The 69,562-nt window shown below is 40.8% G+C and overlaps 5 protein-coding genes across 5 annotated transcripts in view; 2 read left to right on the top strand and 3 right to left on the bottom strand.

The window, feature by feature from the left end:
* Nucleotides 1-30,651: 30,651 nt before the first annotated feature.
* Nucleotides 30,652-33,811, bottom strand: ubfd1 (ubiquitin family domain containing 1; the record flags this gene model as incomplete). The annotated part of the gene is made up of 7 exons (XM_080856792.1): nt 30,652-31,256; nt 31,403-31,485; nt 31,600-31,705; nt 32,090-32,155; nt 32,265-32,473; nt 32,612-32,905; nt 33,778-33,811. 7 exons carry the CDS (start codon nt 33,809-33,811, stop codon nt 31,146-31,148), a joined length of 903 nt encoding a protein of 300 aa, XP_080712918.1. The 3' UTR covers nt 30,652-31,145.
* A 207-nt stretch (nt 33,812-34,018) lies between these two features.
* LOC308379586 (UNC93-like protein MFSD11) lies at nt 34,019-45,556 on the top strand. The gene is made up of 13 exons (XM_080856791.1): nt 34,019-34,834; nt 37,621-37,676; nt 38,473-38,580; nt 38,971-39,050; nt 40,099-40,195; nt 40,781-40,839; nt 41,187-41,331; nt 42,275-42,324; nt 42,518-42,583; nt 43,136-43,261; nt 43,530-43,704; nt 44,018-44,153; nt 44,728-45,556. The coding sequence occupies exons 1-13, from the start codon at nt 34,745-34,747 to the stop codon at nt 44,875-44,877; spliced, it is 1,338 nt and encodes a 445-aa protein (XP_080712917.1). The 5' UTR covers nt 34,019-34,744; the 3' UTR covers nt 44,878-45,556.
* Nucleotides 45,557-47,119: 1,563 nt separating this feature from the next.
* Nucleotides 47,120-48,909, bottom strand: LOC308379588 (uncharacterized protein). The gene is made up of 4 exons (XM_080856793.1): nt 48,831-48,909; nt 48,586-48,661; nt 48,350-48,429; nt 47,120-48,237 (listed from the first exon to the last, which is right to left on the bottom strand). Exons 3-4 carry the CDS (start codon nt 48,394-48,396, stop codon nt 47,418-47,420), a joined length of 867 nt encoding a protein of 288 aa, XP_080712919.1. The 5' UTR covers nt 48,397-48,429; nt 48,586-48,661; nt 48,831-48,909; the 3' UTR covers nt 47,120-47,417.
* A 4,051-nt stretch (nt 48,910-52,960) lies between these two features.
* Nucleotides 52,961-58,641, top strand: nsmce1 (NSE1 homolog, SMC5-SMC6 complex component). The gene is made up of 8 exons (XM_080856794.1): nt 52,961-53,010; nt 54,261-54,413; nt 54,816-54,937; nt 55,495-55,572; nt 55,700-55,846; nt 55,955-56,071; nt 57,028-57,154; nt 57,695-58,641. Exons 2-8 carry the CDS (start codon nt 54,296-54,298, stop codon nt 57,817-57,819), a joined length of 834 nt encoding a protein of 277 aa, XP_080712920.1. The 5' UTR covers nt 52,961-53,010; nt 54,261-54,295; the 3' UTR covers nt 57,820-58,641.
* Nucleotides 58,642-62,955: 4,314 nt separating this feature from the next.
* Nucleotides 62,956-69,562, bottom strand: part of dhx58 (DEXH (Asp-Glu-X-His) box polypeptide 58) — a 14,545-nt gene continuing 7,938 nt past the window's right edge. Inside the window, exons 9-12 of the mRNA XM_080856790.1 lie at nt 66,162-66,482; nt 65,183-65,373; nt 64,906-64,999; nt 62,956-63,782 (exon numbers count right to left, since the gene is read on the bottom strand). Coding sequence (XP_080712916.1) covers nt 63,588-63,782; nt 64,906-64,999; nt 65,183-65,373; nt 66,162-66,482 — 801 coding nt within the window. The 3' untranslated portion in view covers nt 62,956-63,587. The remainder of the gene's footprint in view (nt 63,783-64,905; nt 65,000-65,182; nt 65,374-66,161; nt 66,483-69,562) is intronic.

Raw genomic sequence — 69,562 nt, forward strand, 5'->3', positions numbered from 1 at the left:
GGAAGGCCTGTCTGGCCGTTTCAAAGAGCACTTTCTTCTTCTCCGTGGTACAGTTTGAAATTTCCAAAGCGTCTGCTCCTCTATTGTTTTGTGACAAAATCAAAATGATTAAAACGTGAATGTACGATCATGAATGTAGTAGACTAATTATGTTCAATTGATCCTTTCTGGGACCTGATAGTGACTGATCGCCCTCCACAGGAGACTAGGCAAATCAATGATGCTCCAAACATCCAGAAAATCTTGGAAATTCTGCTTTCTGCACAGAAATATCTATCAAGCTATTTGGCTTCAAATAGGAAACCAACCTCCTTGCTACCACATTAAAAAAGATCGTTCCCTCCATATTAAGAAGACTGATGAGCCGAAATAGGCCTATGGTCCTGGCATTCTGCTCCTTCTGCATGAAATGACGACCTGCCTGATGCCACATCTTCGGAAATGTTCATTTTTATCATACAATCACCATAAGCTTCCAAAGATACTTCTGTAGAGACGATAAGATACCCCAAAATTATGGCCAGAAGCCGATGCAGCCCTTGCACAACACACAACTAAATAGGCCTATGGTCCTGGCATTCTGATCCTTCTGTATGAAATTACCACCTGCCTGATGCCACATCTTCGGAAATGTTCACAATCACAATAAGCTTCCATAGATACTTCTATAGAGACGATAAGATACCCCAAAATTAGGGCCAGAAGCCGATGAAGCCCTTGCACAACACACAACTTTGTGCGCCTCTTGGACAGGCCATCGTGTGCCTCTTTCTAATTGGACAGGCCATTGTCCATTTGTGAACCTCTCCAACTGGAGGAATTTCTGCCGGTAACATGACCACCACATGCTTCTAATTGTCAGTATGTACATTGACCTCCAGGTCCTTTCTTTCAACTCTCAAATGTCCTATTTTGTCTTGAGTAAAAATAGAGACTTCTTCCTTCTTCACCTGAGGAGCTCTGCCCTCCTTAGCGTAGCCTGTCTTCTCTTCACCTCAGACTGCAGTACACCGAGACCTTCCTCTCTGTTCATCATCTCCTCGTCTCCATTGCTTCTTCAACTGCCACTTCTCTCAAATCAGCCTTTCTATTTCAACCTGTCATCTTGACTTGGCTCGACCTGGCTGTTTCCCCTCCTATCTTTCTGATAAACATCATATCTTTCCATGCCATAATTATAGATGACCTCAGCAATTTGCTCTCCTCTGTGCCCTTCAATCCTTTTCAAAATGTCCTTTTTAATCATCATTGATGTACTGTTACTCCATTCCTTGACTTCAGCTTCACCTTCACTAGCAATGCTAGCAGATCCACAAGGCGAGAAATAACACTGTGTGTGTGTAGGTGTTTGTGTGTGTGAATGTAAGTGAGTGTGTGTGTGTGTCTGCGTTGGCGTGTGTGTGTGCATGTGAGAGTGTGTGTGTATGTGAGAGTGTGTGTGTATGTGAGAGTGTGTGTGTGTGTGTGTATGTGTATGTGAGTGAGTGTGTGTATGTGAGAGTGTGTGTGTATGTGAGAGTGTGTGTGTGTGTGTTTGTGTATATTGGATTGAGAGATCTTGATTGCTGTTTATGCTCACTGAATGCTGGTGTTGCTGATTGATTGCAGAGCGCTGGTGTCCAGGGCACACAGGTTGGGTCCTCCCAGGGCATTCAGCTCCGACGAGCCAAGGCTGTTGTTGGACCCACTCAAGAACTTTGTCACGATCAATTTGCTCTGAAAGAAAAAACAAACCAACAAATGAATTTACATTTAAAGAAAACATTCATCATTGTTTGGTTATAGAGGGAAGAGTAGAAAAGTTCTTGAGTTCTTTTTCTACTCTAAATTAACAATCTTTTACTCGCACCCAAAATCGCCTTTATTTTGGAAGTAGAGCGCGCCTATCCCTACAAATGGTAACAGAGGGAAAACATCGCTTGTGAGTTTTAAAGGTTTTTTCTCACCAATTCCGGTTCCCATTCGCCATCGTCTGAGTTCATCAGCGCTGCCAGGGTGTCCGGTGAGGAGATGGTCCATTTGCTGAAGTCAGTTGCGGTGGCCACGCGAGAGACCGACCCAAGCAGCTGAACCTGCTCATCCGGTAGGCCTGATGGATATGCCTACGGAAAAAGTGGGGTGTTGAAACAAATGCATAACCTCAAACTCCAGCGTCTGTAATGTTATCAGGCCATGCCACCCTCGAACCCTTTGTGATAGCTACCTCAAGCAGTCTGTCCAAGATGACTCTCTGTAGTTCATCCTCGTCCACTTTCTCAGTCAGGCTAGCAAGGTTTTCTTTAACGACCTGAGCGCTTAAACAGTGACCGAACTGCGTGGCGTCATATCCAAATGGAAAGGCGTCATCGCTTATGGTGACACGGGTGATGTTCCCCTCTGTGCATTCATTAGCTTGGGGAAAAAATTGAAAGAACCAAACCAGAAATTATTACTCACAGGAGGGAATATGAAGGTAGTTTTAAAGTAGTATTATTTTTAAAGTATTTAAGAGTAGTGACTTTTTTTACTGTTAGACTTTTTTTAAACTATTTTTACAGTTTATGTTTGTACTAAATCACTGCACCAAACTCTGAACTGTAACCACTGAACTGTACTGTCATATCATCAGTGTGGTTCATCACCACCTTAACTGCACACCTACCTCCTCTTTTGGTCCGTAGTCCTCGATTGAGCTGTCTAAACAGTCTCTTCAGTTTCCTTTTCTGAGTTTTATTCCGTCTCAGGCGTCTCAGGAACCTTTTCAAAAAGTTTCGCTTAGTTCTCTGAAAAGAGAAAATGATGACCTTGGTAAATATCCAGTCAGGTGAAGATCTACTGAATGGAAACCAAACCAACAGCCTGATGGCATGACCAGCCTACCCTGTTGAATCTTCTCCAGAAATCACTGGAAAAGTACAGTGGAAGAATTCCCAGGTCATTTAGGGTCCTCTCTCTCCACCTGGCTGGTGGTCTGAAAAGGAGGAAGATGAGGATGAGGTTTATGCTTCGTCAGAACCTATATCTGAGAGACCTCATCTGCCCATGTATGTGGGTAAGTCTACTACTTATTTAGTGTGGCAAAGTAATAAAAAAAAGTTGCACTTATCAAACACACAGGCCTTCACGTTCTGGTTTTGCTGTATTCTAAGCCAATTCAACTATGCTTGGTATACAATACCGGTTGCTACAGTACCAGTCAAAGGTTTGGACACACCATTTTTTTTTCTTTACTTTTATTATTTTCTACATTGTATATTAATACTGAAGACATTAAAACTACGAAAGAGCACATATGGAATGATGTACTAAACAAAAAAAGTGTTATCTACCATGTAAAAAATTATAAAAGTAAAGAAAAAACTTCTCAGCCTTTAACATGCAGCTACCACAGCCTAGTAGTCTAAATGAGCCTCACAGCATTTCTATAGGTATAAATGAGCATGCATTAATATGTTATACCACAAGGTGGCTGCGGTAGGCTATTTATGATTATTTGGTACTTTGTATTTCCATTACAATTTTGGGTGCCTGTTTAGTTGACAAAGTGTTAAAACATATTTTTACATTTGGTTTTTTGAAAATGATTCTAATAATAATTAATATTTTCATCGGTTCGTAACACTCACCCATATTTGGTGTTACCCTGAATGAGAACTGTTTGCATGGCAGTACTCTGCGCATCACTGAAGTCGTTGCAGTTCTTCATCTTCTCTAGGATCTCTGGGTCCGAGTTCTGAATGTAAGGCCGGTCCAAGATACAGGCCATGTTGCCCAGAACCTCCACATTTGGACGGCTTAAGGTCGTACCGCTGATGGCCTGTTGGATCAGTTCACAATGTCATCCGTGAAGAATACTCAAAGACGCTTTCTAATTTTGTTTTTGGGTTGTATTGTTAAAAATTTCAAGTTTTAAGTTTCAATCCTTTTATTGTCAGATGCACAGAACAACACAGAGTCAGACTGGGCACTGAAATGATTAAGACAAGACACCACACATCAACCCAACATGACATAATATAACATGCTATAAGTACTCTGGACATAAATTACACATATGATAAACATATAATAAACATACTAAATATACAATACCAATTATAAAGTTTATATTGTGTCTAACATAGCTTACCAGGCATTGTCTAGCATTGTTAACCAGAATGGCCCTTCTTCTTCTTAGTGCCCTGTTTAAAACGGTGAAGTCTGCATTTCCTAGCTCTGTGAAGTACGCCGTGCAGTTGGCTTGTGGGATGTCTGCATAGCTAGAGGAATAATACAGAAAGTGTACACCCTTAACACTTGAACACTTCACCAAACCTCTGTGGGTAAGACAGGCAGTCACATGAGGTCAGATATTATTTGGGCATGACAGGAGTTCAACATCTGGAAACAACAAATCAAGTAATAACCAAACCTGCAACCATAATTAGGCCACTGCATTACTAACTGCACCGTAACTTATTTTTATGTCAAACACCTTGTCTGTCTGGTTTTTACAATTTGTTATCTTAACTGCACTGTTTTGTTACACTGTTGTTTACCTTGTATGTCTGTCTGGTTTTTACAATTTGTTTTCTTAAACTGCACTGTTTTTTCAAACTGTTGCTCATCTTTTTTTTTATTATTTCTTTAAATTATATAATTGTGTATCATTATTTCTTTCTTTTATTTCCATATCTCTCTGTCAAGGGACAACGGATAAAAACTAGCTATCCTACTTGTATAATACAAATTGCTTTTTATGTTGCGCTCTAGGCAGAGAGTAACACGATGGTGCGACTTACTTGTAATACAACAACATGTCTGAGGGATAGTTGGCAAAGTCTTGTGGCTTTTCACGTTTGATGAAGTTGTACATGCAGGTCAGCTGAAAAAAAAAGACAATATGGCCCCATTATGTCGTTATTTAATCAAGAAAAGTTTCCTAGAAATATTTTCCAATTTTGGAGATTATCTATCAGAACTAACCCAACAGCAAACCAAAGATAATGAAATCAGTATCACGTGAAAGCCACGAGTTGTTGAGGTTGATACAGTGATACTGAAATCAGTATAACATGAAAGCCATGAGATGTTGAGTTGATACAGTGATACTGAAATCAGTATAACATGAAATCCATGAGTTGTTGAGTTTGATACAGTGATAATTAAATCAGTATCACGTGAAAGCCACGAGTTGTTGAGTTTGATACAGTGGTAATGAAATCAGTATCACGTGAAAGCTATGAGTTGTCGAGTTTGATACAGTGATACTGAAATCAGTATAACATGAAAGCCCTGAGCTGTTGAGTTTGATACAGTGCTGAAGAGGATGAAATGTGTAATGATGATGAATCTATCGTTGAGCCTCTTGAGCACACCCACCTGTGTCTGGCGAAGCACCACCCTCCTTCTGTTCCTCCTGCGCCGGCAGGCCCTGATGAGGCGTCTGGTCTTCCTCCTCTGGAACCTCCTCACGCGGGAGCAGGAGAAGCCCTGCAGCACGTCCTCCGAGAGGCTGTCGGAGATTAGCACGTGAGATTTTATCTTCCTTCCCTTCATACCATTGAGGCCTTTCTAACGGGCTGTTTATGTAACCGGTGTTGTGCATCACGGACAAACAGTGGTGCAGATGGGATTTTTGAACTGGGGGGGATGCTTACATCGCCAAATCAGCTGTGCAGAGTAATTAACTGATGCTAGTCGCTTTACGTAGGGAGAGTGGGGGGGACGGATTGGGGTCACTATGAATCTGGGGGGGACATGTCCCCCACGTCCCCAGTGCTATCTGCGCCCCTGTGGACAAAGGCCAACACCGGGATTGGACCTACAACCTCTAGCATTGGAGGCAGAACCCATAGTTTAATGTGGTGGGCAGTGAGGTTTACTCACTGCACAGCCTAACTGTCTGACTGCCGTTACATTTACACGCACATATTAGATTTCAGTGAAGGACTTCGTACACACATTACATATTTTTTTATGTTTCATATGAGATGTTTGAAATGCAATTGAAACTTACTCATCAGGCTCATCAAATCCAGTTGCAACTGTGCCAAAGAACAAAGACGCCTAGAAACGGAAAAACAGAAAATGTTCACTCTGTGCACTTGCCTTTCATGTACTATCTATGAGCTGAGACAATTATAGAGTTTGCAAAAGGTCCACAACGGGGTCCATTACAGACTCTTCAATTGATTTCAAATCAATAATCAATAATTCATGACCGTTGTTTACACTAAGTACACTCAAGTGTCCACAGAAGGATCAGAAGAAGACATGATGATGTCATACCTGACCCCGCCTCCATCTCTTCTTATTGATTCTTCTGGCCAAAGCTGCTACGTCTCCAGTGTTTTGGAAAAGCACCAAGTTTCTTGGGATTTGGGTGGCCATGCTGTCTGGAACGTTTACTAATAGTTGCTGAGGTGCTGCATCAACTCTTATTATCTACGAAAGAAAGAATGAATGAATGAATGAAAGGCATACATTAGCATGACATGACATGACATGACATACCATCACATCACATCACATCATATCACATCACATCGCAATCAGATCAAATGCTTGAAATAAATCTTAAGTTGATTTGCAATTATCAGTGCTTATGCAGCACCATACAGTTGAGCTTTACCAATCTGACTTCACTGTCAATAACTGTCAACGAACTGTGTAAATACCTGTTTCACGTATGTCTGCTGGACAAAAGGTGTCGCACTCTGCAGATTAGTCACGAAGGCTGGGTTTCTGGCTGCGTCGAGACACACTTGTGGAGAAATGGAGTTAAGGGTTCGTGAGGGAACTCCCCCAACCAGTGTTCCCAGATTGACCAGACTCGAGGCAGTGTTAACCTGCGGAAAAACACCCAGAGAAAAAGAAACCAACGTGAGTCACACAATGAACCTGCACGACGAGCTGAACTGTGAGTCATGAGTCCCACAACTCTCACACGGACCCTAATAGCCTACGGAAGATTTTGAAGACTTTATTAACGCTTCTTCACAATCAAGTCTAATTGATTTGTTTTCAGTGGAGCCAACAACTTCTAGAACATTAATTTCAAGGCACCCAGTGCAACTTTCGAGGCTTAAAAATAAACATTCAATTTCTAGTCTTTTTTACACGTAGTAAGTTTCAATAACTCCATACCATTACATCTCGACATTCAAGGAGCAACGATGAGACGTCATTGTGTGGCGAGAACTGATAGAAAATCGCCTCCATTTTTTCCCCAAATCTTTATTTATTGGTGCCACCAATAAATAAAGCAGGATTCCAGTCAATGGAAAAATGGCCTCTCCCCACCGGCGATTGTTGTTGTTTACGATTTTCTATCAGTTCTCACCAATCCACAATCGCCGCCATTTTTTCCCCAAATCTTTATTTATTGGTGCCACCAATAAATAAAGCAGGATTCCAGTCAATGGAAAAATGGCCTCTCCCCACCGGCGATTGTTGTTGTTTACGATTTTCTATCAGTTCTCACCAATCCACAATCGCCGCCATTTTTTCCCCAAATCTTTATTTATTGGTGCCACCAATAAATAAAGCAGGATTCCAGTCAATGGAAAAATGGCCTCTCCCCACTGGCGATTGTTGTTGTTTACGATTTTCTATCAGTTCTCACCACACAACGACGTCTCATCTTTGCTCCTTGAATGTCGATATGTAATGGTATGGAGTTATTGAAACTTACTACGTGGAAAAAAGACTAGAAATTGAATGTTTATTTTTCGAGTCTCAAGCCTATAAGGTTGCATTGGGTGCCTTTAATACATTTTTCATCCCACATTACCGGGTAGTTTTGCTGAAGGAGGATGGTGATTATGGAGAACAGCTGCCCTTGATTCCAATTAGACACAGTGCTGAATGTCTGGAGGGAGTTCAAAATGACACTTGGAGGAGCGGAAGTGATTTGTGTGACGGTCAGACCAGCACTCTCCTGCCCCAATGCACTTATGGTGTTTGCATTCACAGTCTGGATGTTTCCGGCCAGGGCTGAAGATATCTGAAATGAAAAATCAGAATCTTCCAGTTAGACGACCCAACCACAATTTATGTCTTCACTTTTATGTAGAGTGTACCATAATTGGACATTCACCTCCGGTTCCACATTTGTGCATGATTGGTTTAGATTTCCCAAAATAATCAGGGAGTTATCCTGGCTTAGCGTGCTGTAAGCCGACCCAGGGACGCCACACTGGAAAACTGGGGGAAGCCTGGAGGGAAGATTGAAATTGACGGTTATTATTTGACTGGATAAGCTGGATCGATTATGAGACTTTGTGAACTCATTGGGATAACTCTTTTGCCATTTGTGTTTTCTTTTATTTGTATAAAGACTTGTAATATATATTGTTATTATTGTAATTATTATGTATTATTATAATTATATATAATATTGTATGCTATTCTTTGTAAGACTCACTGTCAAGGTACTTGTTATAATAAGTAAAAAAAAAAAAAGAAAAAAAAAATTGACGGTTATTTTCATTCATTCATGAAAGTGCTGCAAAGGGGAGCAGTAATGATGGAGTGGCAGTTTGAAAGTTGAAGGGGGTAGCGCAGCAAAGGCGTCCCTCTTGTTTGAACTCATAACTCACATGAGAGGGTTGAAGTTGACATTTTGCAGGTAGATCAGCTGAACGTAGCTAGCTGTGGTAGTCGCTGGAACGCCAGTGGTGTTAAACAACTCAATGTTTAAAGGGTTCACGGTGAAAACTTTCAGCTAGAAACAGAAAATACAGTGTAGATTCTAAGTAATTTGTACACAAATATAAATATTCAAAGAAATAAATGAGATGTAAATGTCTGTAGAAAAAGACAACATACTGTATCCTGCGAGCCAAACGTGTCAAGGTCGTCTGAGGTCACGAAAGGGACAAACACTCCGATGTAGTGGACAAACCATGCTGTGGAGTTCAGTCTTGGGTCGGTGGCGCTGTAGCACTTGGGCAGTGTTTCTGGGGGTAAAATGACATCAGAGATGAGTTTTTTTTTTCCTCGTTTTTTTTCTTTTTTCTTTTCTCACACTATACTAGGGTGGGTGTTTTCGGAACGGCTTCAATTGTTTGTAACTACACTGGAATAAAAATGAAAATATAAAAAAATTAAAAAAGAGATGAGTTAAAGTACTCTCTGGTGAGTACAGCTTCAATCCCCCCAGTTTTCCCCCAGTTTTCCAGTGTGGAGTCCCTGGGTCGGCTTACAGCACGCTAAACCAGGATGACTCCCTGATTATTTTGGGAAATCTAAAACCAATCATGCACAAATGTAGATCAGGAGGTGAATGTCCAATTATGGTACACTCTACATAAAAGTGAAGACATAAATTGTGACCGGGACGTCTAACTGGCAGGTGCTGATTTTTCGTTTCAGATATCTTCAGCCCTGGCTGGACCACCCCCATGGACTGCACTCTAACACTCTACCCTGTAACTATTGAAGCACCTCAATGTATAGATATATTGCTTTTTTAAATTTACTCAGAGATATTATTAATTGTTATTTGTTAGTATTTAGCTGTGGAAGATAATCATCACAGCATCCTAAGTTTTTTTAGCTGTCTGTGGCTGCCTCTTCTGTCTCGTTGTCTTTGTGACAATGACAATAAAGTACTTTGAACTCTTTGATCTCTTTGGTGATGGGAAATTCTTTGTGTCTCCACCCTTGTGTCACCAATATTGCAAGTCATTGTGACCCGGCATTCGAGGGCAACATGGTGTGAGAATTGTGCCGCCATCCCTCATGCCACCGTGTGAGATATGAAACTCGTTCTGCAGACTTAGGAATGCTTTTACGTGTGGATGTACTTACACGCCCTTATGTCAGTCAGTGAACTCACCTGAGTTCAGATAAGTCTTGATAGTGGGACTTAAGGTCGTTTTACGTATGGATGTACTTACACGCCCTTAAGTCAGTCAGTGAACTCACCTGAGTTCAGATAAGTCTTGATAGTGGGACTTAAGATCGTTTTACGTGTGGATGTACTTACACGCCCTTATGTCATTCAGTGAACTCACCTGAGGTCAGATATGTCTTGATAGTGGCGTAGGCCTCCTCTTGCGTGAAGTCAGAGCCATTGCCATTGAAGTTGTGTTTCGTGCCCAAGAAACTGACACTATTAAAAAGAGATGATTCCAAAATGATGGCTCAGAATTAAAAGCAGCTAAGGTGAAAGATACAGAGGACTCATGTTCTCTCCATATGATTGTCTATTTGTTTCATTGCAGGATGCACACATAATGACTACTGGTCTGTTGATGCACACATAATGACTACTGGTCTGTTGATGCACACATAATGACTACTGGTCTGTTGATGCACACATAATGACTACTGGTCTGTTGATGCACACATAATGACTACTGGTCTGTTGATGCACACATAATGACTACTGGTCTGTTGATGCACACATAATGACTACTGGTCTGTTGATGCACACATAATGACTACTGGTCTGTTGATGCACACATAATGACTACTGGTCTGTTGATGCACACATAATGACTACTGGTCTGTTGATGCATACATAATGACTACTGGTCTGTTGATGCACACATAATGACTACTGGTCTGTTGATGCATACATCTACAGTTTACAGTTCCTCACACTATCTACTCTCTGCCAACCAAATGACTGTATGTTTTAGATTAGATTAGATTAGATTAGATTAGATTAGATTAGATTCAACTTTATTGTCATTGTACAGAGTACAGGTACTGAGACAACGAAATGCAGTTGAGCATCTAACCAGAAGTGCAAAATAGCAATAAAAGTGCAGAGTATGTGCATATGTAAATTGGAATAATTGAATAAATAAGATATATACAGTAAGAGTTGGGTATGAAAAAAAAGAACAGAATTGGGACTAGCAGCAATTGAGGTAGGAAGTGTAGATAGATGTGAAATATATAAATGTGAAATATATAAAGTGCAGGTGTAAGTATTAGTGGTGGTAATACGTAAAAAGAAGTGAATGAGGTATTAGTAATATAATGATAAGTAAGTGGTGTAAGTACGGTTAGTACAGAGACAATGTTAAAATATGTCATGTTGTTTTCAGTCTACGGTCGTTGGCCAGTGGGTGATGGACACGTACAGTTTTCGGAAGGGCAGGCAGGATGCGTTGAGCGTATCTGCAGAGCTGAGGAGGTCCTTGTTGAGGAAGGGCAGGTAAGGCTCCAGCCTGACGTCGAACCACTGGTCAGCCTCAGCCTCGTCCTCTGCGGCCAGCGCCAAGGGCCAGACGCAGGGCAGGATGGGTCGTCTCACTTCCACTGGGAGTTTCTCCTATATTTACATTTAGTCATTTAGCAGACGCTTTTATCCAAAGCGACTTACAAGGATGTACTGTATACTATTTAGCACGGATGGCACACTGCACATCAGGAGCAATTAGGGGTTCAGTGTCTTGCTCAAGGACACTTCGACAGGGAATCGCACTAGCAACCTTCTGATTACTAACCGACTTCTCTACCTCCTGTACGACTGTTCTCCTACACACAGATCACAACATTTAAGATTTTTCACTTGGATCTGATAAACTGCTTGGTCGCCGATTGTTCTGATTTGTCGTCATTGCCTTCTGAAAGTTATTGTAAGTGAGTGTTTTTAAGCTGTTTTTGATAATTTGATTGAGATGAAAAAAAAAACTTTAATAGATCGAAATCAGTAAAGCTCATGAATTCTCTGGGAAGCACTTGTGAGGCCAAAGTCCGTTACATATAGATCAAACTTTACAATATCTGAGCATGTAACATAATGAAGTGAGAGAAAGAGAAAGGGATGTCGATTTGTAAGTGCGGTGTGTGACAGTGGCCTTCTAGAATGACCATGAACACTTACCTTCTCCAGGAACTCCGGGGTTCTATTGTAGTTGTTGAAGACAGTGCAGAGCTCTGTGTCATTGTCCACAAAATGTGGCTTCCTGAGCAAGGCACCCAGCTCGCCGCGACTGATGGAATTGATGACCTGTGAAATAAAAAAATTAAAACATTTGTTTCTGTGATGTTAACTTTTCTTTTTGTTTGTTTCAGTTTGTTTATTTGATGAAGAGGGACAGTGTACATTAATAAACATTCAAATGTAAATGCACCCAATTATTGTCCATTATAATAAATGCACCCAATTATAGCCAATTATATATAAATAAATCAATAAAATAAAATAAAATAAATAAAATCCCAATATATAAGTTCTAATGCTTACCCACTAATGATCACATTTTTGTTTTTTTATTAACCAAGTTTTAAGATTTATTTTAAAGCTGTTGAATGAGGTTGATTCTCTAATGTTTGTTTGGTTTCTTGCCATGAAGGGAATAAATACCTCTGGTTCTCTTCCCGGTGGGATCAGAGAGAGGAAGCTGGTCAGCTTTGGGAGTTCAAAACCGAGGAATGTTTCTTTCAGAAACACATAGAAGCTGTTGTTCTTGTAGCAGCGTAGTGGTGTTGGCTCTACCAGAGAGAAGAAGACAGAAAATAAGACACATAATACATGTTTCACATTTTCATTTGTTCTCTTGTGTGTTGTGTGGCTAAATGAAGCCATTACATACTATATTGGTACAGTATCTATATGTTTATATCATATATCATATATCATATTCTTGCTGTTCCCCGGACAAATATGTCCAGAATGGGAGATCGTGCCTTCTCCTCGCTGGGGCCACGACTCTGGAACAAGCTCCCGGAGAACATTAGGGCTTTGGACTCCATCACTTCTTTTAAATCCCACCTCAAAACCCATCTTTTTATATCTGCCTTCTCCTAAAGTCCTGGTTTCTGTTTTTGAATTTTTTTCTGTATTGTTTTTGAATGCACTGTTTTAATTTGCTATTGTGACCCTGTTAAGCACCTTGAGACATCTTTGTTTGTGAAAGTGTGCTATACAAATAAAATACATTATTATTATTATTATTATATATGTACCTCTGAGGGTTTGTAGAATATGTGTCTGAATCTTCTTTTGGGTATCATTCATCAGTGTGTGGCGGGTGGAATTGAGCAGGACCAATCTACAGATTAAAATAAAACATACCTCAGTGAGATGGTTACTACAACAAAACATCCTTCAGTGAGATGGCTAACACACAAACATTTCTCAGTGAGATGACTACCACAACAAACATTATTCAGTAAGATGACTACCACAACAAACATTATTCAGTGAGATGGCTACCGCAACAAACATTATTCAGTAAGATGGCTACCGCAACAAACAATATTCAGTAAGATGTCAAATATCATGTAGTATCATGTACTGTAAAATGTCACTGGTCTCCGTTTCATAAATGACTGTGTGATACAAGACGTATGAACAGGACTGTTACACCAAGGGCAGAGTCTGCCTGGCTGGCTCTTACCCTTGCTGAATCGTATTGCAGTCTCTGTTTAGGATGATGCTGAAAAAGGGTTGAACTTGATTCGGTTTCAGGTTTGCCACCAAGGGCCCGAGTCTGTGCAACCATACCACAACCTCTGTGTCGTTAACAGAGGAATCAGACAGGTTAGCTCTGTCAAACACCTGCTGGAGCAGGGCACACCTCACATCCTGTGTCAGGTTTAGGCCCTAGAAGTTATACATTGGGGGGAATAAATCAGTGAACAGTCAACATCTCAGAGGGTTATAAAAGGGCTACTTTGCTCAAATGCATAGATGAAGTCATTGATAAGACAGTTCCGAATGTTTAAATGACTCCAAACTTAGGGCCCTTGACCTTTGAACTGAGAGGAATATTCATGTTTTTATTTCATCTTGACTTGTCTACTGCAAGGCCCTGTTCAGCTGCTTAGACAGTTCCAAATGTTTAAATGACTCCAAACTTGTTTCGGGCCCTTAAGATCTAATTGCAAGTTCCCCTCCAAATATCTAGGAGTGATTTTTGATTTTCTAATTTGACCTGAGATTAATATTCATGATTTTATTTCATCATGACTTGACTACTGCAATGCCCTGTTCAGCTGCTTAAGTCAACACTGCATTGCTCAGCTTCAGATGCAGCAGAACTCACAGCCAGTCTATGAATCAAGATGGGAGCATATTACTCCTATTTTAACCATACTCCACTGGATTCCAATATGTTATCACATCAAGATTAATGTTCTGCTGATTACTTATAAAGCACTCCATGGCCTGGCACCACAAGATATTTCACCCCATAAAACTGCTTAGATCTCTCAATCGATGTCTGCTGGCTGTTCCAAAATCCAGATTAAAATCCAAGGGTGACCATTATTTCGCAGTTTAGGCCCCTTAACTCTGAAACAGCCTTCCTTTCAATATCCAGTGTGTATCCCCTCTGGGATCTTTCAAATATATATATTTTTTAAACAAACACACTTTATTTACTGTTTATTTGTTTAGTTCAATTTAATTTATATACAGTTTTATTCAAACACATTGTTTTATACTGCATTCTATTCATTATAGTATATTCCGTCATTTTTGATTGCATTTTCATTATTATTTTCTTTTTGACTTTGTCTATTCTGCATACAGTCGGTAAATCTCTTTGGGCTCCTGCCAGAAAGGTACTATACAAATAAAAACTATTATAATTTTTGTAATTGTTATTTCACCAAACTGGTGGTAAAATCTGCATGTATTTATATGTTAACCAACAGAGTAGATGTGATGTGATGTGACTTTAGGTTAGCATTTTTTCTGTGCATGAATGGGGTTATTTAAGATGAACTTTTCACATACCTGAGTGGCGTTGGAAACTACATCAAAGAATTCCCCCAAATCGTCATCCTTAACATGGTACAAAATCTTGGCCACAACTGTTGGGTCTCTGAGCTGCCCCGGGGTGACAGCCAACTCCCCTAGTTGGGTTGCAGTCAACAGAGGCAAAACCTCCATCTGATGGAAAAGAAGTCATATTGTAAGTAAGTAAGTACATTTTATTTTTAGAGCACATTTAAACGCAGCTTGCACTGACCAAAGTGCTGTACATAGTGCATTAGATATTGAAAGAATAATAAAATAAGACAAGATTGTTCTTTTGTAGGTGGTAAACCACATGTTAGGTTTCAAGTACAGTCCCACACAGAGGGTCCCTGTATGCTATAAGCAGTACAACTATTTATAATTGTATTCTTCCTGGTGAATTATGCACATTCAAAGATACTGAGGCCAAAGCCTCTCTTACGATTAGGGATTTAAAAAACTCACAGCTGAGAAGTTACTGTTCAACCGGTTGAAATCTCTCAGCTTTGCAAAGACAGAGAATGGCCCAAAGTTCTTCACTAGCCACTGTCTGCTGCTGTCATTCACACTACGGACACATCCAGGGTCTGAAAATAGTGTTGAAAGACAGTATTAGGCTTGTCACCAAGCTCCACACCCCAAGAGGTTAAACGTCTCATTGGCAGCACTCACAAAAACAGCATCATTCTTGAAATACCAACCTTGGGTATCGTTACGTGACAGGAACGGCTCAATGAATTCTGTATAGACCAGTTCTTTTTTATGTCTGTCCATGGTATGTTGACCAAGGGAGTACACACTGTGGAACACAAGAGGCAAGTTTCTTCACCTATCATCTTCATCTGTTCTTGATAAGACAGTGGTTCGTTCCCCTCTGATAATCTCTGAACATGCTATCTTTCTTGGGAAGTGTGCTCGCATACTTTCAATTATGTGTGACGGGGACAAAATGAGGACAAGTCACATTGAATGAAGAGTTGTGCTTTCACAGTACACTGAGCACAGCTCAGAATTAGCTCCACTTACATGACCTGGAAGGCCTTGCAGCTGAAGTCTTGGGCGCTGAGGCAGGAAGCGTACTCGCTGGAGAGTGTGGGCAGAGCAGGGGCGAGCCTGATGTCCGCCCAGAGTCGGATCAAGTCCGCGTCCCGCAGCTGCTCCGGGCTGAACGTGGCGGCCGGAAGCCGTCCAGACGGGTAGGTGACATTGGGACTCGAAGCATTCTTGAAGTCAGACAAGGAAACATTTGAATTATGTAGTTAACTGTGCAAACGAGACGGGTAAGGTGCTTATTAGATTGTCTGCGTATGTCTTATTTCACATTCTTCATCCTTTAGTGCTCCGGAAACTAAGGGCCTCCACCCAATGTGGGCCGAGACTATGTTGCAACAGGGCCGTTCCCACGGTGACCATCCCCACTGCATTGAACCTGTCTGTATCAGACTCAGGGAGGGAACAATACCCGACGAGGGCCACACCTGTTCCAGAGCTACAGTAGTGTACCTATGTCAGTTATCGGACAGTGTCAAACATCGGCCATTCGGTTAAGTTTGATAATGGACTAACAATCTATAACTTCAGTTTAAGAATGGATTCACATGACAACGCGAACGTTCGCCGATAACACACGCGGTCTGATAATTAACACCGTTACGATAGCTGATCTTATCAGAGATATGAGAATAAACAACTGGGGATGAAAGAGCTTGCTAAAACTACATATGCTAATCAATGATATGAAGGAGTTGCTACATAGTCCGAAATGTAATGTTTCCAAACAAGAAAAATGAAATACCATTATGTGATGTCTCAGCGTTTTACGCAGTTCTGTAACCAAGGACTTTATTCTCTCTCCTGTGACATTCAGCTTGGCGGTAGCGACACACCTCAAGACAACAGCGAGGTTCTCTGCTCTTTTAGATACCTGTACAAAGGAGAACACAATAGGAACATGTCATCACAACAAGCCCCCATTATAAGATTAAGGGAAACCTAATACTGTATCTGAAAGGATTTTAAAAAATCTCAAATGAAACGTATTCCATTTCAGGTTTCTAATCACACACCAAAGTAAAAGCATTCTTAAAAAGGTTTCAGAGGTAACAATTACACACTTATTTTCACTTATTGCACAAACGAAACTCACTGAACATGTTCTGTTGTTGTTGTTGTTGGGGTTCAGCCTACAGATCGCAGTGGGGTGGACCGGTTCAGGATCCATGTTGGCATTCAAAGCTCTGTGGAGAAATAGATACATTATGTAAATTGTGGGAAAAACAAACTTACAAATGAATTCCACACATTTTTGTATTACAGTAGACAGATATAGTTGCATTGATATAAGATATGAAACAGACATTCATCCCAATATAATATTGACTATATTCATCGCTTTTTCAATTTAGAAATCAACATTGAATGTCTTTAAACAACAACACCATTAGTGGACAAATTGTTTACTGAAAGATATAAATTGAAACTCAGTTAATTGACAAAAACCTGGCAACCTGCCATGGTACACAAATGTGAGGAATCACAGTACTTATTTTTGACTGAGCACATGACAAACGAACAGAGCAGCCACTGGGACCATCAAATATGGCCACCATAATCCTCCAAATGGACATCTTTTTATGGTGACAAAGGAAAGGTCCCCACCCTGGCATTGCTCAGACACCTGGGGCCAGGAAGCTAGCTGAGGCGTGAGCGACTGCAACCAGTAATAGTATGGGGTTGACCACCGAGAACCATCTCAGGCAAGGGTCACATGTACTAATAACCAAAATCAAAAGGTTGAAAGACCTGATTGCATTGGAAGCCTAGTTAATTTACATTAAGAGCCTAGAGGTATATTCAAATGGTATATAGGTAGAGTTTGAGATGCTTGTGGTTCAGACCTACACCATTGAATTCATAGTATGTTCCATGTGTTTTTTAAATGCTCTTTACTAGAATAAATGGCTGAACCAACCATGTCCTTTTCTTACACCAATATTAATTAAAATAAAGTGCATTTGCTGAACTCTTGTCCTCACTACTGTCTGGTAAGATTAACCAGAGAGAATTGTCATAACACATAACACAATAGCCTTGGTAACGTTTTGTGTATGTATGTGTGTATGTTTCACTCACAAAACATGGTTGAAAATGGCCGTCAGATCCTGGAGAGCCTCTGTGTGGTTGCCCGGCGGCAGGAAGCGCTTCAAGATGGGGACCACCACGTGCTGGAACCAGTCCTTCGCGTCGGTGATATTAAAGGTCAGAGACGAGGGGTGCTCTCCAATGAAAGTCTGGTTCCCAAGAGTGTAGTTGTGGGAGAAGTACCCAGCCAACTCAGACAGGGTCCAGTTAACCACCACTTGGGTCAGGACGTGGCCTTTAATGGTGGAGACGTTTTTCTGAGGGAAATCAAAATTGTGTTGGATTATATTAACTACGAGTAGATTCTATACATACATACGTACACTATACAGTACATATACACACGTTCATATTGCATACAGCAGCATATATTTGTCTATATACTGTATACATTGGCCCATCTATACTTGTTTGAATCTGTATATGTTCATTTTTTTGCTAATAAATGTTGAATGTTGAATGAAATAAACCTGATAAAAATGGGGAAATGTGTTGAGAAATTGCGTTTAAAGCATGATGTACCTCGTGGACATGGACAGTGTGTGTGTGTGTGTGTGTGTGTGTGTGTGTGTGTGTGTGTGTGTGTGTGTGTGTGTGTGTGTGTGTGTGTGTGTGTGTGTGTGCGTTTAAAGCATGATGTACCTCATGGTCATGAATAGTGGAAACAAATCTGTGGATGAACCTTCCCAGAGGTTTCAGAAATTCCAGGAATCCTTTGAGTTTCTGCCAGGATCATTGTTAACGGGTTAGACAGATTCATTGCTGCTAATAACAACAACAACAACAATCATAATTTACTTTTACATACAATTGATCAATTGACGATAAATACACAAAAGTGACATATTTTGACTTTCACCAGGTGCATTAAAGAGCAGAATCTTACTGGAGGAATGTGACCATGGGGCTCCGTGACGTTTGTGCTATTCATCGTATATCCTGCGGTCATGTTGACGACTGACTGGTTCAAATGCTGATTGTCAAGCAGTGGCTGAATCAGACTCTTAAGGACCTTGATGATGGTGTGGTTGTCCAGGCTGGCCAACTCTGGGTGGAGTATCAATTCTGCCTTCTGTTCCGGGGTGAGTTTCTCCAAGGCATCAATCTAGAGAGTCATAATAAAACTGGTTAGCGTGTTGTTAACAGGTGACATCTGATGATTTGAGAACCTTGCTCCCTCCAGAACTTACGGCGCTGAAGTTCATGTTCAGTTCGATCAGGTCTTTGAAGAGGGCAAAGGAAGCGAAGGATTGGAAGTTCCTTATCAGCCAGTCACTGCTGTTGCTGTGTTTAACACAACCTGTTTACAGCAATAAAATAAACACGTAAACGAACTGTAAACTTATTTCTTATTTTCTAATTTTGCATTATTTCAAGTCCTGAGATTTATTCAGACCAGTTAACATTTTATTTCAGACGTTAATTAAGGGGTCACATTAAGTAAATGCATTCACTACATAAACAGAGGCTATATTGACCTCCAGTTGAATTTCTGGAGAGGAAAGGCTTTATGAAGTGCTTGTAGACCATCCTTTGCCTTTCCGGGCTCATTTCATCTTTATAATGACTCGTATTCATCTCCTCTTTATGTGGACTGAGTTCCCACACCCTGGCAAAACAAGAAACCGCCTCAGTTCAGATTCCACACTGAATATGAGCACTTGTATCCACAACCGGGTATAGAATACAGTTCAACAAAAGAAGGTCATCTTAAGAGGATTTAGAATTGTATCTAAAGGCAAATAAACGTAGAACAGAGTAAGAACAGGTCCTTCAACAGCTGAAGTTAAGTATTTTGTGCAACAGGGATTGTATCAAGCCATTCTGGTGATCTAAAAACGTGATTAAACAGAGATCAACCGATGCAATACGTACAGGGCCTGGTAGGATTCACAGCTGAAGTTGCCTTTACTGAGGCAGGAGAGGTGGTCTTTGGATAGGGTAGGAAGCTGAGGCTTCAGGTTCACCTGGAACCACACTTTGATGAAGGTGGCATCATAAAGACCACCCATAGCAGGTTGGTCAGTGCTGTTTCCATAGATCAGGTGCTTAACAGAACCAGAAGATCTATGGGATCTCTGCACGATCAAACCCAATGAAAAAAATAAATGTATTAGTGCAGTACAAACATCTGAGGAAACCTGTGGTGTTTTCTTGCAATGGTGTAACAAAGACAGAAAAAAATATTTACAATTACATTAAATTGTAATAGAAAAAAATAAAAGAAACTGATAAAATGAACAGGGAAATTAACTTCATTATATATGAATATGAATTAAGTCAAATGTAAATCAGTATAAATTCCATAAACAGCGCCACCCTTTGTTACTCGACTACAGTTTGACATGCATGCTTGCTCCAGAGAATTCCACTGCATAGCTGTTTCGAGGTTACCGGTTTGAGCATTGCAACAGTGGACCGATTTTGATAATTGAGTAAGAATCAGTTGGAAAATCCCAAAGTTTTCCTTAAAAGCAGGCAAATGTGTCCCTCTGTATATTCACTGTTATGGTCAAATAATTGGTCTGTGATATTATGTCCGCATCCAGAGGGTGGTAGTTGTTAATCTGTTGTATTAGACCAAACTTGCTAGTAAACATGTTATTTACAATGTGAGCATTAGTTTACCAGAAAACTGTAAAGATCGAATCCGGCATCCAGCAGTCCCTTGAGTTTATGCGCATCTTCCTGAGAGAATGTCGAAGCATTCACAGACCCCAGTCCAGCACAGGTTTGAAAGCTGTCAAATAAAACAATTACCTCACTGAGACTAAAGAAAATGCACTGACAGGATACTACAGGGCATTAAATTAGTAATTAAATAAGTAATTAGTAAATGGTTCCTTACTTTTGTGTTTCCATATGCGTTTCTATAGACAAAATAGGGTGGAACATTCCATTTGATAATCTGGCGTCACTTGAGTTATAAATGCACACATAAAGCAAATAATAAAAAGCTCACACATGAATGATCTTACCATTCTTCTCGCTGTCAGTGTCTCCCTAAAAGATAAAAAAAAAATTGTAATTTGTCAATTTAATATATGTATTGTTATTGTCAGTAGTATTCTGTGCTTCAGACCACTTTCAGACCATTTAAGTGGCTATTAGATTTGTATTAAAGTAACAGATATATGCTAATATGCTAACAGATATATGCTAATATTTGAATAGAACGGAGGCAGATGAGATGATGATTTCAACTGTTCATGAGTCATCTGCTATCAGGGTATCATGTATGAGACTTTTATTTATATAAATATTTCCATTTGGTTTGTAATCATGAACAACAAGCCTGTCATTACGTGTGTGTGTACTCAACTCACCTGTGCAGGCACATTTGGGCACAAAACTAAAAGAAAGGCAAGATGATCATTACAGGAAAGCCCATTTTATTGAATCAAGGCTTCACTTGAGTTAGAAATGCACACATAAAGCAAATAATTAAAGCTCACACATGAATTATCTTACCATGATTGCTGCCAGTACCTCCCTGAAAGAAAAAAACAAAATTGTAATTTGTCAATCTGATATATGAATTGTAATTGTAATTGTAATTAGTAATCGGTGCTTCAGACCCCTTTCAGACCATTTGAGTGGCTATTACATTTGTACTAAAGCTCTGCTAATTAACGTGTGTGTGTCCTCAGCTCACCTGTGCAATGACAGTGTGGCACAAACCTAAAAGAAAAGCAAGATAAAGCATTACAGGAAACCCCATTTTATTGAATCAAGGTTTTTTTTCCATACCCTGTGATAGCATTTTGAGCACAAGACAAAATGTGAATTCTACCTACCGAACCCCAAGATGGCAAAAGCGATGAGAGAGTGCCTCATCTCGACACAATGCCAGTGATTCGCCCTGGGATCACCTCCACACAATCTAACAAGGTAACATAAAATACAAGGAGCGCATTAAATCCACTACATTCAAGTAAGTAATAAATATAGATGTTGGAGACGTTTTCATGAAGTGTGATGTCTGCTTTTTTGGAAAAAAAGATGTTTAGGACGTCAGTCCTTCATTAGATGTAAGGTGATTTGGACACTGTATGTCGAAAATATATAGTACATATTTGCTTTCTTTAACCTAACTTCATCTTTTTTTCTCAAATTCTTCAAATTCCACCCTTAGCATAAAGTATCATGAATCTTGACACACACAAAACTTTGAGTCCGTAGCTCAGACCAACCTTTTGAATTTACATTATTTTTAACAGATCATTATAATTTGTTTCATTAATATTGCAAATGTTATCAAATTAATGAATTCAGCCCTTGTGAAACACATTAAAGCTCTTTCAGCATAAAAATACACCAGTGAAGACAAAGTACAACCGCGGATTGAGATACAATTTATAAACATTCCTAATAGTCTGGAGAGTTCAGAACCTAACGGTTGCATTTTACTAAGATTGTGTGTAGGCATCCTCTTTTTTACATTTATTTCAGCTAGTCAAGATTGTCAATATCTAAGTTAACTATGAACCATTACATTTACTGTGCAGTGTCTCATTCAGTGATTATAGATCTTGTAGGCATTGCTATTATGTATAGAAAGTGTGGGTATCTTTAATCAGCATAATAAATATATATACATGTCTATTTAAAACAAGGAATATGTGTAGGTTGGTTAAGAGGCTTACCAGGTAGTTGTTGGTATTCCGAGTTGAAGTTGTTGGTAGCACTGCCTGTCAAGGATCAAGTGACACACAACACCAGAAGCATCCTTTTAAATGGGTGTGGGTGGGAAAACCCTCATCAAACCCCTGCCTGTGCACGGCAGAAAAAAAAGTTGGGTGTTGGAATTCCTTACCTGTGTCACTTGTGGATTTTCTCTGGCTATATGCCGGCCAATTCAAACCGCCTGTCAAACCTGTTCTGATAATCGCTATGACATCCGAGGCCAGTAGAGTGGAGCAGAAGTCATCAAAATCCTCCAAGTTACGACACCCTCCTCAGCCGATGCTGGGGCTGAATGTGCTGTCGTGGCTGAAAAAAAAAATCCTCCGCACCTTTAAGACGTCAGAAATAAATAGAGGTGTGGAGTCTGGACTCCTTTTACTTAATTCTATTCAAAGCACCAACATTTAGCCTTTTCAGGCATGGTGTAATTTGAGGACAGTTCATTTAACTACATTTCGGGTTAGTTTATCTTGATGTTGTTCTCCAAATCACTTAAGGGCAGTGTCACATCTATAGCACTATTCTAACAGTAGTTACTATCTTGTACTCCAATAATTCTTTGATTGCTGACACTCTCAATCCAAAATGCTGGACGGTGGTAGCCACACACAACATAAACAGAAAATTGTGATGAACATAGCTGTGTTTTGTAGATCTAAATTGAGAGTAAAATATAGGCTAGTCATTGTAGTTACAAAACTAACTGTCCCTGTATGTAAGACAATGGGTCCATCACACAGAATTCAAAAGATAAGCTACCTTTTTCAGAAGAGTTTTGAAGAAGTCTGTCCCGTTGAGCAGCATCAGGTGTGCCATTCAGAGGAGTACGTCTCCATCACTGAACAAAGGTTACCTAGTGATGTGACTAACATCATATTTTTTGGTAAACATATAAGCTGCCTTACATGAAGGTATTTTGAAGTGACTATGAACGACTATAAACTATGAGTTTAGAAGAATAACGTGAATACCCTGAGGTGCTGGATTCAACAAAGCGGGATCTAATTTGTTAATGTGTTAAAATCCTATGATTGGGCAGTGGTAATACGGACAAAAGAGTGTTGCCTTAACTGCTTTCAAATTTTATTTTGTTCATCTACTGTATGCACTAATGGCCCTAGGGGAAGTTTTTGGTATACTTGACGACTATCAAGATCAGTAAATGGCACAATTTTGTTGAATCATAAAAACAATCTTGAAAAAATCTGGATAGTTTTTATTATAATTCATGTAAAAAAAAAAGACAGACAATGGGTGCTTGAGGTCGGCCGGGTGGAGATAGGAAGGTGGGAAGGGGGGGAAGGGGGAAGGGGGAAGGGGGAAGGGGAGGGTTGTGTGGCAGAAGGGGAAAGGAAGCAACAGGGGTTGTACACAGCCAGCATTTGGTCGCTGGACATAGTATGTATACAGACATCCAGTGGTATACATGATAAAGGCAAGACCAGATTACTGTACTAATAGGGTTACTGTTACAGGGGTAAGGGATGTAGGGACAGAGAAACATTTCAGTGGTGGCAATAATGTATATTGTATATAAATGCTAGCATAGGGTATGGGGTAGAGAAAGTGTACGGCAATGCAGTGGCGGTGCGTGCTACCTTTTCAGAAGAATTTTCTGACCATTCAAGTCTGTCCCGTTGAGCAGCATCAGGTGTGCCATTCACATGAGTACGTCTCCATCACTGAACAAAGGTTACCAAGTGATGTCTCTTACAGTACATAATAATTTGCGTAAACATATAAGCTGCCTTAAATGAAGGTATTTTGCTATGAGTTTAAAAGGATAATTGGAATTCCCTGAGGTGCTGGATTTAACAAAGCGGGATCTAATTTGTTAATGTGTAAAAATGCTATAATTGGGCAGTGGTGATACGGACAAAAGACTGTTGCCTTAACTGCTGTCAAATTTTCTTTTGTTCATCTACTGTATGCACTAAAGGCCCTAGGGGAAGTTTTTGGTCTGATTGATGACTATCAAGTTTTACTTGTCAGTCAGTCATTTCTCCACACTGGAGAGAAGGTTAAGAAAAAGGTCATGTGAGGTCATGTCCAAATTACTGGATTTCAAGAACAATCACAGACATCGTAGTTTCTCAACTAAATAACAGGAAAAACTACAAATCCCTGTGATACATGGATGAGACCAATACGGTAACAGGCTACATGATTTTCATAAATAACATTGGCAGGGATGTTTATGATGGAAACTAGTAAGTCAACAACTTTCCTAGCCCAGCCAAACATCAAGCAAGCCCAACACAAGACATACTGTAGGATCATATGTTAATAGGGCCCAACTTTAGGTTTGTACTGGTAGCATTTTGTACAGATATACAGTAGTTTTGATCTTTATCAGATATTCCTGCCTAATACCTCTATCAGTGTGATTTACAGTGTGCTTATATGTTCTGGGTAAAATACCATTTACTGTATATATGGTTAAGTATGGGAAGATTCTATGGGGGCAGCAGAGGTTAGTATAAGGTATAAATCCTGCCTCCTAGCGTCCATTTTGGATTGTCAGCATAGCTAGCGCATGGGTCTAGGAGCCGTTGCGTGTGGTGGTCCCATAAAGCATTACGTAGTTCACAGGAGAGGTCTTGCGCTCTTTACCCCAAACTTTTACACAGTGCAACACCAAGTGCACTAGGAGTGTTGTGGCAGTGGCACAGACACTGTTGTCCATCTCCATAAGTCAGTGTACCACCGAAATTATTTTGAAGTTGTTAATGTAAGGTAAGATTGTGGCATAATGTTACTTTATCTACATGTTTAAAAGATTTGAAGATGTGCTTTGATGTAAAGTCTTCCATTCACGCTCAGCTAAGTTTCACAAGATGACATTTTACACAACCTATAAATCACAGTTTTCCACAATGCTTTGCTGCCTGTGAGTCATGCCATAAGCATTTACATCACAATGGCAAAGACAACTGTCCAGAGAGAAAGGCATGGCGTGACGGACAGGTTTGTCATGTACAACACCATTCTCTTGTATGGCACGTACACTGAAGGAGTGTCCTGTGTTGATATGTTGTCACCTATGTCCCAAAGACGCGATGATGATAATGATTTAATACGCCTTGTCCTCAGCTGACTGATGTGCAGGTACTGAAAGGATAGGGGATCCATGGATGAAACTTCACATGAAGGGTGTTGACAACTGCCCCGTAGCGACCTGTATTTGTTTGTTCTTCTGCTTATAAGATGAACGTTGTTTACCCTGTGGGAGGGTGTTTTTCTATTGTGTCGGATCTGTGACTCTTTTCAGATTATGAGATTATGATGCTCAGCCTCTGTGTGATGTATTGTACCCTCTCCTCTGGCATAGGACACAGGATATGAAGGTGAAGATGTCTAGGATGTCTAGTTAGGACTACTGGTCTTTGGATTTGTTAGTGTGTTGTTGCTGTAAGTTTAAGTTTCCTAGGGTTGGGGTGAGGGTTAGGGTTAGAGTTAGAGCAAGGGTTCTCAACCTTTTGTAACTTTAAGCCCCCTTCTGATTGTTAAGAAAAAAACAAAAGTGTTATTATGTGTTATGCCACTGTCAGCTGTAATGACCCCCAAAAATATTCTTCTTATTCTTCTTATATCTAATGCACTATGTACAGCACTTTGGTCAGTGCGAGCTGTGTTTAAATGTGCTCTAGAAATAAACTTTACTTACTTACTAACTTACTCTCAGAGAGGCAATTGGGCTTCCTTTTGGGAAATAGCTAGATCAAGTGGTGGTGGGATGGGTGAGAGACTAAGGGGTATTGACTGCATTTTGGATGGGAAAAAACGATCAAGTATTGAGCAAGAATGATCAAAACAGGAAACACAACACAGCTATACAATTGTATCGTATGGGACAAACATGCGCGTCAAAGTAAACTGCGTGTTTTCACATCTGACAGGCTCTTAATGTTACTTTAAGTGCCTGACGACATGGAAAGGATCCTAGTAGAGATAAACCTGTGTCTGTTTACCTCAATAACTGTAAATAACCCTAGAAAATTATTGTTTCCACAGTCATGAGTTCTTTCGGACCGGACCTGAAGAAGAGAAAAGTAAACTTATGACTGTAGACAAATCTACAGTTGAGTTATAACTCAATACAGAACCGAGTTTGATTGTTTTTGTACCTGGACCCAAAAATATGGGAAAGTAGGGCCCAAGATGAAAATGTAGGTTCCCATTGTTATCCTTTAATGTTGACACATTTTAACACACTGTGCTTTCGGCTCATTCTCACTGCCATAATTAATCCAAATGTAATGTCATAAGCCAGGCGTGGACGGACTATTAGGAAGTTTATTTTCTTGGTGGGCCGGTTTTGCGAGGGCCCATTAATAATAATAATAATAATAATAATAATAATAATAATAATAATAATAATAATAAATATAATAATAAAAACGTTACATAGTCCAAAGCGTTACAGACTGCTCAAAAGGCAATATTATCTTCAGCGACATGTCTGGTGCAATCTGTAATAGCAGTGAGGGCTCGGTCAGTTTCATTTCATGTGAATATGGAGAGAAAGAGGAACGGCCAGCGCTGCAGACAAGGAGTGGCAGAAGAATAAAGAGCCTTTGTTGCCTGTCACCGTAAAGTGTGCAAAGACACAGAGCCTACCCTGCCGCTTAGTGGTGCGTAACATGACCGCCAGATAAAGTTTAAGAATCTAGTGAAATGTTCCGTTCCAAACAATAAACTAAAATGTTGTTGTATATCTTATTGAGTGAAAATATAAGGAACTATAGTTTGTGGATGTGGCGGATGTACACTGAGAGGATGTAAAGCTTTGTAAAATCTTTTCTGTTATGCTTATGTTAATATTTAAATTTGTTTTTAATTTTATTGTATAGTTATAGTTCATTTCTAATATGTAGGCACTCTGAGATTCTTTGGAATGAAAAGCGCGTTAAAAATAAAATTAATCATTATTATTATTATTATCATTAAAGCAGCGCTACCTATGAGTTCTGCGGTTTTGACAGCTGCCGAGTGAACATGAGTTGACTATGAGTGTGACTTGATAACAGATATTCTTGAGCTAGATTTGAGCATTTTGTAAAATTGACAATACAAAAGCAATTTTTTCTTTGTTGTATAAGAGTACTTGGCATTAATTTAAAAAGTCTTTACAAGTATGCATATAAAATGTAGGATTATAAGTTGAAGGCAGGAATATGTATGCTTATTTTGTATTCTCTCACTTAGACACCTTACTTTTGACTGCAGTTCTTTCATATTCTTTATTATTTTTAGTATACTTAATTTATGTTTAACATATCTCTGTTGTCAGCCTCTCTCTATGTTACAGTACCAAGCTGGCCGTAACATCTAAAGTCAGAAGGTGTGGGTGCATGTTAATGTAATACAATTTGCTCATAAGTGAATTAATTCAATAAAGGTAGTAATGAACTTTAGTTGGTTGAGGATTTTACATATTGAACTATTGAGCTAGGTTTTCTCAGCTCTGGATGTACATATGATAATGTCTAGTAAAGCAATGGATTCAAACGGAAAGTTACTGTATCTATCCATCTAAAAACAACAACAGATACTTTCAATAGAAAAGAAAGAAAAACAAAGAGACACAAAAGAAATACCATACATTTATCAACCTGTAAAACAAACACTGCATGTCTGCCATCCACATGCCAGGGCCTTTGGGCTGGGTTACCCGTCAGTGGAAAAGTTTAGATGGCATTGCATAATAAAAACATTGTTGAGTGAAATTCAAAAGAAGTGAAAAGAAGAAAAGAACTGAAACTGAAAACCACAGAGATTTCCTTATTGTCATGTGACGAGTTCTCTGGTAATTCAGTCGAATACATTAAACTCCCTCTTGAGCACAAATGTTGAAGATATTCTTTTGTGCACACAAGATCATTTTATAATAATATACTTCTCTGTGACTTATTTTTCTGTGTAGTCACAAAATAGCGACATGTGTCATTATCGACTACAATTGTTTGTTAAATTTGTGGTCTTTACAACGCAACCATTTTTTGGCCAGAGTTTCCACTGGCCCATTTTAGAGGGCCAAGCTGAAAAGCTGCGTAGACACATAATGTGTTTCTACCTTTTCGTACTCATCTTCATAATTTTCTTCTTCTTTCTTCTGCCATTGGAGTCTATGGGAGCCCCTTGAACTGTGTGCTAAAACATATAGTTTGGGACACTTCTTTTCACCAAGTTTCATGTTTTCACCTCAAGCACTTTAGCGCCACCAACAGGGTCAAATTTGGAGGTGCGTTAACTCATGTAACTTTTGAACCATGTCCCCGATTTTCAAAAATTAGGTAGTTGTATTCCTCGGATCAAGCTGAGCTTAAGTCACCCCATGACGTCAAGTTCCACCATATTGGATTTTTTTCCGCCATATTGTTTTCACAGGCCACAAATGTTGTCCAATCATCATAAAATCTGGCACAGATGATTTTTAGACCAAGCCTCACAAAAGTTAATTATCGGCTTTTGATTTGCAAAAGCGTTCATCATCAATCACAGTGAATAGTAATCAGGAAGTGATGTATATCTCTACAACGCAGGTTCTTTGCATTTACCAATGTACAATAGCAATCGTCTGCAAAGCCACAAACAGAAAGTGAGGTCATCTCTACTGGTGTGTGTGTAGTGAGCAAAAACATGTTTTTCCTCTTCTCATGTGTTGGCCTTATAAAAATGGTTATGTCTGGTGATATTTTGGGAGATCCCAAGGCTAGGATATGACAACCTATCATGTCGACTAAATCCATGTGGCCGCCATATTGGATTGGATTAATCAAAAACCTTTACATTTTCAGAAGCCACAAACCTTGTTGAATTTTCACCAAATGTGGCGCAGATGATCTTCAGACAAAGTCTCACAGAATCGGTCAGACAGACTTTTTATTTTCAAAACCTCTTGTCTGGTACAGCCTTCCTGATTCGTCAGCAAAGCGGCTAAACAGGAAGTACACTCAAGTCTCAGGCAATCTGTGGTCACTTGACATGAAACTTGCTGTGTGTGCTTACAGCCATGCCCTTGACATAATGACATCAAGTTTCCTGGGCTGCTTGGCCCCCTCATCGCTACCTGCAGCCATATTTACATCACTAGCTTATCTCAACCTTTCAGAGTTAGTCACTTGATCTAATTCATATAATGCCGATAACAGCCATTATTGTAAAATCAGACCCACTTCTCCAGATTGGGACTGAAATAATTTGGGCTCCGGTCACTTAAGATTGATTTACTCATTTACTCAAGATTGATTTACTCATTATGCAATTTTTTCTGTAGTCAAAGTGTCATGATTAAATACCAATCTGCACTTTCAAAGACATACATGTTTAATTTCATCATTCAGGATGTATTGGCATATTTTCTATTAATGAGAACCAAACGAAACCACTTAGCCATGAGACAATCCATCATCAACAGCGACATTAAAGGCAAATATTTTGCTTGAATTTGATTAATTATTTAAGGTTTGAATGGTATAGTGCACATGTGCTCTTCCCTCAGCACAAGTCAACATGATGGTGTTGTGATTTGCAACAGGAGAGTTACTAGTGAACTTTCAAGAGTCAATTGTTGAAACTTTGAAACGTACAAATGTCAATGCTCTCACCCTTATAGAAAAGTTTTGAATTTCAGACCTCAAATCAATGCCCACTTAACAAGAGGTTTACGTTTAGTTTTACTCTCAGTGATGTGGCAATTGCAAAAAATTAGGGTATATGAAAACAAATTCCAAGTCCAACTGTGATTTTGACCTAAACAAATTGCATGTTAACATTGAAGCGCATTCTTCAGTGTAGCAAGAGTGCATCCTTACCATTTCCTTGCATCAAAGGATGCATACTTGGTACACTAAAATACAACACACAACAAGGCAATGCAATTAAATGTGCAAAAACAAGACACAAATTGGTCATTTTTTTTCAATCACTCATTTAAGAACGACCTCTGAGTTACAATAAGAAATTTGGGCAAATGAAACATGAAGAACTGAATGATTCTTCACACTATGAGATCCAAGTGAAACACTGAAAATAAAATTTGAGTATCAAGACACTTTTTCAGAAAATGTTACTCATATATTTCAGTGACTGTCAACTTTTGATAAAGTTAAATGATTGATGCAAAGAAGTCAAACTGTCTTGATATCAAATATGATAATAAGCATGGACTCTTTATGTGTACACAGTCTACATTACAGGGAAAGCAGGACCTTGAGCAGGGGTCATTGTAAACGGCAGTCAACTTTTGGCAAGCTTGCTTGGGTTGTTGCACAAAAAGAAAATACTAGATTGATTATGTCCTTGTGCATGGTTGTGTTTTCCTTAAATAACTTTTATTCATTTCAGAATATCTGGGAGAAATGTACAATTGTACAATTTCGTACAATTGTTTCTTGGATTTCCTTGGGTTCTCTGTCTTTTTTTTTCTTCTTCTTCTTTATTTTTATGTTTTTAACGGTTGCTGTCACTTAGTGCAGTTTAAACCCAAAAGAGGATTTTGTCCACCAGCAATCCTTCAGTTTGCTTTTTTTTTTTCTTGAATGCATCAAAAATTAAAGTTCTTCAGGACATGTTATAGTCTCCAGTTCTGATTTCTCAGTTTTGTTCTGGATCCCAGTTCTTCAGTGTCAGTTGAGGAGGCACATTAAAAGTACTGCCACTTTCCAAGGACCGTGTCTTTGATTGCGTCAACAAATTGTGCAGGCACCCAGTAGATCCAGTATTGAGACGCTTCTGTTGGACCCAGCTGAAATGCCTGGTAATGAAGCCAGAAAAAAAAACTCTTATTGATTCACACATATTATTAGATACACATATTTCTTTGAAAAACATATAAACTGTTCCAACTACTGAAATAATGAAGTGTTAGAGTGGTCAACAACAAAAACAAACATGACATACCATCATGTGATAGTCGTCATAGCCTTCGATTTGTTCAGTTACCACATTTTTAATAGAACCCATGGGAATTTTCTCTGTTCGTTCTGCAAGAGAATATAAAAAAAAAAAGAGAGATATGGCAAAGACAACATTTAAACTGACTGTTAACAACGATGGCACTGTGGTTAAAGACTTTTGTCATGATAGCACAGCATCACCCTTCGTTCCGATCCAGATCTGATCCTGCTCCAGTTTGAATGTGAGCCGCACTTTGCCTCCGGATTTGTTGTACATTCCGGCTAAAGGCACCGTTGGTAAGCGCTCCTATTTCAACAAATGAGACATCACTCGCTGGTCATTAGTGGAACAACAAGAGAGCCTTTCAGAAGCCCCCTCTGGCTCTCCTTGCTCGGACACAGAAAGAAAAACTGTGGGAATGAAAAATTGGTTCTACATAATGTAATGTTCATCTACACTTCAAAGAAAAAGAGCAGTGGTAAGTTTTATTTGGGCCAGGGTCAGAAGTAAACTGAAGGTCATTCATGAATGTTTCATTTACAGAATTAAGCCTGAAGAAATTACACAACAACCAACCCAAGACAGCCGGGCAACATGGCAGAGAAGTTGCCCTTGACAACAGATATGACAAACAGGAGTAACAAACTGTGGCTGACCCAAAAGCATTTTTGGTAGATCATGCTCACATACCTTTGTTCCTTTCACTGATGGCATAACATCATCAGGTTTGCCTTTATCCAGTACTTTTCTGTGTTGCTAAAATAGAACAAGATATAAGGTAGATATATAACTGGAAAAGGTCAGTCTCCCTCCAACAGGAGAGATGATAAGGCCTGGGGTAAATCTAAATCTAAGTGCAACTTACTTTTTGTCGACATAAAGGTTCTTTTTTATTCTCTTCAGCTTTCACTTCTTGCTGAATAACTTCTTTTGGTGTGTTTACAGCTAGGACGTCATTTATCGTTGAGCCAACCACCATTATTTTTGCCCCATTCGTTACTTTGATTTCACGTAGCGTCTTGTCCTCTGGTAGCAGTCCCTTGTACATCACTTTCTGCATAGCAGGTGGAAGACCTAAATACAAGTCAAAATAAAGGTTTATGGAACAACCATCTGTTTTGTTTTTCTCACCTATCCAAGACAAATCTATATAAGATTCAGAAGACATTTTCATCCAAGACAGGTAACAACATTATATATATATACACTTACCAGTTAAAGTATGAATCCTCTCTTTAAGTTTGGCTCCAGTTCCATCCAAAGGGATTTTAAGATCATATTTGTTCTTGTTCCAAATAATTTTCAGTTCTACCATTTCTTTCCCCTCGTCAGAGTCCTCTCCATTACTAACATCGGGGACCTGAGCTGAAGAGTTCTCCCCATCTGTATGAGATGCCTGTTCAGATGCCTGTTCAGATTCTGCTTCATCTCCTTTGCCATCATTCTCACAGAAAATGTCTGGGTCCTTGACACTGACTTCTGCTTCCATGACTACAGCTTCACTTCCTGTCGGTGAATAGAAGAAAAAGAATAAAGGCTATACTGCAGTGTTTACAGAATCTAATCTGTTGGGATGACATGCCATTACCAAATGAGACTTACATAATAAATAACTACTCATGTTGATACTATTGATATTTGTACAGTTTTCAACGCATCCTATATTTCACGCAAATCTCACTTCAGGACGTAACACATTTAAGGCTACAAGTCTGCTAGTTTCTCTAAATAACATTCCCTGGCAAACTTCAAAGATGACACAGGGGAAATAGAGCTAGCTAAGATGCGGACAAGTTTGTTCAGCTTGGCTAGGAAATTTCAGTTGGATACAGACACATTTCATAAACTATGGTATTGGTTTTAAGATAATGTCTTGGCAAATATTTACACTGTGGTCGTCATACGGAGAACGTTAGCTGACGAGTGTAAGTTAGCTAGCCCCAAAACTGTCATTCTGACAACCAACAGTAACGTTACCTGCCCGATCAGGGAGCAGCACAGTACAGGGCAGGTAGGAACTAACCATTAGTTTATTTTTTCCCTTTGTGTAATTTGAAAAATGCAACTGACATACTGCATGTGACCCTATGTGACTCGCACTACAACAAAACCGAAAGCGCTAGCTAGAACAGCAGCAATGTATTAGCTTGCATGCTAACAGTGACTATCAAGCTTTCCAGCTAGCGCGGTTATGGTACGTTCTAGATGCTACCCAATAAAGGTGTAGTTTCATGTTCAAATCAAATTGACAAGTTGAATTTGCATCCACGTTAACAATGAAATATAGCACTTTGTGTAATTGTATACATAACTGCTGACCATACACCTAAAACAGAGTCAAAATAACCCATAACAAGATACAGTTTCCAAATACCCACCATCCTGCGCCGCCATGATGATTGTGTACAACATGAGGATTGCCTGATGGGAAAAGAACGTGCTATAACCAATTGGACTAAAGGGTGTCCGTACAGAATAGGCGTTTCTAAATTTCCCTACCGCGTTGTACAAACACATATCAATTGGTATTCCAGACGTAGCTTGCTAGCAAGGCATAATTAAGCATTCTCATAACCTTTTATTTCAGTTTTGGTCTGCTTGTTTGGAGTGTATGTGAAACTATGTAACAGCCAGCTCGCCACATGTTTGGATAGCGAAAGATCAGGTTCAGTAAACTGTATCGATAAGTTACCTAATAAGGATACTCTTTCCCGAAACTTACGTTACTTTTGCCCACTGCCTAGTTCGCTAGCTTACAACGTAACTTTAACATTACTTATAGCTTGCATACTAGCTTAGAATGACTTCATGTATTTAAGTCACTTTGCTCTTCCCAGCCTTAAAATACGTCGCAATGTATCCACGTTATGGTTCCACTAGGTTGGTTGTTGACTTTGAAGCCAGCCCTATCGCAAAGTTCGAGTTGCGTTAATGTGATATGGTGAGGTTAGAGCTAACACTTGGTTGTTAGTGTAGTTAGTGAAAATAATTGTTTTCACTGCTGTCAGTGCTGTTTAACTTATCACGTGGTGCTGATGCCATTTAACTTAACCAAAAACATCAAGTCTGTGTGGGTCACGAGAAGCATTCAGTTTTGTAGTCAGCGTGTGTGTGTGTTATCTCAGGACTTCATTCGGGGGCTGGAAACTCAGATGTGGAATCGGATCTGGACAAGGAAGACTCCCCTCCCCATCAACAAAAATTGCGTTCTTTAGTTAGCTATCGAAACGTTTGCCTTAATCACGACATCGATAACTATATGGGACAGTTCAATTCCCGGAATGTAACTGTAGACACTGACTACATTTAATCCCAAAGGAAGTTCTGGAGTTTAATGTTTTTATCATGGCAGACCGCAGAGCATTTAATGTGGTCGTTCTTGGAATAGGATTTCTTTTTATTTTTACTGCCTTCACAACTCTTGGGAACATCGAGGTAAGTTATATGGACCAACTTATGCCATCTCAATAACAAACTATTTTAAATGTCAGTTTTATTATTTTCACGAAGTTAAAGTGTGTGGGTCAAGTCAGCAATGCGTGTTAGCAAATGATCTGCTACTGTTTCGTAGTTGATGTATTCACATTGTAGAGATTTTTTTTAAAAGTCATTATATAAAGTTTATACAGTATAATAAAGGCATTTGGCATACAGAGGCTACATGGACAGCGTACCTTAGCATTGAGCTTTGAACTTGCAGAAGATTCTTGCACAACTGAGTGAGTCAGGACATTTAGCCAGCCAGCTACTACATCTAACTGCGTTTGCATGTGTCATGAAGCATGAATTAGTTGATCAGAACCCGGTGCTGGAGAAGTTATTATTGTATTGTATAAACTTATTTAATGTATAAATCAATGTGGTATGTTTCACATGTTGCATCTTTGGAGTTACCAGTCTGTGAAGCCTATTGTGAATAGTACTGGGTCAGGCGCATCCCGTGTTTTGAATTTACATCCGTCAATTAATTAAGCTGGGCAACTGACTGGAAAATTCAAATGTCACACTATTTTTTTTCCAAATCGACGCATTATGAGGCTTTTTATTGCCCTGCACGTCTGATAGCACAGTTAAACAGTGCAGTCGTGAAAATTAAATGATAGATATCACTTCGATTAAGCTACCTCAACTCAATTGAATTGACGTCACTTATGTGTTGACATTCCACAGCAATTAATATGGCGCCCAGTAGAAATGTCTAATCAGATGTATGTAGCCTGCCCTGCATTCATGTGGCTGCAGGGGTGAGTAGGCATACGTGTCTTTTTAGGGTAAAGGGACTGTGAAATCTGCGCCACATGTCGCCGATCAGCTCTAATGACACCTTCAGACAATTCAGACACTCTTCAGCTATTTATTTGTATCTAAATAGATTAATGGAAGGTGTCATTTCTATAGGCTATACACCTTAACTGGTTAAGGTGTTGTGTAAAGTATCCATTACGCTGTTACCATCCAAATAAATATGTCAACAGTACGAGTTATGCTTAATGCATAAAAAACATAGTAATTCATGGATGTGGATGTTTTCTTTTGTGATGACACTTAGACCTTGTGGTTAATGCATTCCGATTCAATGACGGATTGAATGGCCATTGGCTATAAATGGGAAATCACTCCAGTTATAGATAGCCTAGTAACTGTACACAGCCTTCACAGCAGTCCAGCAAGTAGGATATATCCGCAATCTATTTATGTAATGTCATTTCATGAATATAGTTATTGTAGGAATTCTAAAATGAGATCCGTTCTGATATGTTGAATGATCTATAGGTTATGAATATGAACTGTTGTGTGACACAGTTGGACTGCACTAGTGTCCATCTGTTGTGAACTGATGGGGATATAGCTTGATAAGAACATCTGAAGGAGAGAACAGTGAAGTGACTTTGGAGGTTAATGCCTTCTGCTGGTAATAAAGTCATGGTTAATTTCTTAGTCTTTGTTCTGGGTCCAGGTCATACTTGGCACCATCAGAACCCAGCATACCAGCTTGGTCATCAGGGTGGCAACTTGGTCATAGAACAGATGATGCCACCATTTCAAAAGAGGGCCATGGATTTCAGGATTTATTGCCGTGGCTTAAGGCCTATAGTATAGAGGACTCACTTTTAGATCGTAAGCACAGTAGAGAGGATCTCTCAATGGCAGATGGTAGCATTCTGCTTGGACCCATGAATCATATTACATACCTGGATGGATCTCTTGTTGCAGAGGTGAATTAAAATGTATGTCCAAGTGCATCAGTACACGCTTGCCTGGGCATTGCTCTTGAAAGTCACCTCTGTTCGTTGATCTAGAATGAAGGCCAGGGGAATAAGCATAAACAGCACCTTTCAACAATAATACTCCATCTTAACAACGGCCCAACAAATGAGGTACCAAGCAAAGCAAGTTTGCATATCACTGACATCTGCCCACCACTAGGAGTCGCCAAATCCTAATGAGAGGACCAGTTTCACGGCTTGGTGGGGCAAGCTCACTGTGGACAACCCGTGGTGTCTAGTTTGATGGCATATAGTAACTTTCCTTCACACAGAGGGCAATCTCATGAGCATACCGTGTGTGATTAAGGATGATTCTTGCCAGGGGGTAAGAGAAAGAGCCCTTGTCAAACCTAGTTGGACTTCCACACAATGGTCCATTGTGGCTTCTTGGTGGAAACTACTTTTCCACCATTGATAGAGACCTAGATGAACAGTTCATAAGGCTTGGAGAGAATATTAGTTACAATGTAGTGGTTCATAGGTCTTGAAAGTGTTAGCCATTGGGCACCAAACCTTAAGAGACAGTTTTAAAACGAATCAACTATACCCATTTAGTACCCATGTTCTGCTCTTAGCAAGTTCTCATCTGACATAATTGAAAGATAAAATGTGTATGGGGCTGTGTACTCCACTATGTGGCAACCTTGACACAAGGTAATAGAACTGTGTAGAATGAAGACCATCTTTATTTCCATCAACTGTGTGTTTATATGTTCTTGTGTGTTTGGTTGAACCATTATAACAGTGAAGTTTTTCTTTGTGAAATTAGGGGTTCAACATATTAAAAAAAAATATTTTTAAAAAGTGTATCACAGTAAGATACCCATGCACTTTGTCAGTATGTTGATATGTTAATATTTGACATTGAGTTAAAAAAAAAATGCACTATGATCTTCACATTTAAGTAACGTATTTACCCAATATCTCTCTCTATCTCCCTGTCTCTCACATTAGCAAACAGTACTGAAGAGCCTTAAAAATGAGACATTTGCTGGAAGTGGTTACCACAGGTAAAGGCCCAACTGCACTTGCACACACACACACCTACATGGTTATATTTTAAACAGCCTTTGCAATGAGACATTTCTGTGGCTGAAGTCTGAGTGTATTGTGCCATGCATGGCCATGGCCTAGCCAAGTGTGTGTACTATTGGCACCTAAATAGATTCAATTATGGATGTTTGTGATAAACAACATATACACAAACAATACATAGTTTTAAGCATAATTCACTAGGTTTGAGAAGAGGTACTGTTTATGCCTGAATAGGTTCACTACAGACTGATCATCCCTTTGCTGTATAATTTCTTGCCATCATGGCGTACAGATAACAAGGTGGGGAAGAGAAGGCCTTATCTTAAGAAGTTATTTATTGCACTGCAGGTTATTGGATATTTTAAGTCCAGAGGACAGAGGAACTAAGTAGATAACAAGTTCAAGTTCTGCTTTCTTTTGTAGGTCTACACAATTATCTGTATGTGAGCAATTATCTGATATATGAGCGGTACAGGATAGAACCCAACCCATTTCAGACGTGGGTGTGGGGGAAATAAAAAATATGAACTGGTTCTGAAAGCACAGATGTCAGTGTCAGTCAGTGGAGACAGAATTAGGACTCTACAGGCACTTCACACATGGTAGATGTTACTGCTCTTTAGGCACATGAAGAATGTTTACAGTCAGTGTTGAGCATCTCTCCGTCTGAATGCCCTTTAGAAGGTCATCTGTGTGAGGGTCACACATGGCAAGGCTGAGGCATAGAGCTGATCGGTGACAAAGGCTTGTCGCTTCTTTCATTTTTTGCAGCCTCGGTATAATTTATGGAGTCTTCTCATTCTCCAATTTACTGGCCCCTACAGTCGTGGCTATCACCGGCCCGCAGCTGACCATGTTCTTAAGTGGCATACTGTACAGGTAAGCATGTCTTCATGAAAAGTAATGTTTCAATTTCAATAATATTAATAACATGACTGTGAATTTGGGTTTGATAAATAGATATATACTTTATGTATCCTGAGGGAAATTTTAAAATGTAGAAATTCTGAAATACAATTTGTGGTTATTGCACGTATTGTAAACATGGTCTTGTACTAACCAACAAAGAACAACCCTTCATTTTGAATGTCTTTGCAGTGGCTACATAGCTGTGTTCATCACTCCTTACTCGTGTCATTTTGAATGTCTTTGCAGTGGCTACATAGCTGTGTTCATCACTCCTTACTCGTGTGATTTTGAATGTCTTTGCAGTGGCTACATAGCTGTGTTCATCACTCCTTACTCGTGTCATTTTGAATGTCTTTGCAGTGGCTACATAGCTGTGTTCATCACTCCTTACACGTGGTCCTTGTACTTCACCTCGGTGCTGATCGGCATGGGAGCTGCTAGTAAGTTTACTGAAAATGTACTCCTATTGTTGCGTACTGCAACCTTCACAAAGTTACTTTACAGGGTTACTCCTATGGTTGCGTACTGCATCCTTTACACCACATGTGTCAAACTCAAGGCCCGCGGGCCTGATCAGGCCCGACAAGCCATTTTATCTGGCCCGCCAGGTCCTCAGAATGTTGCAAAAAGTTCCTTTGATTTGAATGAGCAACGGTGAAATTTTATTTGGTTTGCCTAATTTTCCCTTAGATAAATAGAAGGATACTTTATTATGGGACCTGCTAGTAAGTTTACTGAAAATGTTCTCCTATTGTGGCGTACTGCAACCTTTACACAGTTACTCCTATGGTTGCGTACTGCAAGCTTTACAGGGTTACTCCTATCGTTGCGTACTGCAAGCTTTACACATTTACTCCTATCGTTGCGTACTGCAAGCTTTACACAATTACTCCTACTGTTGCGTACTGCAACCTTTACACATTTACTCCTATGGTTGCGTACTGCAACCTTTACACATTTACTCCTATTGTTGCGTACTGCAACCTTTACAGAGTTACTCCTACTGTTGCGTACTGCAACCTTTACACAGTGGGAATGAAAACCACTTGTAATAAACACAGGGCCTGGCGCCTGGCTGTACTTGTGTTTTATTTGTCTGGGGTTGTTTGGTCAGTGGGTTATTCACGCCTCAATGGGTGGAACTTGTTAATGAGTAACACAAGAAGTCTGTGGCAGGGAGCCACAGTATGTTGTCATCGTTGAAGTGACCTCTTTTCATTTTTATTATCACAGTAACTGATAGGACTCACTGAAATCAGCTATTTGTGGAATAAAACCATTGCACTATGAACTGTTACAGTCATTTGACAAAAAGTTACCTGTCATAAACCCCTTCATCAACTGAGACGGAAATATAGATTAGTTAAGAGGAAATAGTCATTAGATAGTCCTTAAAGATAGTCATTAAATAATGCAATAGTCAATTTTCCTCTCTTCATCAACTCACTGTGACTGTCTTTAAACAGTTAACCTGTTTCATACTCTTAGTGCTTTGGACCGCTCAAGGACACTTCCTGGTTGATAACTCGGATGCCTCCACCATAAATAGGAACACTGGAGTGTTCTGGGCCCTGTTGCAGTGCAGGTATGAGAGTGTGTGTGTGTGTGTGTGTGTGTGTGTGTGTGTGTGTGTGTGTGTGTGTGTGTGTGTGTGTGTATGGGTGCTGCTTCACTAAGTACAACCTGGAGCTCTCATATTCTGGTGCACAAAACGAACCATACAGTAGAGTAGAGATGGTACACTGTTTCGTACGAAGTTTGAAGTTTTGGTGAATTATCTGTGTCCTATTAAATGATTTTCAAGCCTCGCTCTGCCCTTATTTTTTTTAAAGTTTATTTAGGAGCCTTCATTTCGACAGGACATCTGAGACAGACAGGAAATGAGTGGGAGAGAGGTTGGGGGGGGGGGGGGGGGGGGGGGGATCACTGTTGGTCACACTCGAGCCGTGGGATTCTTGTACATCTAGGCCAAACATGGCAAGAGATGCTGATGCTACTGATTAGACTAAATCTCCCCCATGAATCATAGGCCTTTAAAAATATTAGAACATTATGTATGTTAGTGTTTATAAAATGCATACGATGCTGTTTAATGATTCGGAACGATCTTTGCCATTTTTTCTCATGAATTTTCAGAGCAACCTAATCATGTCTCTTTTCTTTTTTTCAGTATGATATTTGGAAATCTGTATGTTTATTTAGACTGGAGAGGAAAAGATGAAATCACAGGTAAGATATGTTCTGGTTTGGTATGGTTTGTTCTGCATATGAATGTATTCAGGCCTTCTCTAAATGGATCTAATAAAACATTTTGTCTCCTGTGTATGAATAACCTGTAGGTGACATTGATTCTTATCACATTTAAATGTAACTAAATGAAGGCCTTTGATGTAGTTTTTTTATTATTATAAAATAGCTGTTACAAATGTGTTTATAAATGAACAAAAAACAGACTGGACTGGAATAACTGGAAAAGTAAATACAAATAAGTAATAAAGTTGCAAAATAACAGCTTTAATTCTTCGTGAATGTCTGTTTTGTTCTGTATCCCTGTGAATAACGTGTGGTTCCTCCAGACGAGAACAGACGGACCATGTTCATATCGCTGCTGGTGCTCTCCGTCATCGGCACCTTGAGCTTCCTCACTTTGAGGTCGCCCCAGCGTCACGAGGAGGTCATCTCTGAGGAGGAGAGCCAGAGCTTGCTGTCCAAACACATGGTGTAAGCTCCACGTCATGCACACACACACACACACACACACACACACACACACACACACACACACACACGGTGTAAGGCAGGGGTGGGCAATTAATTTCCCCAAGGGGCCACACGAGATATTGGGACTGTTGTGGAGGACAGGACCAATAGGCTGACCTCAATTCAGCATGAAAAATGAGCATGCTTTTGCAGTTTTAAAGGTGTGCCCAGACGACCAATACACATGGCACACAGACACACACACATGAGAGCAAGCTTGCATTGCAATAGTATAAGTATACAAATTAATAGTAAAATCAATTTTTAGCGTTTAACGTTTGATTCCTAAATTACCATTGACCCTTTCGCGGGCCGGTCAGGGACAGCCAAGGGGCCGCACTTTGCCCATGTCTGGTGGAAGGCCACCCCTCACAGTATTCACTGCGGCTGCATAAGGGCTCAGATACACATACGCGTCTTTTTTCAGGCAGAAACGCTTCAGTAACGCCTTGGCAAAGTGCGGCGGCCAAAACAGAAGCGGTGCGCTTCCCTGCCTTGCGCTGGAAAGTTGGGAATAGTTCAACTTTTAAGCGCACCTAAAAAACGCTTCAAAGACGCAACGCGTGGTGGAGAAGGGGCGCACGCTTTAAACGCGCCGTACCATAGGAATCAATGCATTTGCTCGCGTCCCGTTTTTACAAAAACGCGTATGTGTATCTGAGCCCTAACACTCTCAGTCCTTCTCCAGCATCTGGCGATCAGGTTGTGGCCTGTGGTGTGTGCAATGCTGAGACGGTCCCCCACTAAGCTTCCTTGGGGATGCTTGGACCACACGGGGAGAAAAGCCTCAGCCAAAGAGACCAAATTTGGAAATGTTGGGGCTTGAATTACTTTTTGTTTTGTAGCTACATGACGCACTGGTGTTTCTCTGGAATAATTCCTATTGTGCCCTGTCCTTTATCAGATTCAAGCAAAGAGCCAACTCTGCTGTGAAGGAGGCCCAGTCTGAGTTCAGTGAGTCAATACAAGTTTACAGATCACAGATAACATGCTGTAATACAGAAAAGATTATTATAATAATAATAATTCATTCTATTTTTAACGCACTTTTCATTCAAAAGAATCTCAGAGTGCCTAAGATTATGTAATTGAAAAGGGTTTTCTGTTTTGTATTAACGAAACGCACATCTCTTTGCTGCACTCACAGGGACGATTCTGTCGCTGCTTGGCAGCAAAACCATCCTGCTCCTCAGCTGCTGCATGGCCTACAGTGGTAAGCACGTGAAGTTGGTATATTTTATTACACGGCTCTGAATGCTGTAGAATGCTCCTTTCACTTGAATGGGGCTTCCCAGCGTTCTGTGGTCAATTCTTTTTCCATATTTGACCGTTGCTATGCATAATTGACCGCTGTCAAAGGAAGTGGTCTTTTTGCCTCGGATTCAGGTCTTTCGTAGCACTTCACAAGTAGTCCGGTAACTTATCAACCCAGCTCAATGGGGATTCAGCTGACAGTTGAGCAGCTGTGTTCTAAAGAGTTTTCAACGTCTTTGAAGTTCAACGTCTTTCAACTATTTCTCTGCTTTTTAACACTACGAATGGTACCAAATACATTGCAAAAAGACATACTGTGTTAAGTTATTTTTTCGTTTTGGCAAGCAGCCGTGTAATAAGCGGGATAATGTATAGAACGCCGGTCATTATCGGGAAAGTAGGCCCGGGTCAGGGTGAAGCTTACTTAAACGCATCCAGAACTCACACAGTGTACATGAACAGCTGGCTCACCATTCGTTCTTATGCTGAAACCTGTTTACCGTCTTCGCAGGTCTGGAGCTTTCCTTTTACAGCGGTGTGTATGGCACCTGCCTCGGGTCCACTGCCCACTTTGGAGGCCAGGCCAAAGGCCTGATCGGTCTCTCTGGCATAGTGGTTGGAATTGGAGAGATTGTGGGTAAGTTGTGGGTAGGCAGGGCAGAGTCGTCCTTGAGGAGAGCCACAGTGTGTTTGGGGCACAGTAGTTATTGTAGGTTACATACAGGTTACATAACTCGCATAACTCAGCTAGTGGGAACAACAGGTGTGTTTGTCTAGGTATTTCACATGACCATATTCCTGAATTTGAGGATAATTCCAAAAGAAATTGCCCTTAAAAGAAAACATGCACAAAAAGTGCCAAATTGTTCTATCGTGTTGCTTAGAGACATTTTCTCGTCCCTAAGGTGGAGGCCTGTTTGGCTTGGTGTGCAAGAACAACCGTTTCCGACGCACCTCTGTGGTCTTCCTCGGGATGGTCGTGCACTTCGTCGCGTTCTACCTGATCTTCCTCAACATCCCGGATGACGCCCCGACGGTCTTCTCAACAACCACACAGCGCCGGCCTTATCTAGCCCCCAGGTACGCGGCCATTGTTATTCTTATCGTGTCCGAGGATTTAATGGATCTCCTCCCATATGGAAAAGTTCTGTAAAAATATATAGGAAACACACATGTCATAATGGGTAGAACATGGGTAGAACAGTTGCATGATAAATCTGTGGTAAAGAGCTTGCATATACATTTCATACTAAAATGGATTAATACCCTTCAACATGCAAGGTAGTTCATATAGATAAAACATATATACATTTTTGTTACTATATATGGAGGGGCCTTAGTTAATACCCTGTTACCATATATACTATAATTCTGTGTTCTCTTTTGTTTTCAGCGTGTCCATTGCACTGTTGTGTAGCTTCTTACTGGGGCTGGGAGACAGCTGTTTCAACACGCAGCTGTACAGCATCCTTGGACGTGTGTATGCAGAGCAAAGCGCCCCTGCCTTTGCCATCTTTAAGTTTATCCAGGTAAATGAAGAGTTAGCCAACTGTTCTGTGTATTCATTTGTATTGTTTTAGTATTATTTAAGCTCAGATGCACCAAATAGTGCATCAAAAGTTCACCATAGGGAAAGCACCAAAAGTAATGTTGGTCAAATTGGCAAACAGTGTGAATCAATTACATATAGACACATTGCAACAGTAACATACACAGAGGATATTGGATTGCTGAGGTACAATACAGTACTGACAGTCTGCTATCTAGTTATTCATCAGATTTAACCAAGAGCCCAGCCCTGCAATAGCAAATACCTTCATTTAAATCCAAATGAACATTCTCAGTGGGTGTTGAAGTTGTTACTGATACTTTTCTAACTTGTAGTTGTCTGTTTGTTTTTTGGTTTGATCTGTTGTCTTTCTTATTTTTCAGTTGTGTTGTGTTGTCTTGTCTTGTCTTGTCTTGTTTGCTTGCCTTGTCTTGTCCTGTTTGCTTACCATTTGTAAAGCGTCTTTGAGTGTTTAGAAAAGCGCTATATAAAAATGAATTATTATTATTATTATTACTTGGTCATCTGACAAACTCCATCTTTTCCCTCATCAGTCCATCTTTGCAGCCATCGCCTTCTTCTACAGTGGCTACCTGCTGCTGAGCTGGCAGCTGCTGGTGATGGTGCTGATAGGCTTCACGGGCACCCTCTGCTTCTTCATGGTGGAGAGGATGCAGAACATTGGGGACCTGCAAGAATATTAAAAAACAACCGCGCCGATCCAGAGCTTACCTAAAGTAAACAGGACATGAATTCATCTTTGGCACACTAAAAGAGCACTTGCACTAATTTAGTACGAAAGCCTTACATAGCAGTGTCATGGCAGTATAGCTTTGTTATCTGTGGTACTTTACTAATTGTGTCTCGGGCCGTTTGAGATTTAAGTTTCTTAGAGGTTTTTCTTCCTCTTGTCATTGTTATGACAAAATGAACTTTTCAGAATAGGTGTTTTGTTAGTTCTGAATAGGTGTTAGATGGTTCAGAATAGGTGTTTGTTGGTTCTGCAGTCCTTCGGCATTTCTCTCAGGGGTTTTATTCATACCTTACTAATTGCTGCAGGCTCATGTGCATAATTTAACTTTTAATATTTAACTTTTTGTTATACAGTTTAATTTGCTGACTGTAATTGTTTGTCTTTTTATGCAAGCATGATTTTATACTGCACAGATGCACTACAGAAAAAAGGCAGGACTGAAAGCCATACCTGCCATTGAGTCAGTTGGCAGAAACAAAGAAACTATGCGCCAATAGCAAATTCATATCATTGATGTCATTTTTATCTGCTTTTCTTTGATGTATTCATTTCATTTAAGTGCCTTTATGAAAAGAGTAGTTTCTCAAGAAGTGTCAAATATACACAACTCACCATACATTTCCTAAAAAAAAGAACTTTTATTCTGAATCAATGCTGCCCATTGTGTTTTAAAAAGTTTGTTTCATTCATTGTCAAAAAAGATAAATCAAGTTGTTTGTTCATTTTGTATGTTTTATATAATGCTGGAATAAAACCATTCATTTTTCAATGACCTACATAGTAAAATTAATTCCATGAATGCATTTAAAAGGTCATTTTATTGGCTTGTGACAATAGTCGTTACTGTAAGTCTAAACGCAAAGAAGTGTGCCACAGTGAAAAAAGAATGATCAAGACAACAATACACGCCTGTGTCCAGTAGGTGGGGCCATTCCTTGCCAAAACATGGTGCATTCCAAACAATCAAATAGTCGGTGGCATCTGTTCAGTTTTCCACTGAATGTCTTTCATTATTGATGGACAAGATAATGGGTTTTATTTACAGATACTTTCCCCTCGAGACAGGTTAGTGGTGGTCACCGGGAAGAAGATCATTTTTGTCTTTTAATGAATAATGGTATGCAGATGTGCCTTTTGAATGGTTTCCTCGTACACTGAACAATGTCGATTAGGATCACACCTGTTGCTGTCTGCTGTGATGCCTCTAGCCTAGAGGTGAATGACACAGCAACATCAGACAACAGTCATTTATACCAGGTCCAAAACCACTGCAAGTCTATATGAGGAATGACTTGCAGAGGTATAAAACCTGTGTGATGTTGACAATTCTTTCCAGCTCATATCTTCAGCTGAACATTGTGTCGGGTGAAGATGTCCCTATCTCTGTGGCTTCCGCTGACTTTAACTTCCCTATTTTCTCATCTTATCTTACACAACACTACAACAGCTGCGTGTAGAGACCAAGCCATCACATCTGGTTTTGCGCAGCAGTAGGTGGCGTTTCCTTGGAACCGGTGCTGAGTAATACGTGATGCAAAGGCATTCCTGGATGTGTGAGTCAAACCAGGAAGGAAGGAGGGACTCCCGTTTGTGTTCAATCCTGGCTAAACTTATTTGTATTTATTATTAATAAACCCATAAGAGTTGTGAAATGTTGTCCCATAATAAGAAACACAATGACACCAGTGTGACAAAGAGACGCTGTCTTCAAAAATATTGAAGTAAAAACGTTCAAATTCACACAAATTCACATTTATACACAATTATGTATGACATCATATCAAACGTAACTAAACATCAAATATGTCTGGGACAGATAGAACTATGTGCTATTTACAGAACAACAACAGTTTTCAAACACCTCGACAGCCCAAACTGGTTTGTTCACCTGAGGAAGAACACAAATGAACAACATAAAGTTCCCTCACGATCCTGTGGGCGGTATAATTATGTTTTATTCACACAAATAAAGTAATATTTAAAATAAGCCAGGGTGATGGGGAGCGGGAGCGTACAAGCATGAGACTTCGTAATAAACTCCCCACGACTGGGGCTTACATGGAATTGGACGGATACATACATTTATAATCAAGCTGTTGACAAAAATAATATGAATCATCTCACATTTCCGTTGTTTGAAGCCTAGCTGCATCAGTCCCAATCCAAAGTTAAGGCTCAACAATCAGTGCAAGGACTATCAAAGTACAATTACTAGATAACATCCCTGTCAAAGGCCATAAGTGTGCGATACGACAGGGTGACAATCGATGTAATTTGACCTTTAGAGCTACTAATTAATGCGTAGATTTTTCAATCCAGTTTTGTAACATTCCTAATCGCATACTCTATTAGGTCGTGCTGCCCACACACACACACAGGAACAGTGCTAAGCTGAAACTAAAGTGCTGGTGCCTGTATAGTGCTCACAGGGACTGGCTAGAGAAAGGTGTTGGTCACTGCAGTGTAGTGTTTCCATACACCACCTTCCCCTCAGCTTTGAATCTCTATTGGCAAAACCTGATAGTCATCATCCCACAGGAGTAGTCCGCAGTCCTGAGCAGGAGGACAGGACTGAAGCAGGTTCTCGTTACAAACTGACCTCATCAGTGCACAGTCTTTCTCTTCCTCCAGAATGCTCTGTCGTGTCTGATCCATGCAAATGCTCACTCCCTGTCCCGCGTCCTTAACGAAGCTCTCATTAGCCTCCAAATGGGCGGCCAGGTGCTGATTTTCACCTGAGGTCTGGGGAAGACATTGTGCTTCACTGATCATCACACAGCCGCCACAGGATCGGTAGCCAAGTTCTGTTTGGATGAGTGGGGCCAAATGAACCTTACATTCGCCCGTCTCCGATGCCGGCTGACCAAAACTCTCACTGGACTGATAGCCTGGGTCACTGCACAATGACGCCACAAAAAATGATGTGTGTCCCTCTTGAGGGAAGGGGGTGGTCGGAACTGAGTAGCACTTGTTGTCGAAAGACGAAGCGGAGGTGCATCCGGAGTTACTCTGTGAAGTTGAGCAGTTGATTTGATGGGTTCCTTTTGACTCTTGCGCGCGTACAGTTTCGTAGTCGTCTGAGAGACCTGGTAAAACCAAGTCCTTTGACACCGAGTCTGACTGCCGGATCTGACGCACTCGTTCCAAGTCTTGCTGGACAGCCAACAGCACTCGGTCCAAGGTCTGGTTGTCCTTCTGATCCTTTTCCACTTGGCAGGTGTGCCCGTAATCCACTAGAATTGAGTTTGAGTTTGTGCTTCCAGTAAGGCGGCTGTTTCCACTGCTGCCATTGACTGAGAGGGTGGCTATGCTGTTGAAGCAAAAGACAACATTTAGCAGTGAAATCAATCAATTCAGCTAGAATAGATCAAGACGAGAGTCAAAGAGTCAACCTTTTCGGTTACAGTGCAAGGTACAGTTACCTCTTCTCTTCTTCAGTGATGTCCTTTTTCGGAATAAACACCTCCATCCTGGATGTTGGAGTCTTTGTCGGGAAGAGTATCTACAAACGTAAATGATACATAACGGTTAGTTCATCATGAAATGTTCACAAGTGTGCCAGTGGTGATTGGGTCAATGGCTGTAGTCACTGGGTCTAATTATGTAGCACGTACTTCACGACTTACGCGTTTCCCCACATTTTACGCACACATCTTACCCTGTATTCGTCCAAGCTGGGAATAGATCCAATCTTTGGAGAAGACAAATCTTTATTCCACCACACTTTCTTGATTCTGAAGAGAAGAGTAAAGAATGTAATTAGAGATGTAGGTATACCACTGCTGACACCATTACATTGACCATTTTATTCCTTTCATATTAATAGAATAGAATTGTATTATTTTAACTGTTGTTGTTGTATTTGTTATTATTATTATTGCATTAATCCAGTCTAGTACTTACTTCACAAAGCAGCAGCCTAATGTACAAGCAATGAGGAACAGGATCCCAAGTAAGACTGCAACCACTTTCCCAGTTACATCTTCATCTGACGTGACAAGACAAGGGGACAAAAAATAATGAATGTATTGTACCAATATAATGCACTACTGACAGGAGTTTCTGTAAATTATGTTTTTTATAATTACTTTGGTTTCCACTGAGAAATGGATAGTCTTCGCTCCAGTCACTGAAGTAAGTTTTATCGTCAACGGATACGTATGACCTGGCCCTGATAATGTACTCCGTGTTTGGCTCTAAAACCAACTCTTTATATGTTTTATGCATGGCATCTTCATGAACTGAGATCTGGAAGATGAAAGACATAAGAGTAAAAAAACAACAAAGGAGTGTTGTGATCAATACAGATATTGATTGACCTTGGTGTTCAGCACACGTTCTTACCCATTCTCCAGCTTTCTGTGGTTTATAATTCAGTTCAGTTTTCAGTATCTCTAAAAAATAATTTAAGACACCACTTTTTTCATAGTTGGTTAGCCATGTGACGTTCGTTTTTCCTGCTGTTGTTAGATTGGCGCTCCTGATTTTTGGAGTTTTGGGCTTTACTGGAAATGATAGAGCAAAGGAATACACACTATGTTTCTTGACATTTGAACTGTTCATGCAAATTGTACCCTACATGCATATCATAATCACTACCATTTCAAACATGCACCACATTTTCAGTATTGTTCTTTGTGTTAATTAACAGTTATCTATAGCAAACAGGCTACTCATAATTAAAAATTAAGAGCTCTCACTGATTTTGTCGGTTTCAATATTCCTTGAATCCTGGATCAGTCCATTTCTCTTTAAGGTAACATTACTGTCTTCTCCGAATAGGAAGCTGTCCTCTCCAACGTCAATTGCACAATCACACTTGATACCATCACCGACATCATCGGGGGAACAGACATGCCTGGAAAGGCAAATGATGGCGATAAAACACAAAGCGGTGTAATAGCACTAGCCTATTCCAATATCTTAAATGGGTAAATTAATTAAAGGCTGTTAATCACAAACCACTTTGAGGATGAGGTGAAACGGGCCACATTCAGTGAATATTCCGTGCAAATGGCATGTTGTTCTGGTGTAAATTCACACACCATTGTTCTGTCAAAGTCATTGATGCAGTTAAAATCCAGAGAAACTGAACCTGTGCGAATAAAAAAGTGATTAGTGATCAGTGGCGTAGGCTAGTGTAAAACATTTGGACTCTACAAGGCTACCTATAGTCAATTTTTTGGTCAAATAAGTTCAAAGAGATGTGGCTTACCACGAATCCAAACCAGGACAATCAACTGGAAAGCATATTTCAGCATCTGAAAGAAACGACACTTTAAGTAAGACTTTCTAACTCGGACACAATTTTACTTTGCCAGACCGAACATAAATGCCATAATAGCCTACTCACTGCTGCCAAGTTCTTAACTCAACTTTAACTAAAATGATATTATTATCAAACAATTGCTTACCTTCGCCAATGTGGTTTTCTTTGCTGATCACAGTAGCCTATGCTGTTGAAAGTATACAACCCAGAATATTTTGTATATACGTGCGCAGTAAGTAGGACTGAGCCTACGTGCGTCCCTTCCTAGACCTCGAGGAGTATTCAACTGAAAGAAAAGGGCGTGTTTTTCAACGTTTACTGGAAGTAGACTACGGTCACATTCTTTTTTTGACCTGGAATAGTTATGAAATTGCTATGAGGAAGTAGTCTACCAATATGGAATGAGTAGGCAAATGCGGAGCTGCTCTTCGAGTAGGCTACTTGACAGTTGTAAAACAAAGTATTCCATTGTAATGATTAATCCATGGATGTTTTTAAGCTTTACAATATGGCTTTAAAACGTGTTTCAAGACATAACGTCAGAGAAAAAGCATTTAACCCATTGATATAGCCCTACTGCTAGCCTATATAAACATTTTACTCCACCTGTTCATATCGTTTTTTACATTTAATGGAGATTTTGTAGTAAGAAACAAGCACCACACCTACCAAGGTGCCTACAAGAGTGGTAGCCTTACCTTCAACAAGGTGCTTATGCTTTTAAAGGTTGACTATAGCTCACTTTGCATGTCGACGTCAACTACCCTTAGGCAAATGTACCTTAAATGAAAGTGATTAATCAAGCATCCCTATCAAACCGGCATCTGTTTTAGGCATGCAGGGACTTTAGTTAGAACATACGGTTGGAACACACCATGCTCTTATCAAGTTCAGTGTTGTGTGAAGTGAAATGTGCTGCCAGTATCACTTCATTTTCCTCCCTGCTTTGCCCTCCAACTTCATTCTGTATGAATGTCACACAAATACCCCCTGTACAGTGGGGGCAAAAAAGTATTTAGTCAACCAATTGTGCAAGGTCTCCCACTTAAAAAGATGAGAGAGTCTGTCATTTTCATCATAGGTATACCTTAACTATGAGAGACAAAATGAGAAAAAAAAAATCCAGAAAATCACATTGTCTGATTTTTAAAGATTTTTTTTTGCAGATTATGGTGAAAAATAAGTATTTGTCACTGTATGTCAAGACATGAGGCTCTTAAAAGTGAGGTGATTTACTGTCCATTTCAGGATTTCAGGTCTATTCTCTTCAATAGTCAAGCATGGCAAGATGTATTTCTCCCCCTTCCCATGTGCAAGTGCAGAAAACGTCTTCACTTGTTATATTGCTCAAGATTTCAGGTCTGTTCTCTTCAATAGTCAAGCATGGCAAGATGGCAACATGTATTTTTGCCCCCTTCCCCCTTCCTATGTGCAAGTGCAGAATACGTCTTCACTTGTAATATTGCTCGATTCCCCAATCACCCCATACTGTGACAATGTGGGGATTGTAGAATATAGGGTGATATAAGCATGTGGTTTTTAGAGACACTTTAAGGAAGAAGAAAGAAATTATGCTTACATCCCTGTTAGGTTAGGCTAATTCATATTTCTTCAGGACATCTCACATGTTTTGCAAGTTTTGCATTAGTTTCATGCCACTTAAGCACACCCTGTCACACTGATCTGACTGAAATGTACAATGCACTATATTATCACTTGGTTCCATGGTATGTGATGTGGATCCATGGCATGTCCAGGCTCATGGTGTAGGCCTATCTAGCAAGTCACTGTGATATGTCAAAAAGAGAAAGAGAAGTGACTGAACTACCCCTCCCTCCCCCTTCTTTGCAAAACTAGTCATACAAAGCCAAATAGACTTCTGTTAGCATTGACTGATGAATGTGTCATGTCAATGGTTGACACAAGTTCTATTTATATTTAATATATTGTTTTCACATTGTCTGTGCGAGGCCAAAGCAGAACTTTCGTTCAATGAATGCGAAAGGTACAACCCCCCGCCCCCAATACAATAACCACATAAGATCTCGTAGTACCTTAAATGGGAATGCATGCTGTCTTCTACCATTTATAACTGTCAAAATTAGGTCCTAATTGTAGTGTATGTGTAACAGAGTTAAAATGTACTGTTTGGTTTCATATGATTTTCGCCAAAATGCAAATGTGTGAATGGGAGCCACCTTTGGCCATATGGTGTACTGCAATCTGTTGCGTGTGCTGCTTCCCTACCGGATCAGAGAAGTTTGTGCCTCTGATCGGATTCACACCATGAATGGAAAATTAATGACAGATCAGCAGTTTCGCCTCCGTCTCCCCGTTACTTGACCACTGTTACATATGGCAATTAATAACTTAGCATCTCTGCACTGCATTATAACGTAATGGCACAAATCCTACTTGCTTCAGTTGACTGCATGTATCATAGAACGTGCAAAATGCAACAAGCTCAATGACCTGCAAGCTGTAGCCATGGGTGAAACTGTTTGTCTATTTTCCGTTATTACTTCTGTCATCTTTCAGTGATATCATCCATATCTTCTATTGGGTTATTGTAAGACGTAGATTAGATTAGATTGAAGTAGTAAAACAAAGTCAAAGACGAAAAAGCAACCAATGGTGTGTTCAAGCAAACTGACGTATTCTTTCAAGAGTTACAAAATGTTTTGGGTGTTGAACAGTGCCATGGTAAAATTCTGGCGCGGGAAAGTGACAAGCAGGAAGAGCATTTTCAACTGGAATCTTGAACGGCTTTTTTTGATCTTTTAAGGTGACAGTTGCCCGTTGATCAACTGCTTGGTAAGATTAATTTGATGTTACATTCTCTGTATGTATCACAGTTGACGATTTATTTTCATTTATACAGCTATTTCAATAGTGACTCGGCGGGCATGTATTCTAGCTAGCTAAGATAGCTAGATTCTAAAGTGAGTTGTAAACATTGCAGCTTAACGTTACTCATTGGCAGTTGTAGCACTACTTACTGGAGTTCATAGTAAGTTCTGTTTGCAATAAATTAATTGTTCCGAACTGAATGAAAGAAATTGTACGGAACATATATCGCTTGTCGCATATATATCTGGCTGCAAAAGAGTTAGAGTTATATGTGTCTTTATGGTTAGCTTGGTAACGTTAGCCTTGCCATGTGTTGTCTATCTATGGTGAAAGCCATTCTTGTTTACAAATGGTATCCAATGCCCCCCTATGAAGTATCCACGATTCAAAAGAATATGATTCAAAAACTATTAACTGCACGTAATCTCAAATCTGGGACGTGCGTCGCTTTAAAGTATGATTCATGCTTGGTTACATAACTAATACAATGGGAAATATAAGCTTACTTTATGTGTACAATGCTAATTGTTTTTCTATTTAGTGCTTACGTGTCGAGAAGGGTCCGAAACTATTGTTACTATCTTAACAACTCATAGTCATAGACATCTGAAATGTGACTCCGACTACACACTGCTTTTTGTAAGATGTCAGAAGCCAGAAAGGCTGGACATCACTGGTTTGCACTATATCATCTTGGGTACAGGGCGCGAGACCTAGTCCCGAGAACTACGTAGTGCTTCATGGCACCTCCTCATGCAACAAATAGACCCATCCCATGCCCTAGCTAGAAGAGGAAACTAGAAGTCCTTATTTGTTGTTGTTTGATGGTTGATGTGCTGAGCACTTGTCTGTATGTTTTGTAAACTGTTTTGCAATACAATGTAAAAAAAAAAAAAGAAGAAGAAGAGGAAGCTAGCACAGTATTCTCTGTAAGGGCATCATGGCAGGCCTTGGAAGAGAAAAAGAGACGTTAACCGAACAAGAGGCTTTTACTCGTTTAGCCTGTCAGTAGCTAAAAGAAGCGTGTAACTCTGATATGCATTTTTGTCCCTTTTAAAAATGTTGGACCCAGGTTGAAAAATCCAGAAGTTTCCCTTTAACAGTACTTGAGTACATGTACTTAGTTAATCTCCACCACTGATCAATGAATGTTTATTTCTCATATTACTAAATCTTACTAACCGCAGTGTTATGAAAATTGTCATTTTCTCTAGATACAGGAAGGTTGTGACACCTCTTCAGCCTCGGTATGACGCGGCCAATGGTAGACAGCCACCGCAGGTTCCTCCAAACGATGATGAGCAATGGCATTATCGATGGCTCCAAGGCCGAGGCCTTGCATAAGCACTGCTGTGAAGCTGCTGCTGGTAAAATTAGACTTTTTTTTGTTTACCTTCTCAGTGTAAAGTCTAGAAACAAAAAGGCTGGACATCACTGGTTTGCACTATATCATCTTGGGTACAGGGCGCAAGACCTCTCCCAAGAACTACGTAATGCTTCATGCCACCTCCTCATGCAACAACTAGACCCATGCCCTAGCTAGAAGAGGAAGCTAGAAGTTCTTATCTGTTGTTGTTTGATGGTTGATGTGCTGAACACTTGTCTGTATGTTTTGTATATAAAATTAGACTTTTTTTCCTTCTCAGTGTAAAGTCTAGAAACAAATTGTCTCATTGGGATCCTGCCCACTCAAACCATTTAAAGGCAACAGTAATACATGATATGAAATGTTTACCTTACTAGTTTTCATCCCTCTCTAATTCATGCAGTCAACTATAGCCAGGACAGACTGGATGAGTTCATAGACGTTATCAACATACACCTGCAACCCATGTTTATGCATATCAGGAAGGGAATGTCTGAAGACGACGGCCTTCAGTATTATGCTTTGGTAGGTTATGTGTGTGTTGTGTTTGGTTGGTAATGTGTGTGTTGTGTTTGGGAGTTTATGTGTGTGTTGTGTTTGGTTGGTAATGTGTGTGTTGTGTTTGGGAGTTTATGTGTGTGTTGTGTTTGGTTGGTAATGTGTGTGTTGTGCTTGGGAGTTTATGTGTGTGTTGTGTTTTTGGGAGGTAATGTGTGTGTTGTGTTTTTGGGAGGTAATGTGTGTGTTGTGTTTTTGGGAGGTTATGTGTGTGTTGTGTTTTTGGGAGGTTATGTGTGTGTTGTGTTTTGGGAGGTAATGTGTGTGTTGTGTTTTGGTAGGTAATGTGTGTGTTGTGTTTGGGGGGTTATGTGTGTGTTGTGTGTGTGGTTGGTAATGTGTGTGTTGTGTTTTGTAGGTAGTGTGTGTGTTGTGAGTTTGGTAGGTAATGTGTGTGTTGTGTTTTGGTAGGTTATGTGTTTGTTGTGTTTGGCAGATAATGTGTGTGTTGTGTTTTGGTAGGTTATGTGTATATTTGGCCACTGAATGCTCCTCTTCTAAAATCTGTTAACTTTCTCATAAAGGTCAATTTAGCTGAGACGGACGTGACCCGCATGTCTTCCGATTATGCCGACAATGAGCTGGAGCTGTTCAGGAAAATAGTAAGTTTCATGTGTTTCTAGTCCATGACCACATCGCACATAGATTACATCATGACTCGCATGCAAATAGGTGCACACCTCTATTGAAACCCCACTGCAATACAAAGCTGTCTTCCTGTGTCATCAGATGGATTTGGTTGCCGAGTCTGAGAATGGAACGGCCTCGTCCACTGATATTTTGAACTGTGGTGATGCTCTCCTTTCGAAAAAACTGAAGAAAAAGGAGACGGAACTAGTTTTAAATAAGTTTGTCCAAAATAAGTGGTTGACTGAGGTATGTTCCCCTGAAAGGCAGTTTTACCCATTTGTAATCTTCTGAAAAACATTTCCTCACATGAATAGAACCGAGTGCTATAAGCTGACTTCAGTTGTGTCTCGACAGAAACAAGGAGAATATTCGCTGAGCACTCGATGTATAATGGAGATGGAACAGTACATGCGTACCTTATACCAGGATCTCATCAAAAACTGTCATGTTTGCGATAACATTGCCTTCCAGGTAAATTACGCTACTGTTAAATCTGAATGTGTTTAAATGTTTTTTTTGGTTTTATTTTACAGCATTTGTAAAGTATTACCAGATGCTTAGTGCAGTAGGAAGAGATGAAATGACAGACTGAAAAAGTACATAGGAAGGTCTTACGTTACAAATGGTTGCATACTTCATATTGTGACATTGTAGTCTGATTTTCTGCGGTTTTCCACATGAGGGTTGAATGTAATAATAAAAAAATAAAAAATAGTAATAATAACAATAAGTAATATTGTAAGTATATAAGTATATTCTCACATAATGTTGTATGCAATAGTAGTATGTTATAATAGTGTTAATAATAATAATAATAATGGTAATAATAATAACACAAACAGACAAGCTCTGCTTGTACTACACCTCCAGTGAAAGATAAGCTGGGGAGCCCTTGTGTGGTTCTAACTAGACCGTAGGACGCCTAGCCTTGTACACACACACACACACACACACACACACATACACATACACACACACACATACACACACACATACACACACACATAGACATACACACACACCTACGCCTAGCCTTGTACACACACACACACACACACACACACACATACACATACACATACACACACACACACACACACACACACACACACACACACACACACACACACACACACACACACACACACACACACACACACACACACACACACACACACATACACATACACATACACATACACATACACACACACACACACACCTACGCCTAGCCTTGTACACACACACACACACACACACACACCTACGCCTAGCCTTGTACGGTGCGTTATGGTTCTGGATCAGTTAAGGCACCCTGCCCAGTCCAAACATTGCTTCTAAGTAGAGCATGCTGACATAATATTTAAACTGAGCGCCTAAACAGCACACGCCTGATGGATTGCCTCTCTCTGTCCTGTGGTGGCCAGTGCCAGATGTGTGAGAACCCCGACTGTGGGATCAGGATGCACTTGCCCTGTGTGGCCCGCTACTTCAGGGGCCGCAGCGACCCCCACTGCCCCGCCTGCAACGAGTTCTGGCCACACGAGATCCCAGGTGAGAGACACAGGCACATAGTCAAGTCAAAGTCAAGTCAAACTTTATTTGTATAGCACATTTCATATTTACATAGACTCAATGTGCTTATTAGGTAAAAGAAACACAATAAAAAATAGTAGAAAACATTTAAAACCCAATAAAGTAAATAAAAATGCAAAAGATCAGTAAAAAAGAGAGTAAAAGAGAAACATAGATTTCCCCAATGCACACGCATGTACCTGTGTGTCCCAATGTATACTGTTGTTTTGGGCACTTCGTTGAAGCAACACAGAGAATTCTCACAATGGCGTTCGAGGGGGCTTTAAATAAAACTGCATTTAAGAACAAAAATAATAATTTCACTGTCTCTGTGTTAGAGTATTGTTCTAGCCATACCTGGTTTGTGGGTTCCTTCCTCACACAGCCATGCACCATGAGACACATTCATCCGATACACTTTAGACAAAAGCCTTCAAAACGGAAATGTCTTCTATTGATACACAAAGCATTGTCTGGTTATCTGACTCCCCTGCTGGTGTTCTTCTTTTGTTTATCCAGACATCCACAGGCCTCTGGCCTCTCAGAGTCAGCCCTCGTCTGCAAAGGAGAACACTGCGCCCAGATCCGCGCCCAGAGCCACACCCTCGACCTCCCAGACCCGCAGGTCCAGCAGGCGATTATAGCCTCAGTCATCTGTCATAGCAGCCTCAGTCATCTGTCATAGCAGCCTCAGTCATCTGTCATAGCAGCCTCAGTCATCTGTCATAGCAGCCTCAGTCATCTGTCATAGCAGCCTCAGTCATCTGTCATAGCAGCCTCAGTCATCTGTCATAGCAGCCTCAGTCATCTGTCATAGCAGCCTCAGTCATCTGTCATAGCAGCCTCAGTCATCTGCCATAATAGCCTCAGTCATCTGCCATAATAGCCTCAGTCATCTGCCATAATAGCCTCAGTCATCTGTCATAGCAGCCTCAGTCATCTGCCATAATAGCCTCAGTCATCTGCCATAATAGCCTCAGTCATCTGCCATAATAGCCTCAGTCATCTGTCATAGCAGCCTCAGTCATCTGTCATAATAGCCTCAGTCATCTGTCATAATAGCCTCAGTCATCTGTCATAATAGCCTCAGTCATCTGTCATAGCACCACGCACTCTCCATAGTGCCACTGCAGCCTGAAGGATGTTTTATTTTATACATTTTGATGCAGGAAACAGCATAAGAGTTAGGTGACAAATTGGCCAAGAAGTCGAAGTTCTGAGGGCTAATGATTGAGTTAAAGGCCTAAAGGACAGTGTATAAGTGCACAGTATATGGATACACAACTGTACAGAGATTACTGTGACGTTTCATCTTTTGGTAGCTTCGCTTTTGTTTTGATTGACTTTTTTTAATACCATTCCATTGGTTCTTAATCTTCTTGACTCTTAGTTTACCATTTCATGTCTTTAGTGTGTTTTGATAAGTGGTAATATTTTAATCAGTTCTAAAATAAAGGTACATTTGAATGTACATTTGCCTGTATATTAATTTGAACAAATTTGAGAAGTGTTTGCTTAAGTCGATTTACATACTCTGTCCAAATATTTGCATACATTCAAAACAAAGTCAGGGTTTCAGCACACTTCGCCTAGAAGGCCTGTTTTTTGTTTTCTTTTACAGCGGTTGATTTTGCATCGCATGTCTGCTGCACTTGACAAATGTTTGTTTATCTTTGATCTGAAAACAGTCTCCTACGTCCTACCCACAAAACCGGTCTTAAGGAGCTACTGGGGTTCATTTTAAATGTCAGTGTTGTTGGTTTAACCGTGTTCCAGTTGTGACCACCGAATCATCACACAGGGAAGACGAATCACGAGTGTATGGATGTTTGCGTCTTGCATATTATACTATATTGATACATTTAATTGTAAATAAATTACAATATTTATGCACTGCAGTCTTCTCTGTGGGTAGGCTGTTACTTTGAGGCCAGGGGGATCAATGGTTTTACTGTGCCAAGCTCTTCACAGCACTTTGCATTCTTCCTTGCATTATAGCACTGTGAGGCTGAGTGCAGCCTGCTGATCAGGCACCGACCTCGGCTACGGAACCGGAACTAAAGTTGGTGTATATTATCGGTCTTCAATAGTTTCTGTAGCATTAGGGAACATGGTGCTTGCCTGTCCACTTGTCTGTCTTTTGTTGTGTCTTTTGGTCTGTCTGTCTGTTTTTTTTATTTTTTTTGTTTGTTTGTTTTTTTTTCTTTTCTTTTTTCACACTGTACTAGGGTGGGTGTTGTCTGAACGGCTTCAATTGTTTGTAACTACACTGGAATACAAATAAAAATATAAATTTAAATTATAAAAAAAAAAAAAAAAGGGAACATGGTGCTTGTCGGTGGAGAGGGTCAAAAGAACGGTTGCCTACCCCGCTGTGTTACATTGTATTCTGCATTTCCCCTCGTAAATATGAAACAGGAACATCACCGATAGTAAAACTCTACGCCACATTAACCCTAATCTGGCAAGACTACAAAATAATGTCGAAACTACCAGCCGCACTTGCCTCAGGCCTTATTCCGGTGTGTCACTTTCCACGTATGTCACAAGTGGCGCAACACTGGTAGACTTTTTTTTTTAATTTGGTAGACAAATTATTTGGAAACTAGAAAAATAGTACTCCACCAAACTTGAGGTATTTCATCTGGCATTGAAGAATAGCCTTGTAAGCTATATAATAGCACTGTCTGATGCAAAATCAGCTTACTATTCTTCATTGATTGAAAACAATAAAAACAACAATAAAAACAACCCAAGGTATAGCCAATGACCTCCCTGCACTCAATTCCCTGATCTCATCTAAATCATCAACGTGCCTACTAAACCCTTTTCCTAAAAAACTACTGAAACACGCACTACCCCTTATTAAATGAGACATTACTTAAAGTAATGAACAATTCACTGATGGTTGGCTGACATGGTGCATGCAAATTTCAGTTAGGGTAGTCAGCAGAATGGCAGGAAACAATAACGGTGCACAACCGGTTGGCGCTAGCCTCAACATGTGTCGCATGCTGTACCCTGGATCCGTTAAGGCCCACCTTACTATTCTTCATTGATTGAAAACAATAAAAACAACAATAAAAACAACCCAAGGTATAGCCAATGACCTCCCTGCACTCAATTCCCTGATCTCATCTAAATCATCAACGTGCCTACTAAACCCTTTTCCTAAAAAACTACTGAAACACGCACTACCCCTTATTAAATGAGACATTACTTAAAGTAATGAACAATTCACTGATTTCAGGATAGGTTCCACAATCCTTCAAAACAGCAGTGATCAAACCATCTCTCAAAACACCTAACCTTGATCCTGATAATCTGGTTTACTATAGGCCTATATCCGACCTCCCAACCTGAGAAAGTAATAGCAAAGCAACTTAAGTCCTTTCTGCATAAAAAAAAACAAGAATATCTCCAAGATATAGAAATATCCAAGAAGACATCAATCTTGCTTTAGAGCTCATCACAGCCCTGAAAGGCTCCTAGTCCATGTTCTGAATGACCTTCGAGTCGCATCTGATCATGGGTGCATTTCAATACTGGCTCTTCTAGACCTTAGGGCTGCTTTCGACACTATAGTATAGATCATATTTTGCAACAGAGACTTGAACATCATGTTGGCATCAAAGGCTGTGCCCTATCCTGTTTTAGGTCTTCCCCTTCTGACCGTCTTCAAATTGTTCAGGTCTTTAAAAAGCCTTCCATTCACGCCAGAGTAAGCTATGCAAGCTATGTCAGTTGTGCACTCTTATTGTATTCTGCCACATTTACTATCCTAACTAAAATTTCCATGCACCATGTCAGCCAACTATAAATAAACATAACTCCTCAAAACTAAACAAACTATTTGCAATACACCGTGCTGGGCAGCCTATCCCTCTCGTTTTATATTATATTATGGTAGAACTGCTGCTGATAAAGTGGCCATATTACCTGCTGTTCATTGTTAAGCTTTGATCTTTTTGAGAGATCTCGTGCTGTTCTGATTGGATTTACTACTATCTACTCTTTTTCTACCACTTACCTCCTTACACTTACACACACACACACACACACACACACACACACACACACACACACACACACACACACACACACACACACACACACACACACACACAACACACATATACACACACACACACACCCACACACACACACACACACAACACACATATACACACACACACACACACACACACACACACACAGGGTTATTTTAATCAGGCCAACAATAATAAATGTAAGTGTTGCATAACAGACCGTTAACCCCCAAGGCCTTGGAACAAAGCCAGGCATCGCTTTACCGCCAACGAGGATAAATTAAGCTTAACAATGAACAGTAGGTAATATGGCTACTTTATCAGCAGCAGTTTCACCATAATATAATATAAAACGAGAGGGAGAGGCTGCCCAGCACGGTGTATGGAAATGTATTTGTTTAGTTTTCAGGAGTAATGTTTATTTATGTTTGGCTGACATGGTGCATGCAAATTTCAGTTAGGGTAGTCAGCAGGATACAATAACGGTGCACAACCGGTTGGCGCTAGCCTCAACATGTGTCGCATGCTGTACCCGGGATCCGTTAAGGCCCACCTTCACAGGACAACATGTGTTGTCTACAGCCATCCGAGAGTTCTGTTGGAGGAGTCTTACTTAAAGGGTCCCAGGCCTGGGTGGGGTTAACTGTCTGTTATAGAACACTTACACTTAATATTGATGGCCAGATTAAAATAACCCTGTGTGTGTGTATGTGTGTGTGTGTGTGTGTGTGTGTGTGTGTGTGTGTGAGTGTGTGTGTGGCGGAGTCTTCATCTTTTCCTCCATCATACGGGTAACCACAGCAGTCTGTTGGAGCGCCGCTATCTAACACACACACACATACACACACACACTGGTAACCACAGCAGTCTGTTGCAGGTTTTTTGAGACACCTTGTGCTGTTCTGATTGGATTTACTCTAGCTCTTCTTTCTCCACCACTTACCTCCTTACACACACACACACACACACATATGCCACAGACACACACACACACATTTAGGTTTAGGCCCTGGGCTCTGTAAAGCGCCTAGAGACAATGGTATTGTTATGGCACTATATAAATAGAATTTGATTTAATTGAACTACTTTTATTTAGCGGCTGATATTTTATATAGACTATGCCAAGCATATGAGTTAGGAATTCCAGGAACTGCTAAAAATGATATTTTCTCAATATCCACGGCCAGTTAAACTAAAGATGATGGTGGTATGAGAGCGGAACAGAAGTGGCACACACACACACACACACACACACACACACACACACACACACACACTAATGGGGTGCCAACCAAAACTCCCCGGAGGAGCGTTGTACGCTCCTGTATGGGATGTAATATTATCAAAATGTCTGGTACTTTTGTTGATCTGTTTGCTTACATCTTCAAGTGACTCATCCTGGGAGTTTTGATACACAAACGATGTTCATCATTTTATAAATCAGTTTCAGTTCAAGCCACTCGAACACCAGGAAGCTTTGGCAGGTGAGCAGGCAGAGGTCTTTAGACCAAAGAGACTACAAGCAGTGATCTTTGTGGCTCACCAAAGCCATAGGTCAAACTTTATTCACTTGGTTTTCTAAGAGAGGAGATTTCATACATCAGTCAATCACTTTCAGAGATGATAATGTCACACAGTGATGCATCACTTCTTGATTAATGTTGTAGTTGTTAAACTAACTGCATGGTATTTTTTCAGTATAATTTTTAAAAGTATAGACATGATTGATAACTTAATAATGACAGCAGATGCAAACCAGTAAAATTCATAGAAAATCCATACAGCAACCTATATACAAATAATGTCATCTCAATTTTGAGTGGAACACAAATGGGTCAATTACTGCTTTGTAACTTTAACTTAAGATATTTACTTTAGAAAGACTAAGGTTCACAGTCTTTAGGGATCTTTAATATATCCTCATTTAGTAGTCTAAATAACCTGATTCGTTGAAGTCCTGGTTGAACAGGAAACTTCTGAAAAGACAATTTGACGAAAAATATTGCACAACATCGACACCTAGTGGTTACGGTGCCAAATGCAGCCCTCAAAAGACCATAATTACAATCACATGAATACCTATTTACATATGATAGTGGACTGGAGTCCAGAGCGATTGCCTCCGTTAGTCCAAATATGTTAAAATACCAACTGTGCTCTGAATGCCCCCTGTGGTTGTTTTCATAATAGCAACTCAAAAGAGGTTGGACTGTGCGAGAATAAGATGCTGGGTCTCAGGAAAGACTATTTCATTTTCAGCATTTCATCATTTTCTATATCATACATTTGACCATGGCGCATGCGTCCACCATTCATCCACCATGCATCCACCATGCAGCCGTGGAGTTAGAGCAGTATCTGGTTCAGTCAAGGTCAAGGCCGAAGCCGAGACCCACGGAATCGGCATACTTGAGAAAGTCGAACTCTTCTACTGGGAAAGGCACGTCCTTCCACTGCTTGGGAGTGATGGTGTCTCGCGGAGTCTTGATAGAGAAGCTCTTAATATTGATACAGGGAAGAATAACCACTTTCTTAAACTTGATCTCCATACCCCAGTCCTGAAGGACACAAAAGGAAGATTTTACTGTATATTGAAGGGCTGTGAAATAGATGTGAGGAAAGCATACGACACACAAGGCTCCACAAGCTCATATACACACACCTGTATCTACACACACAAGCTGACTGAGCGATTGGGAATGGGGTAGGGGCTGTATGACTAGAGTGCGTCAATGTAGAATTTCTCTCTAAACATTCCCTCTATAGAGTTACTATAAAAAGGAAAATGGTTCCCGTCTGTATTGTGAGGACTTCCAAAGGGACTAAGAGACAGGCCTCACTGAAGGGGCTACGCTAACACATCACACTAGCCCAGAGAGAGGCAGGGCCCAGGCCTCACTGAAGGGGCTACGCTAACACATCACACTAGCCCAGAGAGAGGCAGGACCAAGGCCTCACTGAAGGGGATACGCTAACCCAGAGAGAGGCAGGACCAAGGCCTCACTGAAGGGGATACGCTAACCCAGAGAGAGGCAGGGCCCAGGCCTCACTGAAGGGGCTACGCTAACACATCACAGTAGCCCAGAGAGAGGCCAGGGCCCAGGCCTCACTGAAGGTGCTACGCTAACACATCACACTAGCCCACAGAGAGGGCAGGGCCCAGGCCTCACTGAAGGGGCTACGCTAACACATCACACTAGCCCAGAGAGAGGCAGGACCAAGGCCTCACTGAAGGGGATACGCTAACCCAGAGAGAGGCAGGGCCCAGGCCTCACTGAAGGGGCTACGCTAACACATCACAGTAGCCCAGAGAGAGGCCAGGGCCCAGGCCTCACTGAAGGTGCTACGCTAACACATCACACTAGCCCACAGAGAGGGCAGGGCCCAGGCCTCACTGAAGGGGCTACGCTAACACATCACACTAGCCCAGAGAGAGGCAGGGCCCAGGCCTCACTGAAGGGGATACGCTAACCCAGAGAGAGGCAGGGCCCAGGCCTCACTGAAGGGGCTACGCTAACCCAGAGAGAGGGCAGGGCCCAGGCCTCACTGAAGGGGCTACGCTAACACATCACAGTGGAGCAGCAGACAGGGCAGGGAAGTGATAATTAGCATAGGAAATGTAACCTAGGCATTTTTTAAATGAATAGCCAGGCACACACACACACACACGCACGCACGCACCTTTCTACATTTAGCACAGGTGATCGTTCGTCCGGGCTCCCAGTCTTCAAAATGTCTTCCCAAGTTTACTTGTCCTCCAGTTGTGAAGTACATCCTGACACAAACACACACACATACACACACACACACACACACACGTAAAACACAAAATCGCACAAATTGAACACACCTACATAAATTATACATTGAAATTACATATTAACAAATACATCATCAAAGACTGGAATGTTATTGAAGTAATACAAACACCTCGTCGGAAAGACTCCCGTGTACTCACTTAAAGTCGGGGTTCACGATGACGTGATGTGAGTTCTCGATGACTTTGATGTCGCTTCCGTGGGCGACGGGAGTGAAACACCCTCGACAGCTGAGCTGCACATCGGTGGCGGCAAAGCGATTCCTGGCTTTGTCCTTCATCTTGTCCTCCATCATACGGGTCACCACAGCAGTCTGTTGGAGCGCCGCTATCTAGCACACACACACACACACACACACACACACACACACACACACACACACACACACACACACACATACGGGTGACCACAGCAGTCTGTTGGAGCTCCGCTATCTAATACACAAAAGGGAGAAAAGCTGAATAATGCGGCTCAGCTAATTCTCTAAATAAATGATTGACATAATTAGTTTTGCTTCATATTTAATGACTTTTCCTAATTTAATGGGGACAACTAGGGAAACACAAAATTAACATGATGATATGTTTACGATTGTCCTGTACACATGCCTTACGCATAGGTGTTGTTAGGGGTCAATTTGACCCCAAGCAGTTTTAATTGTATAAAATATTATCTGCTCCACAGGGGTTAGCCCCCCCACCCCTTCACACACCTCCCCCTTTGACTGTTACCCCCCCCCCCCCCCCCCAACCAACTGAACATTTGCACTATACTCACTTCTCCCCCCCCCCCCCCCCCACACCCCTACCTTGGCTTGACTGCCACACACCCTCCTCTAGCCATTGAACATTTGCACTATACCTCACTTCCTCCCCCCCTAAACCTGGCTTGACTGCCACACACCCTCCTCCAGCCATGGATGGGTGAGGGTATTGTTTTATGTTTAAGAGCTATTTAGGTAGTCAAAAAACAAACCTAAAGTACCTGACACATAAACTTGGGTAAAAATGTAGGTTTAAATTGCTGACCCCAAAGTGGTAGATGTGAGTAAAATGTGAACATAATAGGAGGGTCAAGTAAGACTCCTCCAACAGAACTCTGGGATGGCGGAGGACTGACCTTGCGCCGATACGTCTGATTCTCCGCCCTCTCCATGAGCTGCACCTTTGCTACGGCTTTACTGGTCAGCTCCTCCAGGATCTCGTTGACCTTCTCCCTGCGGATCTCCCGGCTCCCCTGGGCGGCCACCACCGAGTACACGCTGTTCTCAGCCCGCGCTCTGCCCCGGGCCTGCTGCTGGGAGATCTCATTGGTCAGCAGCCCGTAGCGGACCACCATGTTGCACTCTGGGATGTCGAGTCCTTCCTCGGCCACGCTGGTGGAGATCAGCAGGTTGTGCTTGTTCTCTCTGAAGGACTTAATGGTGTCCTTCTGCATGTTCTGCACGAGCAAAATCAGACAGCAACACATCACTTTAAGTTTTGGAGTTTTTCCAATGCTCGAGGTTGCCAAAAAAAAGTCCCACAATGTTAATAATCCTCATTGCCATGTACTGTAGGTCTGAAAAGGGGTCTCCATTTTTCTTCAGCTGTTTCCCCATCACACACTCTGTCTCTCTCTCTCTGGTCATTATTTCTTTCCTCTTATCTTTTCTATTATCTCTCTCTCTCTCCCTCTTTCTTTCTTTCTTTCTCTATCTCTCTCCCCTTTTTCACTTGTTTATTTCCATCTCTCTAAACTGTAATTCTTTTTTTGTCCATCTATAATTCTCTCTTATAGAGATAACAAATACACATAAACACACAGAACGAAATCAAACTAAAAATACTGAACCCATGTCTACCATCTACATCTGGGACACAATATACAATACAACAAATACAATAAATACACATTGACTGATAACAAAGTAAATTGGTGTTAGTCATTCACTTTACAAGATGTTAAGTTATGCTAGTGCTTATGGTTAAGGGGCCTCACAATAGCCACATCTCTCAACCCCGCTGATCTATACCTAAACACCCCCCTGGTCTAAACACCCCGCTGATCTAAACACCCCGCTGGTCTAAACACCCCGCTGATCTAAACACCCCGCTGGTCTAACACCCCGCTGATCTAAACACCCCGCTGATCTAAACACCCCGCTGATCTAAACACCCCGCTGAACTAAACACCCCGATGATCTAAACACCCCGCTGATCTAAACACCCCGCTGATCTAAACACCCCGCTGATCTAAACACCCCACTAGTCTCTACCTAAACACCCCGCTGATCTAAACACCCCGCTGACCTCTACCTAAACACCCCGCTGATCTAAACACCCCGCTGATCTAAACACCCCGCTGATCTAAACACCCCGCTGACCTCTACCTAAACACCCCACTGACCTCTACCTAAACACCCCGCTGGTCTAAACACCCCGCTGATCTAAACACCCCGCTGATCTAAACACCCCGCTGATCTAAACACCCCCCTGGTCTAAACACCCCGCTGACCTCTACCTAAACACCCCACTGACCTAAACACCCCACTGACCTAAACACCCCGCTGGTCTAAACACCCCGCTGGTCTAAACACCCCGCTGATCTAAACACCCCGCTGATCTAAACACCCCACTGACCTCTACCTAAACACCCCACTGACCTCTACCTAAACAACCCGCTGGTCTAAACACCCCGCTGGTCTCTACCTAAACACCCCACTAGTCTCTACCTAAACACCCCGCTGACCTAAACACCCCTGGTCTAACACCCCGCTGATCTAAACACCACGCTGATCTTAACACCCCGCTGGTCTCTACCTAAACACCCCCCTGGTCTCTACCTAAACACCCCGCTGACCTCTACCTAAACACCCCCTGGTCTCTACCTAAACACCCCGCTGACCTCAGCCCTCAACACCAGCGGCGTAACAATGACGTGGCGGGCCCGAGTGCAAACTTCACCATGGGGAACCCTGGGGTGAATCTGCTGCAATCAATTACAAAACAAGCTTCCTCCAACAATATCTCGTAGGCCTATGCGCAAAGTAACTTATTCTTTTTACGACATTGAAGGGAAAAATACATTTCAAGTACCATTAGGTGCATGACGTTTAGAATGGCATCCTACAAGCCTTGCGTTGAGCAAAATTATCAATAATTTCAGAAATGTTCAACTCCCTGGCCTGGATGCTTTCAATTGGACAGGGTAGCTAATCCACTCAGTATCTCCTGCCCCATACTGCTCTTTAGTAGGTCTTAATCATCTTTTGTTTCGAAAATGATCGCTATGCTGTGGCTACGGAAAACATGCCTTTGCCCGCATGATCACTGTGACCAGCAGAGGGCGGCCTAGTCCAGGCTGACTCAGACCACTCAATCAAGAACACTTGTGTGTCTGTGTGTCTGTGTGTGTGTGTGTGTGTTTGTGTGTGTGTGTGTGTGTGTGTGTGTGTGCGTGGATAGATCAAGTGGAGAGAGCACAGCAGCATCCCACAGTGGAGACTAGAGTCTAGGGCCCTCATTTGTAAAATGTTGGGTAGAAACCTGCACAGATTCCATGGCCAAACGTTTAACCTCTCCAGGTAAAAAATAAATGGTTAATCACCATGTGCTTTCAGTACCAGGATGGCCGAGTGGTTAAGGTGTTGGACTTAAGCTCCAATGTTTGTCAACGTGGGTTCGAACCCCACCCCTGGTGAAAGATTGCTGTTTATAATTAAATATAATTAATTAACTTGAACCACATCCTCTCAGCAATAAAGGCCTATCACTAGCTGTGTGAAATCATATTAGCAGGCTGAGTAGCAGTAGATTTCATGGATGTTGGGATAAGGCGTTGGTCTTAAAACCCAATGAACAAATGTCACAAACGTGTCACATATACATCTTCAGACCCAGTTCACGTTCAATACAGCATCTTTATATGACAATTTACCAATCTAAAACATGTTCAAGATCAGCTTAGCATGTCCATCAAAAGTATATACCAGGATGGATGTGGGGTTAAGACTAAGGCCTTGAGATCCATGGGACTGTTGTCTCTGAGGGTTCAAAGTCCCCGCCTGGTAAACACAAGGCGACCCTCTCCACTATGGCACCAACATTTATTCAAGGCTAACTCCATTATTGTAACACAAACCTGAATATTACGGAAAAAAAACACTGCCTTGGACAGACACACACACACACACACACACTCACTCACAGGTGAAGCTCACTGAGAAAGCCTTCGCTTTGAACCTGAACAGATAAAGCCAGTTGCATTACAAATCCAGGCACTGAACCCCCCAGCCCCTGATTGACTTTGTGGGATTTTGACTATGAAGCTGATGTCAGGACAAAGGCGTCATTTTGGACAGACAGGAGATAGACACAGACAGGAGATAGACACAGACAGGACAGGAGATAGACACAGACAGGAGATAAATACGCAGACAGGAGGTACATATGTGTCCAGCGTGCAGCTTTGGAATGGAGCGCTGGTGGTGCAGTGGTAGTGTCCACGCTCCACACCACCAAGGTCACTGGTTCAAACCT

This window comes from Sprattus sprattus (genome assembly GCF_963457725.1).
Source record: "Sprattus sprattus genome assembly, chromosome: 18".
NCBI classification, from domain to species: domain Eukaryota; kingdom Metazoa; phylum Chordata; class Actinopteri; order Clupeiformes; family Clupeidae; genus Sprattus; species Sprattus sprattus.

Bases quoted from the DNA above. Each gene is read 5' to 3' on its own strand.
- LOC308379586 (XM_080856791.1), top strand. From the start codon at position 34,745: ATGGCAGACCGCAGAGCATTTAATGTGGTCGTTCTTGGAATAGGATTT. The intron at 34,835-37,620 runs GTAAGTTATATG...CTCTCACATTAG, and splicing joins CAACTCTTGGGAACATCGAG to CAAACAGTACTGAAGAGCCT. The intron at 43,262-43,529 runs GTAAGTTGTGGG...CTCGTCCCTAAG, and splicing joins TGGAATTGGAGAGATTGTGG to GTGGAGGCCTGTTTGGCTTG.
- LOC308379588 (XM_080856793.1), bottom strand. From the start codon at position 48,396: ATGGAGGTGTTTATTCCGAAAAAGGACATCACTGAAGAAGAGAAGAG. The intron at 48,238-48,349 runs GTAACTGTACCT...TTGCTTCAACAG, and splicing joins ATCACTGAAGAAGAGAAGAG to CATAGCCACCCTCTCAGTCA.
- nsmce1 (XM_080856794.1), top strand. From the start codon at position 54,296: ATGACGCGGCCAATGGTAGACAGCCACCGCAGGTTCCTCCAAACGATG. The intron at 56,072-57,027 runs GTAAATTACGCT...TGTGGTGGCCAG, and splicing joins GCGATAACATTGCCTTCCAG to TGCCAGATGTGTGAGAACCC. The intron at 57,155-57,694 runs GTGAGAGACACA...TTGTTTATCCAG, and splicing joins CTGGCCACACGAGATCCCAG to ACATCCACAGGCCTCTGGCC.